This window comes from Triticum aestivum, chromosome 4B (assembly GCF_018294505.1).
Source record: "Triticum aestivum cultivar Chinese Spring chromosome 4B, IWGSC CS RefSeq v2.1, whole genome shotgun sequence".
NCBI classification, from domain to species: domain Eukaryota; kingdom Viridiplantae; phylum Streptophyta; class Magnoliopsida; order Poales; family Poaceae; genus Triticum; species Triticum aestivum.
The window spans coordinates 544,578,850-544,650,938 of record NC_057804.1 but is presented as its reverse complement, the minus strand read 5'-3'; the positions used below and the strand labels follow the sequence as shown (position 1 = coordinate 544,650,938).

At 47.4% G+C, this 72,089-nt stretch overlaps 2 long non-coding RNA genes across 3 annotated transcripts; both read left to right on the top strand.

Annotated features, from left to right (window-relative positions):
- The first annotated feature begins 41,696 nt into the window (after positions 1-41,696).
- LOC123093190 (uncharacterized) lies at positions 41,697-53,681 on the top strand. Its single transcript, XR_006445144.1, has 4 exons — positions 41,697-42,168; positions 42,256-42,327; positions 42,785-42,953; positions 43,360-53,681. It is a non-coding gene; the product is annotated as an uncharacterized lncRNA (long non-coding RNA).
- A 3,117-nt stretch (positions 53,682-56,798) lies between these two features.
- On the top strand, positions 56,799-67,208 carry LOC123093189 (uncharacterized). Of its 2 annotated transcripts, XR_006445142.1 has the most exons (4): positions 56,799-57,849; positions 57,971-58,042; positions 58,131-58,293; positions 64,781-67,208. It is a non-coding gene; the product is annotated as an uncharacterized lncRNA (long non-coding RNA). The 2 variants fall into 2 exon arrangements; XR_006445143.1 differs by lacking the exon at positions 58,131-58,293.
- Positions 67,209-72,089: the final 4,881 nt, after the last annotated feature.

Sequence of the window (72,089 nt, the reverse complement as noted above, 5' to 3'; positions counted from 1 at the left end):
CCTGCATCCTGCCTGAGCCACCTATCAACCAAACTCTCCAATCTGTCAGTCCTTTTGTAGCACCAAGAAGGAATAACCTAAATAATAGCATGACATATCTGAAGGAAATATGCCCTAGAGGAAATAATAAAGTTATTATTTATTTCCTTAATTCATGATAAATGTTTATTATTCATGCTAGAATTGTATTAACTGGAAACTTAGTACATGTGTGAATACATAGACAAAACTTATAGTCCCTAGTATGCCTCTACTTGACTAGCTTGTTAATCAAAGATGGTTATGTTTCCTAACCATAGACATGTGTTGTCATTTGATGAACGGGATCACATCATTAGGAGAATGATATGATGGACATGACCCATCTGTTAGCTTAGCATTATGATCGTGTCAGTTTCATTGCTACTGCTTTCTACATGACTTATACAAGTTCCTCATACTATGAGATTATGCAACTCCCAAATATCGAGGAACACTTTGTGTGCTACCAAACATCGCAACGTAAAAGGGTGATTATAAAGGTGCTCTGCAGGTGTCTCCGAAGGTGTTTGTTGGGTTGGCATATATCGAGATTAGGATTTGTCACTTTGTGTTTCGGAGAGGTATCTCTGGGCCCTCTCGGTAATACTCATCACTATAAGCCTTGCAAGCATTGTAACTAATGAGTTAGTTGTGGGATGAAGTATTACAGAACGTGTAAAGAGACTTGTCGGTAACGAGATTGAACTAGGTATAATGATACCGATGATCGAATCTCGGGCAAGTAACATACTGATGACAAAGGGAACAACGTATGTTGTTATGCGGTTTGACCGATAAAGATCTTCGTAGAATATGTAGGAAACAATATGACCATCCAGGTTCAGCTATTGGTTATTGAACAAAGACGTGTCTCGGTCATGTCTACATAGTTCTCGAACCCGTAGGGTCCGCACGCTTAACGTTCGATGACAATTTGTATTATGAGTTATGTGATTTGATGACCGAAGTTTGTTTGGAGTCCCGGATGAGATCACGGACATGACAAGGATTCTCGAAATGGTCGAGACGTAAAGATCGATATATTGGAAGGCTATATTCGGACATCGGAAAGGTTCCGAGTGATTCTGGTATTTTTTGGAGTACCGGAGAGTTAAGGGAATTCACCGGGGGAAGTAGTGGGCCTTAATGGGCCATACGGGAAAGGAGAGAAGGGCCTCAAGGGGTGGCTGCGCGCCCCCCATGGGCTGGTCTGAATTGGACTAGGAGGGGGCGGCGCCCCCCTCCTTCCTTCTCCCCTCTTCCTCCTTCCCTGCTTCTCCTACTAGGAATAGGAAAGAGGAGGGGAATCCTACTTGGACTGGGGAGTCCTAGTAGGATTCCCCACACCTGGCGCACCCCCCTTGGGTCGGCCACTTCTTCCCTCCCCTTCTTTATATACGTGGCCAGGGGCACCCCATAGACACACAAGTTGACATAAGTTGATCTTTAGCCGTGTGCGGTGCCCCCTGCACAGTTTTCCACCTCAGTCATATTGTCGTAGTGCTTAGGCGAAGCCCTGCACCGGTAACTTCATCATCACCCTCACCAAGCTGTCGTGCTAACGGAAGTCTCCCTCGGCCTCAGCTGGATCTAGAGTTCGAGGGACGTCACCAAGCTAAATGTGTGCAGATCGCGGAGGTGTCGTGCGTTCGGTACTTGATCGGTCAGATCTTGAAGACGTACGACTATATCAACCGTGTTGTCATAATGCTTCCGCTTTCGGTCTACGAGGGTACATGGACACACTCTCCCTTCTCGTTGCTATGCATCACCTAGGTAGATCTTGCGTGATTGTAGGAAATTTTTTGAAATTACCGTGTTCCCCAACAGTGGCATCCGAGCCAGGTCTATGCGTAGATGTTATATGCACGAGTAGAACACAAAGAGTTGTGGGCGATAATAAGTCATACTGCTTACCAGCATGTCATACTTTGATTCGGCGGTATTGTTGGATGAAGCGGCTCAGACCGACATTACGCGTACGCTTAAGCGAGACTGGTTCTACCGACGTGCTTCGCACACAGGTGGCTAGTGAGTGTCTGTTTCTCCAACTTTAGTTGAATCGAGTGTGGCCCTGCCCGGTCCTTGTTGAAGGTTAAAACAGCACACTTGACGAAAAATCATTGTGGTTTTGATGCGTAGGTAAGAACGGTTCTTGTTAGAAGCCCGTAGCAGCCACGTAAAACTTGCAACAACAAAGTAGAGGACGTCCAACTTGTTTTTGCAGGGCTTGCTATGATGTGATATGGTCAAGGCATGATGTGATATAAATTGTTGTATGAGATGATCATGTTTTGTAACAAAGTTATCGGCAACTGGCAGGAGCCATATGGTTGTCGCTTTATTGTATGTAATGCAATCGCCATGTAATTGTTTTACTTTATCACTAAGCAGTAGCGATAGTCGTAGTAACAATAGTTGGCGAGACGACAATGATGCTACGATGGAGATCAAGGTGTCGTGCCGGTGACGATGGAGATCATGATGATACTTTAGTGATGGGGATCATGAGCACAAGATGATGATGGCCATATCATGTCACATATTTTGATTTCATGTGATGTTTATCCTTTATGCATCTTATTTTGCTTAGAACAGCGGTAGCATTATAAGATGATCCTTACTAAATTTCAAGGTATAAGTGTTCTCCCTGAGTATGCACCGTTGTTACAGTTTGTCGTGCCGAGACACCACGTGATGATCGGGTGTGATAAGCCCTACGTTCACATACAATGGGTGCAAGCCAGTTTTGGACACGCAGAATACTCGGGTTAAACTTGACGAGCCTAGCATATGCAGATATGGCCTCGGAACATTGGAGACCGAAAGGTCGAGCGTGAATCATATAGTAGATATGATCAACACAGAGATGTTCACCATTGAAAACTACTCCATCTCACGTGATGATCGGACATGATTTTAGTTGATTTGGATCAAGTGATCACTTAGATGATTAGAGGGATGTCTATCTAAGTGGGAGTTCTTAAGTAATATGATTAATTGAACTTTAATTTATCATGAACTTAGTCCTGATAGTATTTTGCAAATTATGTTGTAGATCAATAGCTCGCATTGTAGCTTCCCTATGTTTTCTATATGTTCCTAGAGAAAACTAAGTTGAAAGATGATAGTAGCAATGATGCGGACTGGGTCCATGATCTGAGGCTTATCCTCATTACTGCACAGAAGAATTATGTCCTTGATGCACCACTAGGTGACAGACCAATTGCAGGAGCAGATGCAGATGTTATAAACGTTTGGCTAGCTCAATATGATGACTACTTGATAGTTTAGTGCACCATGCTTTACGGCTTAGAATCGGGACTTCAAAGACATTTTGAACGTCATGGAATATATGAGATGTTCCAGGAGTTGAAGTTAATATTTCAAGCAAATACCCGAGTTGAGAGATATGAAGTATCCAACAAGTTCTATAGCTAAAAGATGGAGGACAATAGCTCAAGCAGTGAGCATGTGCTCAGATTGTCTGGGTACTACAATCGCTTAAATCAAGTGGGAGGTAATCTTCCAGATAAAATAGTGATTGATAAAGTTCTCTAGTCACCATCACCAAGTTATTGGAACTTCGTGATGAACTATAGTATGCAAGGGATGACGAAAACGATTCACGAGCTCTTCATGATGCTAAAATCGACGAAGGTAGAAATCAAGCAAAAGCATCAAGTGTTGATGATTAAACAAGATCACTAGTTTCGAGAAAAGGGCAAAGGGAAAGAAAGGGAACTTCAAGAAGAATGGAAAGCAAGTTTTCACTCCCGTGAAGAAACCCAAAGCTGGACCTAAGCGTGAAACTGAGTGCTTCTACTGCAAAGGGACTCGTCACTGGAAGTGGAATTGCCCCAAATATTTGGCGGATAAGAGGGATGGCCAAGTGAGCAAAAGTATATTTGATATACAGGTTATTGATGTGTACCTTGCTAGTGTTCATAGTAGCCCCTAGGTATTTGATACTTGTTCGGTTGCTAAGATTAGTAAATCAAAACAGGAGTTACAGAATAAACAGAGACTAGTTGAGGGTGAAGTGACGATGTATATTGGAAGTGGTTCCAAGATTGATATGATCATCATCGCACACTCCTTATACTTTCGGGATTAGTGTTGAACCTAAAATATATGTTATTTGGGGTTTGCGTTGAGCATAAATATGATTAGATCATGTTTATTGCAATATGGTTATTCATTTAGGACAAAGGATAATTGTTATTCTGTTTACATAAATAAAACCTTCTATGATCATACACCCAATGCTAATGGTTTATTGAATCTCGATCGTAATGATACACATATTCATAGTATTGATGCCAAAAGATGCAAAGTTGATAATGATAGTGCAACTTATTTGTGGCACTGCCGTTTTGGTCATATCGGTGTAAAGCGCATGAAGAAACTCCATAAAGATGGACTTTTGGAATCACTTGATTATGAATCATTTGATACTTGCGAACCGTGCCTTATGGGCAAGATGACTAAAACTCCGTTCTCTGGAACAATGGAACGAGCTAGTGACTTATTGGAAATAATACATACCGATGTATGCGATCCAATGAGTGTTGGTGCTCGTGGCGGGTATCGTTATTTTCTGACCTTCACAGATGATTTGAGCATATATGGGTATATCTACTTAATGAAACACAAGTCTGAAACATTTGAAAAGTTCATAGAATTTCATAGTGAAGTGGAGAATCATCGTAACAAGAAAATAAAGTTTGTACAATCTGATTGTGGACGAGAATATTTGAGTTATGAGTTTGGCCTTCATTTAAAACAATGTAGAATAGTTTCACAGCTCACGCCACCTGGAACACCACAGCGTAATGGTGTGTCCGAACGTCGTAACCGCACTTTATTGGATATGGTGAGATATATGATGTCTCTTATCAGTTTACCACTATCGTTTTGGGGTTATGCATTAGAGACAGCTGCATTCACTTTAAACAGGGCACCATCAAAAATCCGTTGAGACGACGCCTTATGAACCGTGGTTTGGAAAGAAACCAAAGTTGTCGTTTCTTAAAAGTTTGGGGCTGCGACGCTTATGTGAAAAAGCTTCAAACTGATAAGCTCGAACCCAAATTGGAGAAGTGCGTCTTCATAGGATACCCAAAGGAAATTTTTCGGTACACCTTCTATCACAGATTCGAAGGCAAAAATATTTGTTGCTAAAAATGGATCCTTTCTAGAGAGGGAGTTTCTCTCGAAAGAAGTGAGTGGGAGGAAAGTAGAACTTGATGTGGTAATTGTACCTTCTCCCGAATTGGAGAGTAGTTCATCACAGAAATCAGTTCCAAAGATTCCGACACCAATTAGTGAGGAAGCTAATGATGATGATCATGAAACTTCGGATCAAGTTACTACCGAACCTCTTAGGTCAACCAGAGTATGGTCCGCACCAGAATGGTACGGTAATCCTATTCTGGAAATCATGTTACTAGACCATGATGAGCCTACGAACTATGAGGAAGCGATGATGAACCCAGATTCTGCGAAATGGCTTGAGTGAAGGAAATATGCCCTAGAGGCAATAATAAAGTTATTATTTATTTCCTTATTTCATGATAAATGTTTATTATTCATGCTAGAATTGTATTAACCGGAAACTTGATACATGTGTGAATACATAGACAAATAGAGTGTCACTAGTCTGCCTCTACTTGACTAGCTCGTTGAATCAAAGATGGTTAAGTTTCCTAGCCATAGACATGAGTTATCATTTGATTAATGGGATCACATCATTAGGAGAATAATGTGATTGACTTGACCCATTCCGTTAGCTTAGCACTTGATCGTTTAGTATATTGCTATTGCTTTTTTCATGACTTATATATGTTCCTATGACTATGAAATTATGCAACTCCCGAATACCAGAGGAACACTTTGTGTGCTAACAAACGTCAAAACGTAACTGGGTGATCATAAAGGTGCTCTACAGGTGTGTCTGATGGTCTTTTGTTGGGTTGGCATAAATCGATATTAGGATTTGTCACTCCGATTGTCGGAGAGGTATCTCTGGGCCCTCTCGGTAATGCACATCACTATAAGCCTTGCAAGCAGTGTAACTAATAAGTTAGTTGCGGGATGATGCATTACGGAACGAGTAAAGAGACTTGCCAGTAATGAGATTGAACTAGGTACTGAGATACCGATGATCGAATCTCGGGCAAGTAACATACCGATGACAAAAGAAACAATGTATGTTATTATGCGGTTTGACCGGTAAAGATCTTTGTAGAATATGTAGGAGCCAATATGAGCATCCAGGTTCCGCTATTGGTTATTGACCGGAGACGTGTCTCGGTCATGTCTACATAGTTCTCGAACCCGTAGGGTCCCCACGCTTAACGTTCAGTGACGATTTATATTATGAGTTTATGTGTTTTGATGTACCGAAGGTAGTTAGGAGTCCCAAATGAGATCAGGGACATGACGAGGAGTCTCGAAATGGTCGAGACGTAAAGATCGATATATTGGACGACTATATTCGGACATCAGAAAGATTCCGAGTGATTCGGGTATTTTTTGGAGTACTAGTGGAGTTACGGGAATAGGGGAGTACATATGGGCCTTAGTGGGCTTTAGGGGAAAAGGAGGAGAAGCCACGAGGGCTGGCCGCACGCCCCCCATGAGCCTAGTCTGAATTGGACTAGGGGAAGGGCTGCGCCCCCTCTTTCCTTCTCCTCTCCCTCTCCTTCCTTCCTCCTCCTAGTGTGACTAGGAAAGGGGGAGTCCTACTCCCACTAGGAGGAGGACTCCTCCTGGCGCGCCATACAGGGCCGGCCGGCCTCCCTGAAGGAGTCCTGGATTAAGGGGTCCTCGGACAGCCAGACTATATACTTTTGTCGGACTGTTGGATTATGAAGATACAAGATTGAAGACTGCGTCCCGTGTTCGGATGGGACTCTCCTTTGCATGGAAGGCAAGCTTGGCAATTCGGATATATAGATCTCCTTCTCTATAACCGACTACGTGTAACCCTAGCCCCCTCCGGTGTCTATATAAACCGGAGGGTTTAGTCCATAGAACAACAATCATAATCATAGGCTAGCTTCTAGGGTTTAGCCTCTACGATCTCGTGGTAGATCAACTCTTATAATACTCATATCATCAAGATCAATCAAGCAGGAAGTAGGGTATTACCTCCATCGAGAGGGCCCGAACCTGGGTAAAACATCGTGTCCCCAGCCTCCTATTACCATTAGCCTTAGACGCACAGTTTGGGACACCCTACCCGAGATCCGCCGATTTTGACACCGACATTGGTGCTTTCATTGAGAGTTCCATTGTGCTGTCGCGATAGGGCTTGATGGTTCGCCTTATTGTCAAGAACAACGTCACCTCTGGCGGATCCCTGGTTGTAGGCCAAACTCTCCGGCTGGGCGGTTTCGTCATGGCCGCCCGTTCGGCTGCTAGGCCGATGATGACTTCTCAGGTCATCAAGAACAGCCTCCACGTCAGCTCGGAATTCACCGAGCAGATGGATCCAATTAGGGGTGGGCATAAAAAATGATGAACCGAAGACCGAACCGATGTCGAAACTGAATTAACGGAATTTTCGGTTTTTTCTTCTATCACAAAAAAATTCGGTTTTCAAGTCCACTAACCGAATTGAATTCGGTATGTTCGGTTTTCATCTCGGTTAACCGGACAACCAACCGAACAACATGAGCTGGCGTAAAAGCATAGCAAACCAACGCAAAAACAGGCACGGCGAACGCTCCCGAGAGTCGCGCCCACGATCCCTTTTTCTCGAGAACTCGCCCATGATCGCCACCAATGCACCGCGCACGTCACGCATAGCATGGGCCTCCCTGACAAAGCTGCATACAAGTATGCAAGGCCCAGCTCCCATGGGCTTTTTGGTGAAGGGTGTGTGCGGCCGTGCGAGCGTATAGGTACAGCTGACCAGAACGTTTTGTTTCTTTAGTCCCACCTCGCCCGACCAAGGAAAACAGCCATGTTTTTTTGCCTATATAAGAGGGCACCGCTGCATCCATTCAAGCACAAATACTCAAACGTGGTCATTCGGTATAAAACCGAAAACCGCACCGAATTTTCGGCTAACCATATTTTCGGTTAGCTATTTTTTGTCACCATTTTTGGTTAGTGCTTTTCCTAACCGAACTGAAAAAAAATGAATTGTAGAAACCGAATTTTCGATTTATACCGAATGCCCACCCCTAGATCCAATGGAGCTCTCCTCCCTGAACGAGCTCTTGGATCGCATCACCGCCCTGGGAGTCGCTATGGACTATGATCGGATCAGGCTCAAACCCGACCAAAGGGAGATTAACTCTCCGCTGGTCACCCATCAGATAGCGATAGTGGAGGAACAAAACAGCGATTCTTCCTCTATTTTGAGGACAAACTATGTCCGGATTCCTGAGCTCTCCGAGCTGGATACCCGTCCACGGGAGGACATGGCACAGGCTCCGAACATAGTATCGGGCAACGGGCCACAAATATTGGGAAACATTCTGGAGCCCGAGCTGCTAAGCTCGGGAGCTCCTTTGCCCCTGGGTCTCAGATTGGGTCAGGATGTAGACTTAAGTCTACCCACCCACCCAGACACAAGTGATCTTTCCCACATTAGACAAGAGCCCCAGGAGATAGTACACCACTTCTGGGCCAGATTCCTCCTTGTAATGAGCAAGGTTAAGGACTATCACGAGGAAGACGCAATCTCATTCTTTTGCAAAAATTGCACGAACAAGGGAATTCTCAATGCCATAAGTCGCCGTGACATAGCACACTTTGCCGACTTGGCGGCCATAGTACAGAAATGCTGTGCGATGGAAAGCGCCTGGAAAACCCAAACAAAATTCTGGAATCCCCCGGCCCTAACTAAACCCCTCGTCCGAACTAAAAGGGTGCGCTCTCGCAAGTCACCCAATCCAATTACAAAGAAGCCAAAGCCCTCTACAGTGCGTGGAGCCGTACTGGAGGGATGGCTCAACAGGCCATGCAAAATTCACAGCACACTGGGCATCATACCAACACACAGCCTTAGAGCATGTTGGATACTCCGGCAGGTGGCCAAGAGCGGCGAGGACCTTCTCATCAACAATACCGCAGAGCACCATCCCGCAGAAAATAACAATACAATACTGACAGTCTTCGATAATTTCGCCTCAAACAATAGGCGCAAGCGAGTGCTCCGCGGCCTCATCTAAGTCTGCCACGTCGCAGCAGTAAACCCATGGAACGATACGGCCATAACCTTCAATGCCAGCGACGAACCTCAATTCCGAACAGTCCAAGCACCAGCCACTTTGGTCCTTAGTCCAATTGTGGACGGCTTCCGTCTTACTAAAGTTCTCATGGACGGAGGAAGCGGATTAAACCTCATCTACGAGGAAACTCTTAACAAAATGGAAATAGATAAGAGCCGCATTGAGCAAAGCAGCACGACCTTTAGAGGAAGCATCCCTAGTCGGGAGGCACGATGCGCGGGAAAAATCACACTGGATGTGGTATTCGGCACTCCGAAGAATTATAGGTCTGAAGAAATCACATTCCAAGTGGCCCTGCTTAGCAGTGGATACCACGCCCTTTTAGGGCGGGATGCATTCACAAGCTTCCAAGCTATACCCCATTACGGGTACATGAAGCTCAAGATGCCGGGGCCCAATGGAATCATCACTCTAACCAGTGATCCGGACATAGCACTCCACGCCGAAAATAAAACTGCCACACTAGCCCTGGAGGCATTATCCGAAGCCCTCGCGGCCGAAGAGTTAACTGCACTGTGCTCCGCAGTGGACAGGGACGATGTGATACTTGACAAACGACCCAAGTCCACCTCTTTTAAACCAGCAGACAAAATAGTCAAATTCCAGGTCCACCCAACGGACCCTACAAAAACAGCATCAATTGGGGCACAACTGAACCCCACAATAGACGCCGCACTACGAGAGTTCTTGCGCGAGAATTGGGACATCTTCGCCTGGCATCCCTCGGATATGTCAGGTATCCCATGCAGGCTGGCCGAGCATAGCCTAAACATACTAAAGGGATACAAGCCGGTCAAGCAGACTCTTCAGCGCTTTTCAGAACCCAAGCGACAAGCCATGGGAGAAGAGCTAGCCAAGCTACTCGAGGTCGGATTCATCAGAGAAATTAAACATCCGAACTGGCTAGCAAACCTGGTGATGGTACCAAAGAAGGACAAATCCTGGCGCCTATGCGTCGATTTCAAGGACCTGCAATAAGGCTTGCCCCAAGGATCCCTTCCACCTCCCCTACATTGATCAAACCATCGACGCCACCACAGGACACGACTCATTGTGTTTCCTCGACGCATACTCTGGATACCATCAAATCAAGATGGCAGAGTCTGATCAAGCCGCAACGGCATTTATCACTCCATGCGGAACCTTCTGTTTTAACACCATGCCTTTCGGGTTAAAAAACGCCGGTGCAACCTATCAACGCATGATTCAGACATGCCTGGAAACACAAATCGGCAAAACAGTGGAGGCTTATGTAGCCGACGTGGTCATCAAAACCAGACACGTCGAATCATTAATAGATGACTTGAGGCTTATGTTCGACAATCTCCAAACATATGACATCAAGCCCAACCCAGAAAAATGTGTTTTCGGCGTACCAGCTGGAAAGCTCTTGGGCTTTATTGTTTCCAATAGAGAAATTGAAGCAAACCCGACTAAAATCCGAGCTCTATCATAGTTGGCTACCCCAACAGACCTCAAGCAAATCCAGAAATTAACTCGATGCGTGGCCGCCCTAAGCCGCTTTATCTCTCGATTAGGAGAAAAGGCACTACCTCTTTATCGCCTTCTTTGACACACCGGACACTTCGAGTGGACGGATGCGGCTACGGCTGGGCTGGAAGAAATAAAAGCCCTCTTGGCCACCAATCCAATCCTAGCAGGACCAAATGTCAGCGAACCCATGCTGCTATACATAGCTGCAACACACCAGGTTGTAAGCGCAGTGCTCGTCGTCGAACGAGAGACAGATGGACATAAATTCCCACTACAAAAGCCGGTATACTACGTATCCACTGTCCTCCCTCCATGCAAGTCACGGTACCCACATTATCAAAAGATAGCATACGCGGTCTTCATGGCATCCCAAAAACTACGACACTACTTTCAAGAGTGTTCAATCACGGTGGCCTCCGAAGTACCACTCAATGACATAATAAATAACCACGATGCCACGGGCCGGATTGCTAAATGGGCTATCGAGCTCCTCCCGTTCGACATAACTTACAAACCACGGCGAGCCATTAAGTCGCAAGTACTAGCTGACTTCGTTGCTGAATGGACAGAAGCCAAACTCCCTAAAGAGTACGGCGCGTACTCCAATTGGATCATGCACTTTGACAGCTCTAAGATGCTAGCTGGTCTAGGGGCTAGCGTCGTCCTGACGTCCCCCACTGGAGATACAGTCCAATAGGTACTCCAAATACTTTACACAGATTCCAACAATGCAGCCGAGTATGAGGCATTGTTGCACGGTCTTCGGATGGCAGTCTCCATGGGCATTCAACGCCTAGAAGTACGTGGGGATTCAAATCTCGCAATATCTCAAATAAATGGAGACTTTGACGCCAAGGACCCGAAAATGGCGGCCTACCGCAATGCCGTTCTCAAAATGTCAGCTCGGTTTGAGGGGCTCAAATTCCACCATGTGGTTCGTGAAAACAATCAAGCGGCGGATATCCTTGCCCGCATCGGTGCTAAATGCAACCCCGTCCCATCTAATATTTTTTTAGAAAGGCTGTTCAAGCCATCCGTGGTATGGGAAGGGGAGACCGGCAATACCAGTCCGGATCCGCATACAACCCTAGATCCTGAACAATCTGACGTAATCGGAGGCTCCGCCACCGAAATAACACCTTCGGCCCACGTGATTATGGCGGTCATCGCCCCGTGGACAGAACCCTTCTTAGCCTACTTAAATAGGCAGGAACTCCCGGAGGACCAAAATGAGGCATGTTGCATTGTGCGGCGCTCTAAAGCCTACAAAGTCCACGAGGGAGAGCTTTATAAGAAAAGCGCGACCGGAGTGCTCCAAAGGTGCATCTCCGAAGAGGAAGGGCACCAGCTTTTGGTCGAAATTCATGCCGGACTCGGCCGCCACCATGCCACAGCTCGGGCCCTCGTAAGCAAGGCCTTCCGTACATGTTTCTACTGGCCGACAGCCCGGGCAGACGCACAGGACCTTGTCCAACATTGCGTCGGTTGCCAGATTTTTGCAAATCAAAGCCATATGCCACCTACCGCCCTCCAAACAATCCCCATAACTTGGCCCTTTGCGGTCTGGGGGCTCGATATAGTTGGACCCCTTAAAGGAGGAAGCCATAAGAAGAAGTACTTGTTGGTCATGGTCGATAAATTCACCAAATGGATAGAAGCCAAATCAGTTAAAACGGCCGAGTCCAAACCAGTGATAGACTTTATATCCGGGGTCGTACACCGCTACGGTGTCCCCCACAGCATCATCATCGATAACGGCTCAAACTTCACAGTGGACGAGGTGAAAACCTGGTGCAGCAAAATGGGCATAAAACTAGATTATGCCTCCGTCTATCACCCCCAAACAAATGGTCAAGTTGAACGAGTGAATGGTCTTATTATGAGCGGCATTAAACCCAGACTACTGCGATCCTTGAAGGAATCAGATACGCACTGGGTCGAGGAGCTCGACTCTGTACTATGGGGGCTGCAGACCACGCCAAATCGCACAACCGGATACACACCATTTTTATGGTGTACGGCGCAGAGGCGGTGCTACCCTGTGATATCATCCATGACTCACCTAGAGTGCGCATGTACGAAGAGAGAGAAGCCGAGCTGGATCAGCAGGACAGCTTAGATGCCCTGGAGGAGGAGCGTGACGTTGCAAAGGCCCGTTCCGCATTCTATCAATAGCAGGCTCGAAGGTATCAAAGCAGAGAAGTACATGCCAAAACTAATAACATTAGCGAACTCGTTCTACGCCTACCAGAGAAGAAAAGCTCAAGCCCAAGTAGGAGGGTCCCTTCATCATTGACAAAGTTCTCATTGGAGGTGCGTACCGCCTGCGTCATGCATCAGATAATCGACTCGAGCCGAACCCATGGAACGCGGCCAGACTCCGAAGATTATACGCCTAGTGTCGAACTCTGTGTTTGTCTCCTTACCTCCATCTCCCCTTTTAAATTTTATCGTATCTCTCTCTCCTTTTTATATATAGCTTTAAAAGCTTCAAGTATGCTTTGACCGCACACTCTGCCGCGCTATGCGCGCTCAATATACCTGGGGGCTTCTTGTACAGAAGCTTAATATAGTTACCTTATGGGCTTTATGCCCACCACATATGCGTCATTTCCCCATATGTGCCTTTTTCACCATTATATGCATCGATATGACTTAAGTTTTGGCCAAGATGGGTTGCCTGGCTCTTGTGTTTATGCCCTACGTTCCTGTTAATTCAGCTAGGGCATAAGGGAGCACCTCTGCGATTGTTACTGCATGGTCAGCTGGATGTGTACCTCAGACTGGGTGAAGCCGAAAGCTAGCGTTCTTAAGGGAATATTCGGTCGGTGAACAAAAGATGTCATTTACTTATTACAAAACATTACCCCAGATGATTATATCCTGCGTCATTTTTTGCAGTTCGGGCATGCACCTTACTGCGTGCACACCCAGGGAAAGGAACCCTTAATGGAACTATTCTCCCTGGAAGATGTTTCTTACTACCCATGTAATATAACATAACTAGTTGGGTACTTGTCTGTTCAAGCGCTTATGACCCCTACGCCTGGTTTCCACGCGTGCCCCGGTTCTCACATAACCGAGCGGGTATTCGGATACACTCCAGACTGTCGGGTCCAGAGGTTGAAGCGAAAAGGTCCGCCAAGACAAATGATTTACAATCCGGCTAGGGACAAATGTGTCCTTCAAAGTACAAAAGTCACTTAGACTGACTAAATTCTTCTTCTATACCATCCAACAGGCTGTCTAGCCTACAGTCCTATTAGGAATACTTAGCAGCTAATGCTACCTGGTCATATACCAGACTTACAGGGATCTCTTTCCCATCTGATCCTACAGATCCGACCTCGGCCATGTGGTTCGGGTCAGCCTTGATATATCGCGTCTTCATCATGGCGCAGGCTTCTCTCGCACCTTGTCAGCAGGCTGATATCTTCCATAATCGGAAGCGCCACCGCGCTCCCTTGAGCATCTACACAAGCTCCCCCATGCCTCCTGGTAGGGAGGTGGATGGCAACAAGGCTTGGGCAATACCCTGCATCACCTGTCGAACTTGTTCGTGCAGTTGTGAGAGCTCCGGCGGAAGATCGCCTGCAGATCCGGGCATCTCCTCTTCGGGACGACCTGTCAGTAGGCCTACAGACATAATTTTGTTAGCACGCTTCTTCGTCGAACTTTATAGTGGTTCGTTAGAGCACTTACTGAATATGCCGCGTCGAAGTCTCTTAATCTCCTTTATGGAGTCAGCCAGCTGGGCCCAAACATCCTTTAATTCGACATCCAGTCGGGTGTTCGCGTCCTGGAGAGTATTTTTCTCCTTTATAACCTTTGTAAGCACACGCTCGCCAGCCTTCAGCTGTCACCGAACATGTTGCTCATCCTCTGGTACGATCTCCGGATTGCCTCCGGGATTGTCTGCAGAATCTATTATTAGATTTGCATTCATGCCGAATACTAAACTGGTACGTGCCATGACATTATTTTTGATCAAAACAAATATTACCAGATGGGGCCTTCGTAGACTCCTCCATTATGGCAATTGCGGCCTGCAGTTGGGCTTTGCACTCCTCCAGCTCTTTAGACAGCTAGGTATTCTTCTCTGTCAGAATCTATGCACACGACGATCCTTAAATCAGTTGTGCCAACTGTTTCAAGTCTCAGGGGCTACTGATATACATACTTATCAAATTTTCTTACCCGTATATCCTTTACGTACTGGTCCGTGGCTCTGGCGAGGCCACCTTGAGCAGCCCGAATGTACGTGTCCCCTGAGTTGAAGGCATTGAACGCCTCTTCGGAGAAATTAGGGTCGCGTAGTGTGGCCCGTCGGCGCCTATGATTCATGGTGCTCTCCACTTTGGAGTTTGTAGCGTAGAATCTATCTGCATCCTCTGTAGGAGGATCGTCCGTGTTGACCTCCGCCCTTGAGTCCAGCCTCGGAGTCTGGCTAGTGGAGGCGTGGCCGGCAGGCTCTCCGAATATAGTCCGGCGAGCGCTTTTTCTGCCAGAGGACAATGGACATCGTTATATTTTAACGATGATAGTTACGTAGCAGGTTTTTAACCATACCTTTGCAACGGCATCTCGGTCCTGACCGCCTTCCTTTTAAGCCTACCCGGCTTTGATGCCCCTTGTGGACGAGTCACCGCGGGCTCGGCATGGCGTCCCGATGGCCTTCCCTGTAAAATGCAATACATGTGCGGTGGGTAAAGCTCTAAGAGGGATTCCTTTTTGGAAGTTGGGACTCCGGTCTTACTTACCTGTGATACAGGGAGCAGGCCAAGATAATCAGCTATGATGGCCACCAATGCACCATCGCAGCTTAACTGATAAAATGTTCGGTCGACGAGCTCCACAAATGTGTCCGGATCTTCTTCGAGTCCGGGGTCGAGGGCCCGTTCGGGGTCCTCTAGCTGTCGAGACGGGCTGTGAACCTCCCTCATAGCTTTTCACAGTTCCTGCTATAAATTGGCAAGGTAAATATTTATGCTAAAGAATGCGGGAAAGACTGGAATAAAAGATAGCCGCTCACCCAGCTTGGGGGGTTGTACATGGAGAATCCATCCCGAGGCTTGATACGGATGAACTCCTCTTCTTCTCCTTTGTACAAATCGAACAATATCTTCGCCAGAGCGGCAGGGGAGTCCAGACCTTTGCGGCCGCAGCGGGTGGCATCGTCTTCTCCGTTGAAGTGCCACATGGGTTTCCCCCGATATTGAAGTGGATGCACTCCCCGCATTATACATATGGACATAACCTCAATTATTGTCAGACCTGATTTGGCCTGCGTCTTTATCCTGTCCATCAGGAAAAGGATCTCTCTGTTATCTTCCTCCTGGGGGCTCCGGGGGCGCCAGCTGTGACGTTTCTTCAACGGGGCATTTAGAAACTTGGGAAGGCCCTTATGAATAGGGTCTGGAAGAGGGACATCCTCCATATAAAACCACTCCGAAGGCTAGTCTTCGAATGTCTTCTTCGGGGTGCCGGATAGGTATCCGGTCCCGGCGATGCGCCATATTTCGGCTTCGCCCACTTGATATACCGACCCCTCCTGAGTGCGGGGTACGAGGCAGAATAGCCTCTTCCACATCTCGAAATGAGCTTCGCAACCCAGAAATAGCTCGTAGAAGGCAACGTAGCCTGCGATATGCAGTATGGAGGCTGGGGTAAAGTTATGCAGCTGGAGTCCGTAGAACTCCAGGAGCCCGTGGAGGAAAGGATGGATTGGAAATCCGAGTCCCCTCAACAAATAGGGGACAAAGCATACCCTCTCCCCCTTGGATGGGTTTGGAGAACTCTCCGCTTGCTCCCTGCCATTATAAGTGGCTAGTCCAGCTCGGACGGGGACCATGTACGCAGGCGGAAGAAACCCCTTGGTCTGCAACTCTACTAGTCGGCTGTGGGGGACAGAACATTTCTCACATCACCTGGCCTGGTGCTACGGGAGCGAGAGGAGGATCCGCGACGGCCGGCCATGGTGGTATGGATTTTTTTAGGCGCGCTCTGATGGATACTCGCTGGGAGGAGCTGGTGTGATTTGGATCTGAGGATCCCCGTCTCTTTAAATAGACAATTTACTCACATGGTCAGGGTGGCAATTGTAAAAATGCCCCGACTTCTCGCATTCGCTTGACACGTGGAGACAGCCATTATTAAAGCACAGAAGCCGAGGAGTGCAACATTAATGGGAGGTCGGACACTGCTCGTTACAATAGGTACCCTAGAGAATTTGGAGAAGAACCCGCCTTGCAATGCCGAAAACAATCTGCGGGTTAGACTCGTCGTCATTGAAGCCTGGTTCAGGGGCTACTGGGGGAGTCCTGGATTAAGGTGTCCTCGGACGGCCTAACTATATACTTTGGCCGGACTGTTGGATTATGAAGATACAAGATTGAAGACTTCGTCCCGTGTCCGGATGGGACTCTCCTTTGCATGGAAGGTAAGCTTGGCAATTCGGATATGTAGATCTCCTTCTCTGTAACCGACTCTGTGTAACCCTAGCCCACTCCGGTGTCTATATAAACCGGAGGGTTTAGTCCGTCGAACAACAATCATAATCATAGGCTAGCTTCTAGGGTTTAGCCTCTACGATCTCGTGGTAGATCAACTCTTGTAATACTCATATCATCAAGATCAATCAAGCAGGAAGTAGGGTATTACCTCCATCGAGAGGGCCCGAACCTGGGTAAAACATTGTGTCCCCTGCCTCTTGTTACCATTAGCCTTAGACGCACAGTTTGGGACCCCCTACCCAAGATCCACCGGTTTTGACACCGACACCCCCCCTTGCTCCTTTATATACGGGGGCAGGGGGCACCCCAAGACACACAAGTTGATCTGTTGATCTCTCTCAGCCGTGTGTGGTGCCCCCTCCACAATTTTCTACCTCGATCATATCGTAGCGGTGCTTAGGCTAAGCCCTGCGTCGGTAACAACATCATCACCGTCATCACGTCGTCGTGCTGACGGAACTCTCCCGCAAAGCTCCGCTGGATCGGAGTTCGTGGGACGTCATCGAGCTGAACGTGTGCTGAACTCGGAGGTGCCGTACGTTCGGTACTTGGATCGGTCCGATCGTGAAGACGTACGACTACATCAACCGTGTTGTGCTAACGCTTCCGCTTTTGGTCTACAAGGGTACGTGGACAAGACTCTCCCCTCTCGTTGCTATGCATCACCATGATCTTGCGTGTGCGTAGGAAATTTTTGAAATTACTACGTTCCCCAACAGTGGCATCCGAGCCAGGTTTATGCGTAGATGTTATATGCATGAGTAGAACACAAGTTGTGGGTGATACAAGTCATACTGCTTACCAGCATGTCATACTTTGGTTCGACGGTATTGTTGGATGAAGCGGCCCGGACCGACATTACGCGTACGCTTACGCGAGACTGGTTCTACCGAGGTGCTTTGCACACAGGTGGCTGGCGGGTGTCAGTTTCTCCAACTTTGATTGAACCGACTGTGGCTACGCCCGGTCCTTGCGAAGGTTAAAACAGCACTAACTTGACGAAATATCATTGTGGTTTTGATGCGTAGGTAAGAACGGTTCTTGCTCAGCCTGTAGCAGCCACGTAAAACTTGCAACAACAAAGTAGAGGACGTCTAACTTATTTTTGTAGGGCATGTTGTGATGTGATATGGTCAATACATGATGCTATATTTTATTGTATGACATGATCATGTTTTGTAACAGAGTTATCGGCAACTCGCAGGAGCCATATGGTTGTCGCTTTATTGTATGCAATGCAATCGCCCTGTAATTGCTTTACTTTATCACTAAGCGGTAGCGATAGTCGTAGAAGCAATAGTTGGCGAGACGATGACGATGCTACGATGGAGATCAAGGTGTCGCGCCGGTGACGATGGTGATCATGACGGTGCTTCAGAGATGGAGATCACAAGCACAAGATGATGATGGCCATATCATATCACTTATATTGATTGCATGTGATGTTTATCCTTTATGCATCTTATTTTGCTTTGATTGACGGTAGCATTATAAGATGATCTCTCACTAAATTTCAAGGTAAAAGTGTTCTCCCTGAGTATGCACCGTTGCCAAAGTTCATCATACCGAGACACCACGTGATGATCGGGTGTGATAAGCTCTACGTTCATCTACAACGGGTGCAAGCCAGTTTTGCACACGCAGAATACTCGGGTTAAACTTGACGAGCCTAGCATATGCAGATATGGCCTCGGAACACTAAGACTGAAAGGTCGAGCGTGAATCATATAGTAGATATGATCAACGTAGTGATGTTCACCATTGAAAACTACTCCATTTCACATGATGATCGGATATGGTTTAGTTGATTTGGATCACGTGATCGCTTAGATGATTAGAGGGATGTCTATCTAAGTGGAAGTTATTAAGTAATATGATTAATTGAACTTTAATTTATCATGAACTTAGTCCTGATAGTATTCTGCTAATAATGTTTTAGATCAATAGCTTGCGTTGTTGCTTCCCTATGTTTTATATGTGTTCCTAGAGAAAACTAAGTTGAAAGATGGTAGTAGTAATGATGCGAACTGGGTCCGTGATCCGAGGTTTATCCTCATTGCTGCACAGAAGAATTATGTCATTGATGCACCGCTAGGTGACAGACCTATTGCAGGAGCTGATGCAGACGTTATGAACGTTTGGCTAGCTCAATATGATGACTAGATAGTTTACTGCACCATGCTTAACGGCTTAGAATCAGGACTTCAAAGACGTTTTGAACGTCATGGACCATATGAGATATTCCAGGAGTTGAAGTTAATATTTCAAGCAAATACCCGAGTTGAGAGATATGAAGTCTCCAACAAGTTCTATAGCTAAAATATGGAGGAGAATTGCTCAACTAGTGAGCATTTGCTCAGATTGTCTGGGTACTACAATCGCTTGAATCAAGTGGGAGTTAATCTTCCAGATAAGATAGTGATTGACAGAGTTCTCTAGTCACCATCACCAAGTTAGTAGAACTTCGTGATGAACTATAGTATGCAAGGGATGACGAAAACGATTCCTGAGCTCTTCGTGATGGTGAAATCGACGAAGATAGAAATCAAGAAAGAACATCAAGTGTTGATGATTGACAAGATCACTAGTTTCAAGAAAAGGGCAAAGGGAAAGAAAGGGAACTTCAAGTAGAATGCCAAGCAAGTTGTCACTCCCGCAAAGAAGCCCAAAGCTGGACCAAAGCCTGAAACTGAGTGCTTCTACTGCAAAGGAAATGGCCACTGGAAGTGGAAATGCCCTGAATATTTGGTAGATAAGAAGGATGGCAAAGTGAACAAGGGTATATTTGATATACATCTTATTGATGTGTACCTTACTAGTGTTTATACTAACCCCTGGGTTGCTAAGATTAGTAACTCAAAACAGGAGTTACAGAATAAATAGAGACTAGTTGAGGGTGAAGTGACGATGTGTGTTGGAAGTGGTTCCAAGATTGATATGATCATCATCGCACACTCCCTATATTTTCGAGATTAGTGTTGAACCTAAATAAATGTTATTTGGTGTTTGCGTTGAGCATAAGTATGATTAGATCATGTTTATTGCGATATGATTATTCATCTAAGACAAAGAATAAATTGTTATTCTGTTATATGAATAAAACCTTCTATGGTCATACACCCAATGTTGATGGTTTATTGAATCTTGATCATGGTGATACACATATTCATGATATTGATGCCAAAAGATGCAAAGTTGATAATGATAGTGCAACATATTTGTGGCACTGCCGTTTGGGTCATATCGGTGTAAAGCGCGTGAAGAAACTCCATAAAGATGGACTTTTGGAATCACTTGACTATGAATCACTTGATGCTTGTGAACCATGCCTTATGGGTGTAACGCCTGGATAATTAAGCTACAGTAATCCTCTGCTAATGATGCCACGTCACCATTGTTACTATTGCTGATCTCGTTTAGATTCGAACCGGTTACATTTTCAAATTCAAATTATAGTCCAAAACTCAAAGTTTTTTTAAACATGAAAACTAAAATGTTCAAAGTGTGGCAAATTTTCCATAACCAATTGTGGTGGTGACCCAACATTTTTTTAAAGTGTTTAAATGCCCTAAACTAATTAAAACAGGGTCCAAAACAATAATTTAAATGCTTTTTAAATTATATAAAAAAAGTACAAACTATTTTACATAAGTGCCAAACTTTTGTGACAGAGGGTTATTTTGCAACTCTATTTGTGGAGCCACTTTCATATTTTAGTAAAACTATTTTTTGCTAGCTAAAGTAAAAGAAACAGAGGTTTTAAAAGGAAAAATCTAAAAAAATGAAAAAGGGGGAAAGAGACACGACCCCCCTGCCCCTCGGCCTTATTCCCCCAGCCGGCCCAACGACCCAGCTCCCCCTCCCGCTTCGTCTTCACTGTGCGGGCGACCGAGCACCCGTGCCCGTGGTCGCTGCCCGACCGGCTCATTGTTCCCGCACCTCGGCAGCGCCTAGATAAGGACGAGCCCTCTTGGCCTCGTCAGCCCCCCTTGCTCCCTGAGATATTTTCTCCCCTCTCCTCCTCCCTGGTCGCTCTCTCTCCCTCTCCCAGATCCACAGCGATCGCGCCACCGTCACCATGTCCGCCGTTGATTCACGCGCCCACTGTCGACCTCGGGACCTAGGACCTTGTCCAGAAGAACCGACACCATATGATACATCGTCTACGCCCACCAGGTTGAGTTGGGATTCCCAATGACGAGTGCATCATCATCTTCTTCTTCCTCTGCCCGTCGGCGATCTCCTCCGATCTCGGCCGCCCTGCTGCTACTAAGCTTTCGCTGGGCCCCCTTGTGCCTCCTAGGTGAGCTCCACCTCTTTTCCCTCTGTTAGCTAGCTCCCTCGCCCTGTTGGGTGCAATAAGCCGCGGCGACGAGTTCAACACACCGGGCGCGTGTATGGGTGCACGTCAGGTGTGCAGAGCGCGTCGGGTCCGCCGCGAGTCGAGTGTGTGCGTGCATGTAGGCGTGCGTGTGGTGCATGGGCGTGTCCATGCAGGAGTACACCGCACGGATGTGTGTGTAGACTAGGTCATTAGGCGATCCAGGCGCAGCGGGAGCGCCAGGTCATGCGGGCTAGACGCGGGGCGCGCACGCGGAGCGCGTCGCGGGGCGCGCAGAGCGGGCCGATCAGAGCGCGGGTATGGGCAGAAGCGAATGGGTCGGAGCCCAGCATTGCCCGGGTATAAAGGCAATTGCGGTGATTGTTGCAATGGTGTGTGTTGCGGGCTGAGTTCGTGCTCAGGAAGTGGCGTTCGTGCGCCGGAAAATCCACCGTGTCCCCGTGCCTTTCTTCTTCCTCTAAACTTCTTCTTCCTCGGTGAGAGCTACGGCGATAGAGAGAGCTAGGAGGAGTGAGGCGAGGAGTTGGCGGTTCCAACAATTGGCATCAGAGCCACGGTCTGGTTAGGGCGCGCCGGCGATGCCCATCATCCCGTACGCCGGTGGAACAGACGAATCACTGCCGCAGGCGGTGCCGCAGCTCACCGGCGAGAATTACACGGCGTGGGCGATCAAGATGGAGGTAAACCTCGACGCGGCCGGGCTGTGGGAGGCGGTGGTCGTGCCGGAGGACGCGGCAGCGGCCGTGATCGCCAAGAAGGACAAGCTGGTGAGGGCATACCTGCTCGGCACGCTCGCGGAGAACCTGCTGCTGCAGGTGGCGACAAAGAAGACCGCCACGGAGGTGTGGGCTGCTCTGAAGGCACGGTTCATCGGCGCGGACCGTGTGCGGGCGGCGCGGCTAGGCACCTTGCGCGAGGAGTTCGAGCTCCTGCACATGGCGGACGCCGAGACACTGGACGACTTCGCCGGCAGGCTCGGAGGGATGGCGGCGCGCTACGCGGCATTGGGCTCGACCTGGGAGGACGCCGCCCTTATTAAGAAGTTGCTCGACTCGGTGCCGAACCGCCTATACCCGGCGGTGGCCGGGATCGAGCAGTTCGGTGACGTCGACGCCATGGCATTTGAGGATGCGCTGGGGCGGCTGAAAGCCTTCGACGAGAGGCTGCGACGGCGCAGGCAGGATGGAGGCAACCACGGCGGCGAGCAGCTGATGTTTACCGCGGCGCAGTGGCAGGCGCGCAAGCAGCGTCGGGGCGGCTGGCGCGGAGAGGACGATGACGACGGGGCGCGTAGCGAGGCGTCGGGCTACGGCGGGAACCGGCGCGGCCGCTCCTACAAGTGCGGTGACCGTGGGCACTTCAAGCGCGAGTGCCCGCAGTGGAAGAAGGCGCCGGCACCGAAGCGTGCACTGCCGGTCGACGGTGACGTCGAGGATGGCGGGCTGCTCTGAGCCGCGGCTTAGGGCGCGAGTGTTGGGTGCAATAAGCTGCGGCGACGAGTTCAACACACCGGGCGCGTGTATGGGTGCGTGTCAGGTGTGCAGAGCGCGTCGGGTCCGCGGCGAGTCGAGTGTGTGCGTGTGTGTAGGCGTGTGTGTGGTGCATGGGCGTGTCCATGCATGAGTACACCGCACGGGTGTGTATATAGACTAGGTCATTAGGCGATCCGGGCGCAGCGGGAGCGCCAGGTCGTGCGGGCTAGACGTGGGGCGCGTGCGCGGAGCGCGTTGCGGGGCACGCAGAGCGGGCCGATCAGAGCGCGGGTGTGGGCAGGAGCGAGTGGGTCGGAGCCCAGCGTTGCACGGGTATAAAGGCAGCTGCGGTGATCGTTGTAATGGTGTGGTGTTGCGGGCTGAGTTTGTGCTCAGGAAGCGGCGTTCGTGTGCCGGAAAATCCACCGTGTCCCCTTGCCTTTCTTCTTTCTCTGAACTTCTTCTTCCTCGGTGAGAGCTACGGCGACAGAGAGAGCAAGGAGGAGTGAGGCGAGGAGTTGGCGGTTCCAACACGCCCCTTCTAGCGTCAGTCCCCGTCACACCCGAAGCTGTCGCCGCCGTTTGCTTCGTCGCCGCGGCCACCAAAGCCTAGCTCGCACCCGTTGCCTCTCGCCGTGCTCCTGGACGCTAGGGTGGCGCGTGCAAGCCCCAGTTCAACTCGGACGAGTCTCTGGGCTCGATCCCGAGGCCTCCATGATGCGGTCGCCCACGTCGCACCCCGCTGCACTGCAACGCCGATGCTTGCCGGTCGACCCCTCCGCCCTGACCACGTTCTGCAGCTCCGACGTCTGTGCAGACCCACGCCCGCCTGCTGGCCTTCGCGAGGCCTCACCACTGCCGCCCGGCTAGTCTCGCCCAGCGCTGCTACTGCTCCAACGCCGCCCCGCACGGCGCTCGCCGACCCGCCACACGCGCGTCACCACGCCCGCGCGCACCAGCCCCTGCCTTTGCTCGCGCCCGCAGTCGCCGTGACCGCGCCGCACCGCCCGCCCGCTATGGCCTGCTGTTGCTGCTCGCCACCCTGCTGCTCTGCTGCATGCAGCCGCGCTGCTCGCCACCACTGCCGCACGCGTGCGCCCGCAACCGCTGCCTGCTGCTATGCTACACTTCTACTGAAACATTCAATTACTGTAGCTACTAGTTAGCTTTTCTAGTTCTACACTGACTAGCCCTCTAAACAGCCCCTAAACAACGTCCAAACGGTTGTTAACATGAGTAAAAATAATATGAGTAGAAAGTATACATGACAAACTTCATTTTATCCCATTGGAACAAGTCCATTTGATGCATGAATTAAATAATATGAAAATCACAAATTGCTATCTTGTGTTAAGAGAGAACATAATTAACCCCGTAGCATACTGTGTTGCGTCCTGTGTGTGGTGTGTGTGGCCGGCTATGCCATAGCCGTGTGTGGCTAGCCCTTGTTAGATTAGGATTAAAATTAGTACTAAGTTAGTCTAATAGATGATAAAATGTGGACCACTGTCAGTTTTAAAAAAAGCTAATTAAAAAATGTGCAAGTCAATGATACCTGGGACCACTTGCACTGTTCATCTATTGACTAGTCAATTTTTGATTGGGTCAACTCTGCTCACTGACCCCACTTGTCATGCACTCTGGCTGGCACTGCCCTGGGTGGCAAAAGGATTTACTGTTATTTTCGAATTAAATAAATTCTAGAAAATTAGAAAAATTAATAAACTTTGATAATTCATAAAAAAACACGGCTCGGATGAAAAAAAATCTACATGAAAGTTGCTCAAAACGACGAGACGAATCCGGATACACCCTCATTTCGTCTGTCACACGTCCCTAGCATAGCGAACCTGCAACCGTCCTCCTCTGTTTCATCTGTCCGAAAATGCCAAACTTCGGGAAAACTTTCTCGGATGTTACCCCCTTTGCCGGTATCGTGTAGCACCGCGTTAGAACACGTCTAGCTCTGCTTGTTGTCTTGTTATGCATATATTTGCATGTATTTACTGTTTCTTCCCCCTCTTCTCTCTGATAGACCCCGAGACCGTTGTTGATGCCCCAGTGATCGGCTACGTCACCGACAACACTTCTTCCCTTTCAGCGGAGCTTTCAGGCCAGCCCTCCCTTTGATCATCCCGATATCGCCCATTCCGTTCTCTAATGCTTGCATTAGATTTTGCTACTGTTATTGATTGCTCCTATTCTGATGCATAGCCTTCTTTTGTACCTACATTTGTTACCTTACCTGCTTATCCTAAATTGCTTAGTATAGGTTGGTTAGTGATCCATCAGTGACCCCCACCTTGTCCTTGTTGCCCCTGCTTCATCATCGACGACTCGATCAACGTGATCAACGACCAGAGCCCGACACCTCACATCACATCACGCCCCTTTTTGTTGCTCGACTCTATAGAGTTACCATCGAGTGCCGAGGGTGGAACCTCATACATCACTCCCGATGAGATCTCTGTAGTGTAGCTATTCGGTCGTGGTCATCAAGGGTCGTTCCTCCTTCACCATTCCCGATACGGCCCTGTTGTGCAACACCTCAAGTGTGAACCTTGAGGGTGGTTCCTCTTACGTTCACCTTGATGATTACATCGAGTGGAATGCTCCGAGGGTGATTCCTTGGGTTTTCCCCTTGATGTTTGGACACACAGTTACAATGAATTTACTTGAGACCTTGGTGAAAGTCGTGCGGGCCTGGAGAGCACCCGCAAGATAATGATGTGGCACGGTCGGGCATTCTGGGCCCTTGTCGTAAGTCCACGAGACGAGGCGACGGGGTCACTTCGATCGTGAGTCTCTGCTCATCTCCGCAAGTTAATAATACACTATGGTTTGGGTATTTGTTCTGAGTTGGCCTCTGGCCTTTACGCACCAACCACCACGCGAGAATAGTTATGGGCCTCGGCCTCGTGGTATCAGCCGAAGCTTTGTCAGACGTCCAGTTCAGCAGTGCGGCACGGCTAGGCCGGCACCATTCTATAGTGGTGGAGCTTGGACCCACCCTGTACGCAATGATCCGAAGTGCAACGGGCGATGGGCCCAGACCCCAGAGTGCTTAGGATGTAGACCGGCAGGGACCTCTCTGCTGAGCCTAGGTAGGGCTGCGACGTGTTTATCTTCTGAGTCCGGGCATTGACCCAGAAAAGTGTGTCCAGCCAGAGTAATCAAGCGTGTTGGAAAACATGGTGCACCCCTGCAGGGAAGGTTATCTATTAATAGCCGTGTCCACGGTAACGGGCGTTCAGACTTGTATCCTTATCTTATATAACTAGAAATGGATACTTGAGATATGTGTTGGATATGTGGCTCCAGGATTGCTTTCTCGCAGGGAGTCGAGGAAGGATCTCTGGGCATTAATGCTACAACATGCTTGTTAGTTATGAACTACTATTCTTTACTCTTCTACATGCTGCAGGATGCTCGGAGCTGCTTGAAGATGCTAGTCTTCGATAGGCCAGGCCTTCCCCCTCTATTCTGGCATGCTGCAGTCCAGTCCACAGATAAAACCCTTCCATTTGATACCAATGCATACTTAGTATAGATCTGATGCTTGCGAGTACTTTGGATGAGTACTCACGGTTGCTTTGCTCCCCTTTTCCCCCTTCTTCCTTCTTTCTAGTTGTTGCAACCAGATGGTGGGTCCCAGGAGCCAGATGATGCCACCCCCGCAGACTACTACTACTACCCAGAGGGTGCCTACTACTACGTGGAGCCCGACGACGACCAGGAGTAGTTAGGAGGTCCCAAGCAGGAGGCCTTGCCTCTTCGATCGTTGATGTTTGTGCTAGCCTTCTTAAGGCAAAACTTGTTTAACTTATGTATGTACTCAGATATTGTTGCTTCCGCTGACTCGCTTGTGTATCGAGCTTTTGTATTCGAGCCCTCGAGGCCCCTGGCTTGTAATATGAAGCTTGCAGGTCTTTCTTTTGTGTTTAGAGTTGTGTTGTGATATCTTCCCGTGAGTCCCTGATCTTGATCGTACACGTTTGCGTGTATGATTAGTGTATGATTGAATCGGGGGGTGTCACAATGGGCAAGGTGACTAAAACTCCATTCTTAGGAACAATGGAACGAGCTAGTGACTTATTGGAAATAATACATACCGATGTATGCGGTCCAATGAGTGTTGATGCTCGTGGCGGGTATCGTTATTTTCTGACCTTCACAGATGATTTGAGCAGATATGAGTATATCTACTTAAGGAAACACAAGTTTGAAACATTTGAAAAGTTCAAAGAATTTCAGAGTGAAGTGGAGAATCATCGTAACAAGAAAATAGTGTTTCTACGATCTGACCGTAGAGGACAATATTTGAGTTACGAGTTTGGCCTTCATTTAAAACAATGTGGAATAGTTTCACAGCTCACGCCACCTGGAACACCTCAGCGTTATGGTGTGTCTGAACATCGTAATCGCACTTTATTGGATATGGTGCGATCTATGATGTCTCTTACCGGTTTACCACTATCGTTTTGGGGTTATGCATTAGAGACAGCTGCATTCATGTTAAATAGGGCACCATCAAAATCCGTTGAGACGACGCCTTATGAACTGTGGTTTGGCAAGAAACCAAAGTTGTCGTTTCTTAAAGTTTGGGGCTGGAATGCTTATGTGAAAAAGTTTCAACCTGATAAGCTCGAACCAAATCGGAGAAGTGTGTCTTCATAGAATACCCAAAGGAAACTGTTGGGTACACCTTATATCACAGATCCGAAGGCAAGATATTCGTTGCTAAGATGGATCCTTTCTAGAGAAGGAGTTTCTCTCGAAAGAAGTGAGTGGGAGGAAAGTAGAGCTTGATAACGTAATTGTACCTTTCCCGAATTGGAAAGTAGTTCATCACAGAAATCAGTTCCAGTGATTCCTACACCAATTAGTGAGGAAGCTAATGATGATCATCATGAAACTTCAGATTAAGTTACTACAAAACCTCGTAGGTCTTCCAAAGTACAATCTACACCAGAGTGGTACGAATCCTGTTCTGGAAGTCATGTTACTAGACCATGATGAACCTACAAACTATGAGGAAGCAATGATGAGCCCAGATTCCGCGAAGTGGCTTGAGGCCATGAAATCTGAGATGGGATCCATGTATGAGAACAAAGTCTGGACTTTGGTGGAGTTGCCCGATGATCGGCAAGCCATATTGTATAAATGGATCTTCAAGTGGAAGACAGACGTTGATAGTAGTGTTACTATCTACAAAGCTCGACTTGTCGCAGCTTTTCGACAAGTTCAAGGTGTTGAATACGATGAGATTTTCTCACTCGTATCGATGCTTAAGTCTGTCTGAATCATGTTAGCAATTGCCACATTTTATGAAATTTGACAAATGGATGTCAAAACTGCATTCCTTAATGGATTTATTAAAGAAGAGTTGTATATGATGCAACCAGAAGGTTTTGTCAATCCTAAAGGTGCTAACAAAATGTGCAAGCTCTAGCGATCCATCTATGGACTGGTGCAAGCATCTCGGAGTTGGAATACACGCTTTGATGAGTTGATCAAAGCATATGGTTTTATACAGACTTTTGGAGAAGTCTGTATTTACAAGAAAGTGAGTGGAAGCTCTGTAGCATTTCTAAAACTATATGTAGATGACATATTGTTGATTGGAAATGATATAGAATTTCTGGATAGCATAAAAGGATACTTGAATAAATGTTTTTCAATGAAAGACCTCGGTGAAGCTGCTTACACATTGAGCATCAAGATCTATAGAGATAGATCAAGACGCTTGATAAGATTTTTCAATGAGTACATACCTTGATAGGATTTTGAAGTAGTTCAAACTGGAGTATTAGTATGTGTTCAAAATATGATTGAGAGGCACTTACTCTTTCTCCGTGGGTACAATGAGCCACTTATGCTCCTCAGTAGCCGGAAGTTTAGGGAGTTCTGCACAACCACATAGCCACCCCTTCGCACCGGCCATTGGCAAGTCACCCCACTCCCCGCCACCACCCTCTTCACCTGCCTCCTCCTTGCCCTCCTCCTGAACCTCCTCCTCCTCCTCCTTCTTGTCCTCCTCCCGAACCTCCTCCTCCTCCTTAACCTCCTCCTCCACAGCCCCCTCCTCCTTGCGAACATCCTCCTCCTTGGACTTTGAGGGTACCTCACTATAGGAAGGCGTTGAAGACGACCCCCGATATCAGACACGGAGCACAATTTCCTGCCCTGACCCCATCTCCCCCACCCCCTCCTCTTCTAGGGGCTCCTCCCCTAACCCCTCGACCTCCCTGTGAGGTGTCATCCTCAACTAGTCCAGGAGGAGGCTGACGGAGTTGTCCACTCCGACTAACAGCTCCTTTGAACTTGCTTAGGAAACCCGCGTCATTGGCCTTGCCCATGATTAGCAAACCTGCATTGGGAAGAGAATAAACAATTAGCAAGGATACCAAATAAATAAGCATACAAAAAAGCACATCAAGTGCGCACTATCATCCGATCGACTAATCTTAGGTTTGCCTTCAAGAAGGAAACGACGCCGAGGGCGTCACCATCACCGGCTTCGGCCACTGGTCGGAGACCACGTTTTCACCTAGATCTGTCCCATGTGCATCCAACCGACAACATGTGCACGGTCCAGACCGCCTTCAAAGCCCCACATCTGGCCACCCAGATCCACGCGACCATCCACAATAGCACTGCCACCATGGGAGCCCTGGCGCATCGGCCACTGCCGGTGTGTGCCACCACTAGAGCCTAGGAGGAGGGCCGCCACCCCACCTTGCCAAGCCGTGAGAGCCGCCAAGATGAATCCCACACGCTCGTCACTGTCGCTAATCTGATGCAATCCGAAGCAAAAGACACTAGATCGCCGACGCAGATCCGCCTTGGACAGGGACATCGCCATGCCATGCCGCCACGAGAGGCGTGGGCTTCACCTACCACCACCTTCCAAGGCCGCCACCCTGGATCGCCACCGCCATGAAGTCCTCCAGGCCGCCGCATCACCCACGCAGGTACCCCATGCTGGTGAGCCACCGCGTCACGATGCATTGTGCCGCGCCTAGACCCGAGGAGGCCGGCCCGCGCCACCCCATCATGCGTGGGGAAGAAGACGCCCGGCCACCACTGTTGTCGGTCGGGCTTTGCCTGGACGCACCCTTGAGCGGCGGCGAGGGAGAGGGAGGCAGCAGGAGGAGACCGGCAGCGTAAATAGGAGGCCCCTCCCCATCGCCTCGTGGGGGCAGCGTGGGAGGTTAGGTTCTACGCCAAGAGTATGATGTGTGCCTTTGGGCATGTGGCATCTAGAAATCTTGTCTCTTGAAAATACCGTTCTTTCAACACTCTAGCACAAAGAGACGTCGGGTTAGATAGAATCCACCAAGCCTGTTAGGAGAGCAATGCTTGGTTGAAAACTTCGAAGTCTCGAAACCCCATGCCTCCCATTCTCTTGCTCATGCACATTTTGTCCCAACCAATCCAGTGAACCTTGCGTTTCCCACTCTCCGCTCCCCACCAATTTTTTGAAGAAATAGATGTCAGCTTCCGGCATGTTTTTTTTGGCAAATTTGAAATAGCTCATGGAGAACATAGGAGTCGCTTGAAGCACTGATTTGATCAACACCTCCCTTCCGGCATTCGAGAGCCCTTGCATGTGATGAGATTGTTGACTATAGTTAGATAGGCCTCGTGGTTGTAGCAGATGTGAACACAATTTTCTTTTCATCACACATATTTTCATAATGTTGATATCGATACTATATTTCAAACACGATAATATTTTAGTTATATTTGTTGGAGTACGATCAACATTTTCCTTGCCCCCCCCCCCCAAGTGATCAAATCGCTCCGCCCCTACACTTGCTAATAAAGGGAGAGGAAAGTTATACAAAAAAGTGTATATTGAAATAGTTGTATAGAGAGAGAGAGAGAGAGAAAAAGAAGGTATGTTTCTCCATTTTCTTCTTGTGTATCAATTTTTTTGTATGTCGTCCGCTTCCTCAGAGTTCCCATTTTGATGCATATTGCATCAAATAATCGGGGCATCGCACATGAGGATCGCACCATGGACTTCAATGGGTCGGTCCACATAGAGGCATTATGTTCCGGTTTTAGGAACCTTCTAGAAGGTTCCTAGTTTCTGGTTGGTTTTTATTGTTGATTTTTTTACTGGTTTTTGTGGTTTCCTTTCTTGACTTTTCATTTTTCTTGTTTCTAGGTTTTGTTTTCTTCCTTTTTGTTTTTTCAGAATTTCAAAAATTGTTCCTGTTTAACAAAATTGGATTTCCAAATTTTGTTCGTGTTATTAAAGAAATGTTCGGAATGTGATTTTTTTCATGTTTTAATAAAATGTTAGGAATTCGATTTTTTTCATATTTTTCGAAAAATATTTGAAATTATGAAACTTGTTAAAACACCAATAAATGTTCACAAAATTTAAAAATGATGTGACCTTCAAATTTTTCTTCATGCTTTCAGAAATTCTGCAAGTTTTCAAATTTGTTTGAAACTTCGAAAAAACTGAATTTTTAATAAATGTGCCAGAATTCAAAAAATGTTTGTAATTTCCATTTGCTGTTCACTTTTTCAAAAAATGTTGGAAATTTTAAAAAAAATCAAAATTTTGAAAATTGATCTTCACTCCTTTTTGAATTTTCCTTCGCAACTTCTAAATCACGAACTACATTTAGGCGCTACAGTATTTTGACGAGCTGCAGTGGACCGATGCAGCGTGGTATTAGTTGGCTTGCCTGCCAATGGGCCATCCCAGTTCGCTTCCCGCCTCTGCGTGCTGGTGCTATACGATACGGAATGTGTCATATAGGACGACCCTGCCTCCACAGGATTTTTTTCTTTCGTTTTTTCGTTCTTTTCATTTTTTTTCTTTTTCCTTTTTTTATTTTCCTTCCTTTTTATTTTTCTGTTTCCTGTTTTCTTTTTATTTTGTTTTTCCTTCTTTACCTTTTCACTTTTGTTTATGAATTTTCTTTCCAAATTCGTGAAAAAAAATTGTTCACCGAATTAAAAAAACGTTCATAAGTTCAAATTTTGTTCATTGGAATTCAAAAAAATTCCATAAAACATCAATTTTTGTGCAGCGAACTAAAAAAAATGTTCATCAAATTCGAAATTTGTTCATCTTTTTCAAAAAATGTTCATAAATATGAAATTTGTCCATCCATTTTTTAAAAAAAATCGAATACAAAGTTTGTTCATCAAGTTAAAAAATGTTCAGTGAATTCAAAATTTGTTCATTAAATACCAAAAATGTCCATGAAAAATTGTTCATAAAAATTTGAAAATTGTTCATTCTTTTGAAATCGCAAATGTTTGTTGAATTCTATAACTTTGTCTGAATTCAGTAAAAGTTTTCTGAATCCGTGAACATTTTTTAAAGTCAAAATTGTTTTCGATATATCGAAGAAAAAAATAGGAGGGAACCTTGCGTCCCACATGGGCCGGCCCAGAAGGGCGTACAAGAAGCTCCCCTCCACTTACCAAAGTTGTTCTTCAATATGAAGGAGAAGGCAACAAACCTAGCCCGGTATCCCATGTAATCGTCCGTCTTCCACAAGAAGCAGTCGTCCATCTCCGTGTCCATCTCCAACACGAACACGAGTGAGGAACTGAAAAACCAATCCACCGCCGCTTTCTCCCCCCATCGTTTTCCCTCTCTCACATCTCGTCGCTTCCGCCGTGAATTTGTGCTCTATGTTTGATTTTACTTGTTGCTTTAGAATAGACAATTGGCATGCTTGGAATCAAATAAAATGTTACATAGTATGATTGGAATTTGTGCTCCATGTATGATTTTACTTGTTGCTCTAGAATGAGGATTAACCATCTTCCCTTTTAATGTGAGTTTAATGATAATGAAATCTTAGATTCTTACGCTAATGGTGTATATGATTACTATGATGTGAAGCAAATAGAAGAATTCGTTGCTTTTAAGGGTGCTTATGAAATTGTTTCTTTGCTTGAAAATATAATGATGCGCTTTATAAATCTGAAAATCTTGCCATACTTAAATATTACTATAAAAACTATGGATACAATGCTCATATTAATGAATTTATTGAGAGAATTTCTGCTGCCCTAGAAGAGAGTAATATTTTAAAAGAATATATGGAAAAAAAATTGGTTGAAACTGTGATCTCATTAGATAAAAAGATGAAGAGTGGAGTGAATAAAACAAGGAGGAAGAGCGGATTGATCACCCGTGTCCACTTCTAACGTGAGTACTCCCTCCGTTCCATAATGTAGTGCCTATATATTTTTACAAAAGTCAAAAATTATCAACTTTGACCATATTTATAGAGAAAAGTATGTACATCTAGAATACCAAATGCACATCAAAGGATACATCGTGAGTTATATTTTCAGAATGTACATGCTTGGTATTGTAGATGTAGACACTTTTCTCTATACACTTGGTCAAAGTTGGTAAAGTTTGGCTTTCACAAAAATCTATAGGCACTACATTGTGGAATGGAAGAAGTAACTCTTTAACTCATACATTGTTTAATTTTCCTTCGTACTTACCAATGGATAAATGCTACGTTGATGAATGCTATGATCCCCTGGATTAATTTTAAATTTTTATTTTTTGATTAAGTTGATGCTTGCTATGCTTGTGGCTATGATGCCATTATTAATTATGCTTAGGTTAACGACCTTATTGATCCGGTTATGAGGTAGTAGGATGGGGAGATGGTAATTCTAACTTTTTGACAAATAGATGTTTAGTGTGCTTTGTCTATTCCTTTGCCTGCTCATGACATGGATGATTTTGTGGGATGGATTGATAAAGATGGTTTGTTCTAAGCCCGTTCAGCATATCACGCGAAAAATGGGACCACCAATGTGGCTAGAAATTGGAGAGTAGAAAGGGAATTGAGTCTATGTGTCTGAATGGAGTTGTACAAGCCACGTTGGGTCTCGGGTCGCCCCACCCCGCGGGCGACTCGGGCGCACCGCCGCCACCTAGGGGTTCCTCCCTCGCCGCCCTTCCCCTCCCCACCGCCGACAGGTGCCACTTGTCGGGGGTTGGATACGACATATGCCAAAGGATGACTTATCATGGTGGGAGCGAGTAGAACGTCGCCGGTGCCTGAAAGCGGGATGAGGCGAAGACATGCACGCCGACGGAACTTACCCAGCTTCAGGGCTCTCCTAGGAGATAACACCCCTACTGCTGCTCTGCGGGGTCTCCGCATGATCACTAAGGCAAAGTGACTACAATGGTGCTCCTGGAGCTGTTTCGGGAGGCAGGAGAGGGCAAGGCTAGCTCTCTCCTCCTTGTGCTATCTGGTCTATCTCTATCTAGGTACGAACCCTTTGCATGGGTGCCCCGGGGGGTTTATATAGGCCTACCCCCGGGGGTACAATAGTAATCCGGCTGGGCGCGGGTCCCAGCCATCTGTCTCTCAGGCCGCTGTCCTCCCCGCCGGCTTCTGGGGCCCGCCGACTGGCGGGTCCCGCGGACAGGCTTGATACTGTAGCGGCACTCCTGATGACGCAGGCTCGGTCATTGGGTCGTGGTAACAGTGCCGCCATCTATCGGGCGATCACTATCGCCATTCCCCATCCTATCTGGTTAATGGCTCGTGGGGCCCTGGGAAGGAGTCGGCCGACTCCAGGGAGGCCGACTCCCACAGGTCCGTCTTCGGGGCGCTCAGGCCGCCTTCGGCCCACCCACTAACAGGCGGCCCCGTCGCTTTCGGGTCGTACCGGCCGGCGTCGTGGGCACAGTGTGCTGCGCACTGTGGCTGAGGTTAGGGCAGGCATGGCAACAGTGCCGCGCCTCACCGGAGATCTTCCAACGATACGGCTCATTGTAGCCATGCCGACCCTTCGTAAGCAGGGGGAATGGCCACGCCGTGTCCGTACCCCGCATCGTACTTCAAGATGAGGGAGGAGTCATGGGCTGACTCTCCATAGTCGGCCTCTCTGGAGGTCGCCAGCTCGGAGTCGGCTTATCTCGGAGTCGCCGTCTGGGACTCGGCTTGTCTTGGAGTCGCTCCTGGGACTCGACTTGAGGGGCGCGGCCTGCCCCGATGTCTTGAAAGGTCCTGGGACTCGGGTTAGCCTACCTGTGGCCCATTACTCCGACAGTAGTCCCCGAAGCTGGTGAAGCCCTGCGGACGCTGCATTGTGGGGCTTCAACAGTTTCAACCTTCCAGGAGCGGACTCTGGAACTTGGCTGCCGTCTTCCCTTGGGCCGACTGTCGAGAGTCGGATGTTTAGCGAAGAGCCGCAACTCGAAAGTCACGGCGGGAAACCAGGCGGCGTGCCTGATACGCTTCCCCGCAGCCATCGGGGCGGTCCTATCGCGTGGCGCCACGTGGAGAGGACAGTCTGCCTGCCCACGCGCGCGACGGGACGGGCCATCAGGTGGGGCCCGCCACTACCGTGCCTCGGCATACGAACGGATCCGTTGCGGCCGTGGACGGTTGGTTTTCCCACGTCGTTACTCCGCGCAGTAACTTTGTGGGGTAAATCGTGGGGCGGCGTGGGGCATCATGCGCAGTTAATCCCACGCCCGCCCCCTCGGCTTCTCAGCCCGCAGGGTTATAAGTAGGCGGGGGGGAGCGGAGCGGCACAGCACGCGCGCCCTTCTTCCCCGCTCCCTCGCCTCATCTTGCCTTCTCTCCCTCCTGCCTCCGCCGTTGAGCAAGAGCACTCCACACCATGGTGATGAGCTCTTCCTCCGCCGTGGCCCCCGCCGTGCGCTCCGGCGTGTGGGACGGCTCGGAGGTAGAAGAGGAACGCATCGAGTTCCTCCACCGGACACGTCGTCTTCCCAGCGCGGACCTCGTGCGCGCCCGCGCCGCGCCGGAGGGGGAGATCCGGCCGGCGCCGGAGGAGGGCGAGCGGGTCATCTTTCGCTCGCACCTCATGCGCGGCCTGGGGCTGCCGGCGAGCGGCTTCTTCCGCTCGTTCTTGGAGTTCCACAGCCTTCAACCGCACCACCTCACTCCGAATACGGTGGTGTTGCTCTCCGCCTTCGCCACTCTGTGCGAAGGTTTCCTCGGTGTTCTCCCCACCATCGAGCTGTGGGGAGAATTCTTCTCTTCTAAGCTCGGCACGCACGTTGCCGACGTGCCGGCTCAGTGCGGCGCCTACATCGCGGTGTGGCGCTCGACTGCCAATAACCCCTTTCCTCCCATCACGCTGATCAAGTCGGTGAAGATGTGGCAGCGCTCATACTTCTACGTGAAGAATCTCGCCTCCGACGGCGACTGGGTCAACCTGTCGCCTTACAACGCCGCCCCCCTAACTGGGAGGCTCCCCAGCTGGTCTCACCGAGTCAAGACACTGACTCTCGCCGGAGCCGCCGCCGTAGCGCGACTCCGAGTCTTGACGCAGTCGGAGGGTCTCGTCGGGGCCGACTTGCTGGCCGCCTTCGTGACGCGCCGAGTTCTCCCGCTCCAAGGCCGGCCTCACCTGATCTGTCAGATGAGCGGCCTCTGAGACCCAAGTCGGATGAGCACCAAGGAGATGCCCCGCAAGGAGGTGGCGAACTTGGTGAACCATATCGCGCACTGCGAGTTCGAGGAGGACTGGCAGTTCGGCAAGGAGCCGTACTCGCGCGACAACCCCCCACCAGTGGTAAGTCGCGTCCCCCTATTGTTTTGTCTTCTTTGCGGCCGACTCCGGCTTCTGACTCTTGTCGGTTTCTTCTGAGCTAGAATCCCCTTATGCAGCCTGCAGCCGGCGCCACGAGACAGCCCCGCGAGTATATTCCCGATCGTGCGGAGAGCGATGTCGACGACCCCGACTTGGGGGCGGCGGCGATGGAAGCCGATGCCGAAGGCGGGGGAGAAGGAGCAGAAGGCGGCTTCAGGCCCTCGGCCACCTTCGCCAACTGGCCTAATGATGACGCCGAAGGGGAGGTCGCCCCGCGCCACCAGCCGAAGGTCGGTTCCTCCGCCGGCCAAGGCGGTTTGAAGAGGCGTCACGCCGGGCCGAGTGCGCTCGGCGGCAAGTTGAAGAAGATAAAGGGGGCGGCCGCCGCGACCAGACGGGAGGAGGCGGCCGCGAAGGCCAACCGCTTCCGAAGGGAAGTGAGAAGGCCGCCGCTAGTCTCTGCGTAAGTCTTTACGCTTTTTTATTTTCCTTCGTTGAATCTTGTCCGAGTCTTCTTTTATACTTCCTCCATTCTTCTTCAGGGCCCCTCTTTCCCTTGAGAGAGTCGTCGTCTCCTCCGTCATGGGGTCGGCAGAGACGTCCGCCAATACTCAGCGGGCTGACCCCGCCGCCGACCTCCGGGAGGCGACGGAGCGAAATGCGCGGGAGAAGCGTGAGGAGGAGGAGGACGAACGTCTGGAGAAGGCGGAGGCCGACAGGGCGGCCGCCTCCGCCCAGAAGAAGCTGGAGGATGCCGAAGCCGCCCTTGCGGCGAGACGGCGTGCCGAGGAGGCCGCGCGTCGCTGATCGGCGATGCTCGTCCCCCCACTATCGTCTGCACCGCCGCCTCCGGAGTTCACTGGCAGACCGGAGAGGCCGGCACCGAGAACCCGTCATGGAGAAGGAGAGCGGCGAGGCTTCTATGTCGGACACTCTCGTGCCACCACCGCCGCCTCCACCGCCGTCTGGGAGACCGCACGGCAAACAGCCGGTGGGTCCGTCGGAGCCGCCGGTCACGGACGAGGCCGAGGCGCGGCTGCTTCTCCAAGTCGCCTCACCGGTGCGCCGTCGTCTTGAGAGGGCGACCTCGGCGCCGCGACCTCGGGAGACCAGCGCTGCCAGCTCGGCAACCCTAGATGCCGAGGCCACAAGCGCCGCGCCCACCGGGTGGTTGCGCGGAGGTGGCACTAGGCCGCTAAATCAATCGCTTCTGGAAGTCCAGGCGAAGCTGCGGGCCGAAGGCGACGCCCTTCAAGCCTGCACCAGAGCGCATCTGGCCGCACGAACGGCCGTCCGAGTAAGTTTCTTTTCCTTTTTGATTCTTGTTTTTCTCTATGGGGGCGGGCCAGCGCACCCACTGGGTGTAGTCCCCGAGTTCCAGGCCGGCTGCTGAGCAGGCGGTTCGGAACTCCCTCTGGCGAGTTCCAAATACTAACTTTGTCTTCAATGACTTATTGCAGGAGTATCACAACCTCCGCGCCACTGCCTTCAACCGCAATGTTGAGGAGTTGAGCAAGCGGGCTGCCGACTTGTCGGAAAGCCGGAGTAAGTTCTTCTTCTTCGCGGGGGCGCGCTGGCGCACCCGCGGGCTGTAGTCCCCGAGATTCGGGCCGACTGCTGAGCAGTCGGGCCGGATCTCCCCGGTGATATTCTTTGCTGACGAATTATTTGTCTCTTCTTTCGTTCTTCAGGAGCCAACGCCGCTCTTCAGGAGCAGCTGGGCGAAGCCAATACCGCCCGGCGTGCCAAGGAGGAGGAGTGTGGCAAGCTTGCCGTGGAGCGCGACCTACTGGCGGCACAGCTGGCCGAGCAGAAGGAGCTGCTCAAGAAGGTGCAGGACGAGGCCGAGAAGAAGGAGGCCGCTCTCCTGGCCGAGTTCGAGAGCGAGCGCTCCTCCTGGACTGACAGGGAGGCGATGCTGACCTCCGACTTCCACGAGATCGAGGATATCGTTGATGGTAAGTTTCTTTAGTTTCTTCGGGCTTCTGACTATGTGTCAAGCCGACTTCTGATTTTTCAACTTGCTTCTTTTTGGTCTTGGCAGACTTCTTCCCTGGTCACTCGCAGGCAGTCCCTTTGGCCATCGAGGCTGATCGTGAGGCGCGAAGGGCAAACGGTGAGGAGATCACCGCTAATGCCCCCCGAACCATCGATGAGCAGCTTCTGAGCATTGAAGCCCGTCTTCATCCGGCTCAGCGGCTGATGCGCCGGCTTCAGCGTCCCGGCGCCCAGGCGGTTGCCGCCCTGTGGCCAGGCACGCCGGCTCTGCGCACCGCCAGCCGAACTGCCGACTGGCTGGAGGTCGCTGCCGATCGTCTTGAGGCCTGGAAGGGCTCCTCGACCTGGGCCGGAGCGCGCCGGGCCTTGGAGTTCGTCAAGGCGTGGTATCCAAGGCTGGACCTGGACCGTCTGGCCGCGTTCCGGTCAGAAGCCCAGGCCGAGCTGGAGGCCGTGGAGGGCGCCCTTATCGAGCGTGCGGCGGCCATCGTCGAGTACACGGACACCAGTGTCTTCGTCCCCGAGCGGGCTGAAGGCAGCAAGGAAGTGCCGCCAGAGTGGTTCGGGATGAATCCGGAGTATGGCGAGGACTCGGCGGAGGTGATCGACTCCAGCACCGAGGAGGAGGACGAGGCGGAGGACGAAGGCGAGGCGGAGGTGCCAGAAGACGGAGCAGGCGGCCAGCCTCAGCTCGAGTACACGGACACCAGTGTCTTCTGGCGGCGGATCTGGGTGCACTTAGATCTGATCGGGGATGGAGGCTGCTGACTGGGGAGTGGTCGGCGACCCTGCGGGACAGAGGTGGTGATGCAACTAGTGGCCAGACTCCGCCGGTGCGGTGTGGCAGGGGCGCCATGAGCATATGGCCAGGGCGTGGAGGCGCGAGGTGAAGCGATGGTGACTGAAGCACCGACGACGCTGAGGTGCCGGGGGTGGTTGAGTTCAGATGCACAAGATGCTGGATGAAGGTTCGTCGAGCAGATCCGGGTGAAAGCCCTGCTCTCGGCTAGGCGCCAAGGCCGGTGATGGCAGCGCTTTTCTGTGTCGTATCCTTCATGAAGGCATCGCCGTGGAGAAGCTCAAGACCTCAATCCGCTACGTCCGAGGGAAACCCTAGATCAGTTCGATCGGATGATGGCGGCACTCTTACGTTGTTTCCCTCTTGGGGGCATCAGTCTTGGAGGTTGCATTTCGGCTCGAGGGACCAGTGGAAGGTGTATTTGGTGGAGCGGTGCTTCATCTTACGCAATGATGGCGGCGGATCTCGGCAGCATGGCGCAGTGGAGACCCGACGTCCGATGCGCGAAGATGGACTCGCGCAGGAGGAGGACGCTGTCTGGCGTCATGGTGGTGTCGATGGCAGACAGGCCTAGTAAGGTCGATGCATCAGGTTTGCTCTAAGGATGGATCAATGGAAGATGGAGGTGACGACCCTTGCAGTGTGCGGTGCTTACTGGGAGTGTGTCAGACCGGTATGTGACCCAGTCTAGGTAGTGGCTTGGATGGGACATCTAGCTTTAGATGTTAGGTTTTGGTGTGATGTCTGCTTGGTATTAGGCTCCGACATTCCACACCCCTTTATCAAGGGATAGGAGTAGCAACGGGTGTTGCCAAGATGGTGGCTTCAGACTTTTTGATGTATTACCTTGTAAGGTCTTTGGGAATAATTAATAATATGGTCGTATGCATCATTCAGATGCAGAGGCTGGGGGTGCACCCTCCTTTTCTTAAAAAAGAAACAATTCCCAACTAAGGTGAAAATCCTTTTGTGTAGACCTTAAGGAGGATGCTTCCTTGCTGAGTCAGTCTTCCCAATCGACACATTATGGTTTCTATACAATGCCCATGTGCAACGCATGTAGAGAGGATGTAACTCACCTACTATTTAAATGCAGCAAAGCTGCCGAGGTATGTCGTCTTTTATGGTTGGATGAGATTATATATCAAGAGGGCGTGCAATATCGATAGGGCAGGTGAAGCTATAATGGAATTTTTTGATTCAGACTCCGGTACAAGATCTTGGTCTTCTCGGTCAAAATAATATACATGGAAAATAGCCATCGCTTATTGGTATTTTTGATGGGAAAGAAGGAAAATTGTCCATGGTGAACAAACACAGAGTTATAATAAAATAGTATCAAACATCAAAGCTTTAACAATGAATCTTGTCGCCTCATTAGCTCCAAATGCAATGATAAAGAAAGATGGATGGCTTAAGCCACCAGCTGGTTTTGTCAAAAGTTAATGTGGATGCAACTTTTTGATCAAGACCACATAAAAGGTGCATCGATTTGAACATGTGTCCTTCGTGATTCATCTGGTAATTTACTAACTGCTCCTGACTGAAAGATCGACATGTGTATATATGTACTATATGCTGAAGCTATGGCATTGTGTTGGGGTTTATTTGTGGCCAAAAGTGGGATGCAACAAGTTGTTGATAAATTTGAACAACTTAAAAGTCGTGGAAACTATGAAGAATGAAGGTTGATCAAGGGGGATAGCGACGGTGATTTTCGATGACTACTACAACCTTGCTTGCAAGTTTCCTCGTATTCTTTTATAATGGCGTAGCACATGAGCAAGTTAGGATGGCCATGAAAGCTCCTTCTTGCGTGTGGATGGATGATGCCCCATCGAAGTTTCTTCCTCGTTGAACGTTGTAACCATTATCAAGTGATGATACACTTTTATTAGCAAGTGATAATGGATACACGTTGAACGATGACTACTACAATCTTGCGTGTGGATGGATGATACACTTTTCAATAAATGTTTTAAGATTAAAAAAATGTTTGTTTTTTGTTCAGGTTTTCCAAAAAATGTTCGAAATTCCAAAAATGGTTCAAAAGTTTCAGAAAAAAATAAGGTTACCTCTTTTTTCAAATTTCATTCACAAATTTTGGAATCACAAGCTACTGTACTTTTCTGGGAAGGCAGAAGCTACAGTAAAAGGCCCTGCAGTATTTATTTCTTCTGACCGTTGGTGCGTGACCTCCACTTTTACTGTAGGAAAGGAAAACCCAGCCCAGTAGCACACGCAATCGTCCGTCTCCTCCGTCTCCAACGCAATCCGCCGCCGCTGTCTCCTCCCATCACCGTCTCGCATCCCGTCGCTTCCGCCATCGGCCGATTGATGAGTGTTTCCCGTTTCTTCGTGCGCCGTCCCTCCCCGCACTCAAGCACGCGTACACCCATCTTCCTTGCCTCAGCCCACGAACCCTAGACGCCACGGAGATGGAGCATCTCCGCCGCCTCGCCCAGTTCTTGCTCGCCTCAGCTCGCGGGGATGGAGCAGGACAGCGCCACCCGTCCCCTCGCACCATGCCCAGGACGGCGGCGCCGTGGACGGCTGGGCGCACGACGGCACGGAGCCCCCCTCCCTTACGGCGCCCCGGCAGAGTGCCCGGAGGCCGCAGATCCTCCTCTTTGTCGGCGCTTCCGCGGCCACGTCTCCGCTGCCGCCTCCGCGTGCGCGACCCTCAACTACCACGGTGCGTGCCCTTCAACCCTCTGTCGGGAATCCATTGATTGTAAAATTGTCATTTGTTTCTGATCTGAGCGTCCATGGATGGTGGCAGCGGTGGGGAGGGAGGCCTGCGACGACCTTGACGCCTGCTCCGTCGACCACAACTACTGCGTCCGCAAGAAAGGTACTATACACATCCCCCCTCAGGAATCAGAAACAACCATACATGCTGCCATGAACAACCCATACATTACATTGCGTTGTTCGGACAAGCGAATTCACATGGTAGGAACGGTTAATAAGATGAGCAGCCGTGGATGCAGGGAAGTGGCTAGTGAATTTCAGAATCCAGACTGTTGCTGCTATAGATCTACTCTGCTCCGCCATTTGGTAACTAAATGGCAATGCAGCACCTGTGTGGTTCACGGTTTATGCGGCAGCTGTTCTTCTACTTATCTGTTGCTTGGTGATCAATTGTGTGTGGTTGTTCAATTTACTGGGTAAACTGCGCAGCTCAGTAGCATACACACCTGAATGCGCTGGGATGACCGAAAAAGTCACATGTTCAGTCAGTTATCCCCTGCCAGCCTATGGCTATGCTTTCCAGCGTTTTCGTTATAATTTCCACATGTTATGTGCAGGCGCATGGATTGGGGATATGTACTTCGGTTTGGGTTTAAAGGGGCAATCTTTGAGCATTTGTATCAACTATCAAGGATCTCAAGTTGACATGGATCGCCCTATGATCAAGTGCATTATGGTGCTATGATGATTGTGACAGAAGATGTTAGCTGCAGAAGCAATCGCTATGTAAGTGTGACTTGTCTCTTTTGATCCTGCTTTGTTTATTTTTCAAATCATTAATATTTCCATTGCTTTCCTTCTTGCATAATTGCTCTAATCTCTGGAAATTTTGTGCTGATAAAAATTGCTAGTATATGCAGTTGTGGTCATGAAATTGTATTGAGCAGAATATGAAAAAGGTCATTTGATTAATGGAATAGATTATGCCTGAACTCTGTTCAAGACAGGTCTCGGCTGTGATAATGAAATTGTTCTGAGCAGAACAGAAAAATCATTTGATTAATGGAATAGATTATGCCTTAACTCTGTTCAAGATAGGTCTCAACTGTGATAATGAAATTGTACTGAACAAAAAAGGAAATATGTTATATTTTTAATGGAATAGATTATGCCTGAACTCTGCTCGTGACAGGTCTCAGCTCCAATATTAAAAATCAGTGCACCTGAATTAGGACACACTTTTTCTCATCTGGAACTGCGCTTTAAGGTGTTTGGTCTGAAAGCTACGCTCCTGAATACAATGTGATATAAAAGGTTCATGAAATCACCAGGTATGGAAATGCTTGACCATTTTTGTAAATTACTTAGTACAATATTATCAGTTTGTTTTTTGCATTATTTCCCAGTTCTCTTGCAGTACTATTCAACAACCTATCTTCCTGCCTACTACATATAAGAGGGTTTTTGTTTACTTAACATGGTTGCCTGATTAACATAGTCATGGTTTCTGTTAGTTATTTTTCCACTACCGAAGCAACAATTATCTTCCTACCTACCAGATATACTACTACTTGAGTTCTTAGTTACCGGCTTAAGAAGCTCCACGATTCTTTTATATGATATTAAAAAAAAATAAGTTCTAACTTTGTGGAAAGACACGCACGGTTCTGATGTTCCGGGGCCAATGTCCATTTCTAGAGGCAAATACTCTCAGATTTCTTAGTGAACTATAATCCCATCTAGATAACCCCCCTCGATATAGCTCCCTTTATTTGCACGACACAATCTAGCATATGACGGTTCTGATTTGGATTGTGCGTGTTTCTCCAAAAACTAGGATTATATACCTGAGAACAAACAAGTAACGTTATAAACTTACCTCAAAGCCTATGGGTTGACTGAAGCTTGATAAATAGTTTCAGATGCACTATGGTCTCGTAACAGTAGAAATAAGCTTCGAGGGAAAGAGAACCACAAGTATAGGTGACTGCATAGTAGAAGATGTGTAATCGTGTTGCACTATAGTGTCTTTATAGAAGCCGACAAAATCAGAGACATCCTAAATTTTGTTTTATGTTCTTGTCAGTTAAGAAAAGAAACATTAACTCTTGGATTATCAGTAAGGGAATATGCCTTATTAGCACACTCTTATGGTGGTTATTATGAGCCTTCACAAAGGCAATGTACTTAGAGTCATCGCAGTGATGATCGACATATAGAAGGAGAGTTTGACGAGGGAGATGGCTCATTAGAAGGATCCACAACACGTGGACCACAAGTGTAGTGAAGAAGATGATAAGGGGGAATCATCGGGGAAACCTCATGGATGAGCGAGGTGAGGTAGCCTCAGGTAATGAACGAGGTGGGGAAGCCGCATGTGGCGACGTGTGGGGTCTACAACAGTAGTACGGGAAGATAAGCTGGGATAGGTGGGCGAGGGCAATAAATGAGTGATAAGTGTATCGGGAAAATTGAGGGAAGAAATATTGTCAATGCAGGAGGCCGAAGGAGAGGATGGACTCGGATAGAAAGGACGAGACTCAATCAAAAGTCACATATCAAGAAATACCCATCCGACGACTAACAAGATCCCAACATCGATAGCCCATTGTGCTTATCACTGTAATTTAAGAAGACACATTCAACAGATTGATCAAATAGTTTGGTGCGTGACGAACGTAGCAAACACAACCAAACAAATAAAGTGTTGAGTAGTTAGGAGAGAATGCTCACAAAGACACTCGAGAGGAATGTCGCCCTGTAGAGCTGAGGAAGGATGAATGTTGATGAGATAGGTGGCTACGGTCATCAACGCGCTAGCCGCCTCACGAAGGTGACGATGCTTGTGCTCAACAACCCCATTCTAAGCATGAGCACCAGGACAAGAGAACTGAGCAAGTGTGCTTTGCTCAAGAAGGAATCTGCGCAACAAATGAGAGCGATACACACAAGCAGAATCTGCACGAAAGACATGGATAGTAGCGGAAAACTGGGTATGAACCAAGGTGGCAAACTTCTTATAGATAGATAAGACCTCACTACAAGAAGACATAAAATATATCGACTTGTGTCAAGAGAAATAACTGTAAAGATAATATAGTGGCGATGGCCTCCTTTCGAGGCGAAGAGAGCTGGGTCCCAAACATTAGAGTGAAGAAGATTGAAAGGACACCGAGGCACAGTCTCGCTATGAGGATACGGTAACTGAACGTGTTTACCTAGCAGACAAACTTGACATCTAAAGTTACATTGCGAGGCCGTGCGAGTCACAACGTCGAGGGCCAACACCAAGTAGAGCACCCATGTGCAAATCCTAAATTAGAACAAGAGCCAAAGTCAAGAATATTGGAGTAACAGAAATATTGTTTGTGTTAGATTCAATGATACATCTGCTTGGATTCCAGGACGGAGTTAAACTTGAGATTGGGCACTTGGATTTGTGATATTTTGACATGAGCTTGAAACTCGAACTTTAGGGTGTAGCATGATGAACCTGAGATATATTGAATTTATATAGGTATAGTATGATTAGCATGAATGCGGTATTTCTGGACTATTGGATCATCTTGGATATTACTAGTTGGATTCTAGGTTAAAGATAACTTGAGCAGTTGGATTTGTAATATTTTGACCTAAGCTTGGTAGCTTGTACCATATGGTTATGAGCATGCAGATGATACGATCGTAGTTGGTAGACCGTGATGATTTTGCTAACCCTCCCCAAGAATGTTACAAGTACAAGATCATCATGGGAGGATGATTTGGATTAATTAGAATAGATGACAATTTCAGTGGTATGAGCCTTGTTGGAGCAGCTGATGTTGCTTTTATTATGTTTTTGTGCTTCTTTAGATGCAGTAGTAGGAGGGTAGGACTTATGAAGTGATACTATATTGGTGGATAAATAGATCTTTAATAACCTTGAAACTGGAGGACTTTAGGGTAGGACTTATGAAGTTTGGATTTACTTACATGATAGTGATCTTGAAAAAAATCTGCTGGATAAATAACTTCTAATATTTTTGGATCTATAGTCATCCAGTGGAAGCTTGCTTCATACTGGACTTAGATAACCATGATAATGGGCTTGGTTGAATCATAGTTATGATTTGTACTAGATGCACACTTTTAGAGATTGAAACTAGAGAACTTTAGGGTGTAGTATGATCAATTGGAGATATATTGGATTTAATATGAATATAATATGATCAACATGATTCTGAAAATTGATGGAAGAAAAAAAAGATATTTGAGTAATAGAAATGTTGTTTGTGTTAGGTTCAATGATATATCTGCTTGGATTCTAGTTCTAGGTCGGAGTTAAACTTGAGATTGGGCACTTGGATTTGTGATATTTTGACATGAGCTTTAAAATTGGAGAACTTTAGGGTGTAGCTTGATCAACCTGAGATGTATTGAATTTATATAGGTATAGTATGATTAGCATGAATGCGGTATTGGTGGACTATTGTATGATCTTGGATATTACTAGTTGGATTCTAGGTTGGAGATAACATGAGCACCTGGATTTGTGATATTTTGACCTAAGCTTAGTAGCTTGTATGCGCCCCATATGGATGAGCATGGAGAGGATACAAACGGATTGTAGTTTGTAGACTTCGATGATTTGCTAGCTTCCTCAAGAATGTTACGAGTACAAGATCATCATGGGAGGATGATTTGAAAGCAGCTGATCTTGCTTTTATTATGTGTTTGTGCTCCTTTAGATGCAGTAGGAGAAGGAGGCTAGTAGTTATGATGTGATATTATATTGGTGGATAAATACATCTTTAACAACATTGGAATAGTTTGGATTTACTTAGATGATTGTGATCTTGAAAACAAATCTGGTGGGCAAAATAACTTCTAATATTTGGATCTATAGTAATCCAGTGGAGGCTGAGGTAGTTGGAGAGGACCGATGAGAAAGCACATGAGAAGCTTTACTCGATCTCCTAAAGACCGACATTGCCGTAACGGCTTGGCGCAAAGGCCGATGCGGCTGACAGGGTTTTCACCCTCTCACACACCTCTCGTGCATTCTTCATTTCCCGCCAATTCGGCTTGGTATCCTTTCCTTGTTTGTGGGTTCCGTGCCACTGACTTGATTCGACATCACACGTTCTCCTGCCGTGCGTCTTTGGCCTTGGCGGTAGGTAACGTCGTGCGCTCGGGCTGTGTCTCGTGGGTTAGCCATTGCGGTGCCAACTGCCTGTGTGGCTATGGCGGCGCCCAGTAAGAAAACATGAGATGTGGGATTGAGGCATCGCACATAGCAACCCGAAGCTAGGCAAAGGATGCCGGTCAGACTGGCAGGGAGTGGATTGCACGAGGTATGGTGGAAGGGATGGAAACGTTGGTGGGAGCGGATTGTCATTGTCGTTATTCTTTGTACCTGGTGCCAAGCGTCGAGGGGATGGTGATTGGGGATGTGGGAAGATGGTTGGATCATAGTTATGATTACTACCTTTAAAGATTGAAACTGGAGAACATTAGGGTGTAGTATGATCAATCAGAGATATATTGGATTTATATGAGTGTAATAAATTGATTAACTATTACATCATCTTGGATTGAAATAGTAGGAAGAAAACAAAGATATTGGAGTAATAGAAATGTTGTTTGTGTTAGGCTCAATGCTATTTCTGCCTGGATTTTAGGTTGGAGTTAAACTTGAAAATTGGCACTTGGATTTGTGATATTTTAACATGAGCTTGAAACTGGAGAACTTGGTGTAGCATCATCAACCTGAGATGTATTGGATTTATATAGGTATAGTAATGATCAGCATGAATGTGGTATTGGATGGACTTGGATATTACTAGTTGGATTCTAGGTTGGATTTGTGATATTTTGACCTAAGCTTAGTAACTTGTATGTGCCCCATATGGATATAAGCATGGAGATGATACAAATGGATCGTAGTTGGTAAACTCTAATGATTTTGCTAGCCCTCCCAAATAATGTTACGAGTACAAGATCTTGGGAGGATGATTTGGATTAGTTAGAATAAATGACAATTTCAGTGATATGAGCCTTGTTGGAGCAACTGATCTTGTTTTTATTATGTGTTTGTGTTCCTTTAGATGTAGTACGAGGAGGAGGGTAGTACTTATGAAATGATATTATATTGGTGGATAAAAGCCCGATGCGGCTGACAGGGTTTTCACCCTCTCCCACACCTCATGTGCATTGTTCATTCCCGCCGATTTGGCTGGGTGTCCTTCCCTTGTTTGCGAGTTCCGTGCTAATGATTTGATCCGACATCACACGTTCTCCCGCCGTGCGTCCTTGGCCTTGGCGGTAGGTAACGTTGTGCTCTCGGGCTGTGTCTCGTGGGTTAGCCATTGCGGTGCCGACTGCCTGTGTGGCTATGGCGGCGCCCAGCAGGGAAACACGAGATGTGGGATTGAGGCATCGCACATAGTAACCCGAAGCCAGGCAAAGGATGCCTGTCGGACTGGCAGGGAGCGGATTGCACCTAAGGTATGGTGGAAAGGATGAAAACGTTGGTGGGAGCGAACTGTCATTTCCGTTATTCATTGTACTTGGAGCCAAGCGTCGAGGGATGATGATTGGGGAAGGTGGGAAGATGGTTGGATCATAGTTATGGTTACTACTAGATTCACACCGTTTGAGATTGAAATTGGAGAACTTTAATGTGTAGTATGATCAATCGGAGATATATTGGATTTATATGTGTAATATGATCCACATGATTGTGAAAATTGATGGACTATTACATTATCTTGGATTGAACTAGTAAGAAGAAAACAAAGATACTGGAGTAATAGAAATGTTAGATTTAAATATTTAATGATATATGTGCTTGGATTCTAGGTCGGAGTTAAACTTGAGATTAGGCACTTGGATTTGTGATATTTTGACAGCTTGAAACTGGCGAACTTTAGGGTGTAGCATGATCAACCTGGGATGTATTGGATTTATATAGGTATAGTATGATTAGCACGAATGCAGTATTGGTGGACTATTGGATGATCTTGGATATTACTAGTTGGATTCTAGATTGGAGATGACTTGAGCACTTGGATTTGTGATATTTTGGCCTAAGCTTAGTAGCTTGTATGTGCTCCATATGGATATGAGCATGGAGATGAAACAAATGGATCGTAATTGGTAGACTTTGCTGATTTCGCTAGCCCTCCCCAAGAATGTTACAAGTACAAGATTATCATGGGACGATGATTTGGATTAATTAGAATAGATGACAATTTCAGTGGTATGAGCCTTGTTGGAGCACCTGATCTTGCTTTTATTATGTGTTTGTGCTCCTTTAGATGCAGTAGTGGGAGGAGAGTAGTACTTATGAAGTGATATTATATTGGTGGAAAGATAGATCTTTAATAACCTTGGAACAATTTAGATTTACTTAGTTGATTGTGATCTTGAAACAAAATCAGATGGATAAGTAAATTCTATTTTTTTGATCTATAGTGATCCAGTGAAAGCTTGCTTTATACTGGATGAATACCATGATAGTGGGCTTGTTTGGATCGTAGTTATGATTTGTACTAGATGCACATCTTTAGAGATTGAAACTAGAGAACTTTAGGGTCTAGTATGATCAATCGGACATATATTGGATTTATATGTGTAAATATGATCAGCAGGGTTGGTAGGTAACGTCGTGCTCTCGGGCTGTGTCTTGTGGGTTAGCCATTGCGATGCCGACTGCCTGTGTGGCTATGGCGGTGCCCAGCAGGGAAACACGAGATGTGGGATTGAGGCATCGCACATAGTAACCCGAAGCCAGGAAAGGACGCCGGTCGGGCTGGCAGGGAGCAGATTGCACATGAGGTATGGCGAAAGGGATGAAAACGTTGTTGGGAGCAGATTGTACTTGGAGCCAAGCGTCGAGGGGATGGCGATTGGGTAAGGCGGGGAGATGGTTTTATCATAGTTATATTACTACTAGATGATTGGATAGCTTGTATGTGTCCCATATGGACATAGCATGAAGATGATACAAACGGATTGTAGTTGGTTGACTTTGATGATTGCACATGAGGTATGGCGAAAGGGATGAAAACGTTGTTGGGAGCAGATTGTACTTGGAGCCAAGCGTCGAGGGGATGGCGATTGGGTAAGGCGGGGAGATGGTTTTATCTAGTTATATTACTACTAGATGATTGGATAGCTTGTATGTGTCCCATATGGACATAGCATGAAGATGATACAAACGAATTGTAGTTGATTGACTTTGATGATTTTGCTAGCCCTACCCAAGAATGTTATGAGTACAAGATCATCTTAGGAGGATAATTTGGATTAATCAGAATAGATGACAATTTCAGTGGTATGAGCCTCGTTGGAGAAGCTGACCTTGCTTTTACTAGTAATAATGTACGTGCAATGCACGTTTATATTACGTAGGATATTAGTTGCACATTGATATTTGGTAAGATATCAATTACTTCTTCACGAGAATGGTAGGATATTAATTACATGGCAGATTTCATAGGATAGCGTTGAGTCAAAACATGTTTATACCCAATGGTAGTGGTGGGTAATTAGAGCGTTAAACGTGTTTGTTGCTCAACATTGTAGCGATTTGAACCGCTAGATAACATGATTTGACGGTTGAGATGGTTTGGATCTACCCCTTTGAGTCTTTTTATATTGGTATAGATTATGTGTTTGTGCTCCTTTAGATACAATAGTACTCCCTTCGTCTAGGTGAGTAAGTCATCTTAGGATGTGCACCGTGATCAAGGAGGAGGAGAAAATGAGAGACCTTAATGTTTATTTGCTAATTAACAGCATTGCATGCAATGAACTAACCACTGCATGTCGTGTTTGATAGTCTCAACTCATTAAAAGCATGCACACACCTCGTCTCTTATTGGTTGATATGTGAAGAAATAAGAAACGAGGTAGAAGTTAATGCACCGCGCCTAAGTGTTTTGGGATTATTTGGTTTTTGTAAGATGACTTACACACCTAGACGAAGGGAGTAGGAGGGTATCATTTATGAAGTGATTTTATATTGGTGAATAAATAGGTTTTTAGTAACCTTGGAACAATTTGTATTTACTTATGTGATTGTGACACAACGATGGATAAAAACTTCTAATTTTTGGATAACAATGAAAACTTGCTTTGACTTAGATAACAATGATAGTGGGCTTGGTTGGATCATCAAATATATGAAGGATGAGCGGGGTGCTAGGCACAACCGCCATGTCCACGTAGGCTATGAATAGTGCCGGCAAAGTGAGCGTTGCGTCCCGCGCGAGTAGAGAAGCGAGCAAGAGAAAAAGAAAAAGCGAGCGAGCAGCTATAGCGAGAGACCTAACCACCTTCTCTCCTGCCGCCGCCGCTACGCCCCCTTCTCCCCTTCTCCATGCTCGCCGCTGCTGGCACCGCGTTCGCCGCTGCCGGCATCGCGTTCGCCGCTCCCCTGCCTCGAGCCAAACGTCGCCATGGAGCCTTTGCTCCCCCGCCTCGAGCCATCCCATGCCTCATCCGCCTCCTCTCCTCCCTCTCCCTCGTCTCCTCTCCCGCACCGCTGCCCCTTCTCTCCTCCCCCACGCAAGCCAGCCCTGGATCTGGAGGAAGAGGAGAGATGCGGGATCTGGAGGAGGAAGAGGAGATTCGGGCTTCCCGGCGGTGGCTCGACCGATGCAAGGTGATGACAAGTTGCCTCCTCTTGCGCGCCCTCTCCCTCGCCGCCCTCTGCCCACCACTCATCTCCACCTCCCGCTTTCCCTGTTGCTCACATCCCTCTTAGTCCATGGCTTCCGGCCCATCCCCTCGCGGCGGCCACCACTCCTTGTCTCCTCCCAGGTTCTCGATCTGGAGGGGGAGGGACACACGAGGCTACAAGCGCTGGCATGATTGTCCACAGCACCGTCGCCGTCGTCCTCGGCAGTGGGAGGGCGGGCCGCCAAGAAAGCCGGCTCCGTCTTGCTCTCGCGCCACTGTCCATCCACCCGAGAAGCCCGTCCACACACCTGTCATTCACGCCCCTCCTCCTCGGCTCGTTCTCATCTCTGTCAGACAGATGAGCTCCTGCTTCCTCTCTGTCTCCCTTTTATTTTGTGCTTGTGCTGTACTGTGTGTTTGTGCAGTTGCTTTGTGAGCTACAGCTACTACTTGTGCTGCTAGATGTGTGTGCTGGTTCTGGTGCTGCTAGCTGCTGCTGGTTGCTTGTGTTGCTGGTATGTGTTACACTGCTACTACCAGTTGCTGGTTGCTTCTTTATTTGGTTAATTGTGACACTGAAAAGCCTTTGTGAAAAGCAAAAATTGATGAGAAGGCTATGAGCTGATGAGATGACCTCCATTTTCAATTTTTTATTTAATAATTGATGAAGGATATGCCATATATTCAGTTGCTAACATTTTCTCTATGGTGTATGTGTTAGGAAAGCAACTTGTATTCCCATGAGGCCATAGGCCGATATATATACATGTACAAGTGTGGAACATATGCAGAAAACCCCTTATACAACGGGATTAATACAAAGGGGTACATGACTTATATTATAACTCTAACACCCCCCCTCAAACTCATGGTGGATGAACAACACTGAGTTTGGAGAGATAAAAGCCATGTTGTGTTCTAGTCTGGGCCTTCGTCAGGAAGTCTGCCAACTGTAACTCAGAAGGCACATACTGAAGAGCTAATAGCTTGGTCCTGCACACCAGCGCGCACATAGAACGCATCAACACCAATATGCTTGGTGAGCTCATGCTTCACAGGATCGCGCGTAATGCTAATAGCACCTGTACTGTCAGATAAGAGCAGAGTCGGTGTAGTGACAGAAACACCAAAATCCTGAAGTAACCACCGTAACCAAGTCACCTTTGCCGTCAAAAGAGCCGTTGCTCGCAACTCAGCCTCTGCACTCGAACGGGAAACTGCAATCTGTTTCTTCGTCTTCTAGGCAATGAGAGAACCACCAAGAAAAACATAGTAAGCAGAAAGTGAACGGCGATCTGAAGGATCACTAGCCCACGTAGCATCCGAATAGGCCTGAAGCTGTAAAGAACTGGAGCGAGGAAAGAATAGACGGTGAGAGATTGTGCCCCGAAGATATCGGAGAACACAAAGTAGATGACTATAGTGGACCGAGGTGGGAGCGGAGACGAACTGACTCAGAATATGAACCGGGTAAGAGATATCCGGATGAGTGACAGCTAGATAGACAAGGCTGCCAACAAGATGACGATAACGCGTCGGGTCAGGTAGGGGATCACCATCAGTAGGACGGAGGTGAACATTGAGCTCCATAGGAGTCTCAACAATGCACTCGTCAGTAAGAGCAGCACGAGCAAGAAGATCCTGGATATACTTTTCCTGGGATATAAAAAAGCCATCAGAGGTAGAAGAGACTTCAATCCCAAGAAAGTAGCGAAGAGGTCCAAGATCAGACATAAGAAACTGCTCACTAAGACGGGCCTTTACAAAGGCAATATACTCGGGGTCATCCCCAGTGATGATCATGTCATCAACATAAAGAAGAAGAAGAGTCCGACCACGAGGAGAAAGGTGAATAAACAATGCTGGATCATGAGCACTGGCTGAAAAACCAGCGGCAGTGACCACAGAGGCAAAACACTCAAACCAGGCGCGGGGGGCTTGCTTAAGGCCATAGAGAGATCGACGAAGACGACATACCATGCCATCAGGAACAAAGTACCCAGGTGGTGGCTGCATGTATACCTCCTCACGCAGCTCACCATTAAGAAAGGCATTCTTAACATCAAGCTAAGATATAGACCAGTAGCGTGCAGAGGCAACAACAAGAAGTGTACGAACAGTGGTCATATGGGCCACAGGAGCAAAAGTCTCGTCAAAATCACGACCATGCTCCTGCTGAAAACCACGAGCCAGAAGACGAGCTTTGTGACGCTCAAGAGAACCATCGGAGCGAGTCTTAACCTTGTAGACCCACTTACAAGTGATGGGACGGACTCCGGGAGGAAGAGAAACAAGATCCCAGGTACTAGTGCGTTCAAGAGCAGTAATCTCCTCTGCCATCGCAAATTGCCATTTAGGATGAACAACAGCCTGATGATAAGAAGTCGGCTCAAGAACAACAGCACCAGCAGTGGGAAATCCAAAGTGATCAACAGGCGGACGAGGACGAGAACGCAAGCCATAAGTAGGCTGAGAGGAAGATGACGACTCATCCACAGAGGCATCCACAGGTCGTGAACGACGAGTGTAATGCTGAGGAAAAGATGGAACAATAGAAGGAGGAATCGCCAAGGTAGAATCGGGGGGTGGCGACGAAGAAGTCACCGGAGATGAAGGTGTAGAATCCGGTGACATGCTAGGCGAGGAGATCGGGGAAGATGGGGCTGCAAATCGACGAGAGGCGGAGAAGCAGAGGGAGTGGAATGAATAAATACAGGCTCGACGGGGGCGATAGGTGAGTCAGGAAAAGTGAGGAAAGAGATATCCTCCACTGAAAAAGTCGAGGAAGATGGGCGTGGGTAGAAGGGACGAGACTCATCAAAAGTCACGTCTCGAGAGATACGCATCCGACAACTGATAGGATCCCAACAACGATAGCCCTTATGCTCATCACTGTAGCCTAAGAAGACACACTCAACAGACTGAGCGGTCAGTTTGGTGCGTTCGCGAGGGGCAAGAAGAACATAACAAACACAACTAAACAAGCGAAGCATCGAATAATCGGGGGAATGATCAAAAAGACGCTCGAAAGGAACACCACCCTGTAGAGCAGCGGAAGGTTGTATATTGATAAGATAGGTGGAGGTGGAGACGGCCTCAGCCCAAAAATGAGGCGGGAGAGAGGCAGCAATCATCAATGCACGAGCCGTCTCAAGAAGATGTCGATGCTTGCGCTCAGCCACACCATTCTGAGCATGAGCACCAGGACAAGAGAATTGAGAGAGAGTCCCTTGCTCAGCGAGAACACCACGCAACATCTTAGAGATATACTCACCAGCGGAGTCAGCACGAAAAACACAAATGGGTGAAGAGAACTGAGTATGAACCATGGCAGCAAAACGCTTATAAATAGACAACACCTCACTACGAGAAGTCATGAAATAAAGCCATGTGTAACGAGAGAAATCATCTACGAAAATAATATAGTATTTATACCTTTCGAAGCGAAAGGAGCCGGACCCCATACATCAGAATGGACCAAATCGAACGGGCGGTTAGACACTGACTCACTATGTGAATATGGTAACTGAATCTGCTTACCTAGACGACAACCCTGACAATCTAAAGAGACATCTCCTGAGACAGACCCCAGAAGACCTCGACGAACTAAAGACGACAAACGAGAACCACACAGATAACCAAGTCGATGATGCCACTGCTTGAAGGAACCAGTAACGGAGGCGACTGAAGCGGAAGAACTGGCGATGGTGGTGACAGCGGAAGGAACATGAAGCCAGTCCAACTCCCAAAGACCCTGAGAATCACGACGACGAGGGCCAGCCCCAACCAGAGTGTGCGTGTGACGGTCCTGGACAGAACAAGAGTCAACGTCAAGGATGACGCGACAACCAGAATCAGTAAGTTGACCAGCAGAAAACAGAAGTCGAGGAACATGAGCAACATCAGGAACAGAATAAGGAGTGGTAAGATTGCCTCTACTAACAACAGAAAGTGGAGTACCATCAGCAGTGAGAACATGAACAGAAGAATCCAGTGATCGAAGAGAGGACAAACTGGAAGAATGAGAAGACATATGAAAAGAAGCTCCAGAGTCCAGAACCCATGGGGATGTACCTGACTGTGTAGAGGGTGGTTGCTCAGTGCGAGAAGCATCAGTCACAGAACCAGCAGTACCCGCCGAGGAAGAACCTGAAGCCGCGAGCAGACACTTAAGTCTCAGAATATCCTGCTCAGTCAAAGCAATGGCTGAAGCTGTCGAGGTAGATGACGAAGTCCCTGAAGATGATGATCGCGCCTTGCGCATGTGTTTCCTCTTCGTGTAGCACTGGGACTCAATATAACCATCATTGTTGCAATAGTCGCAATGTGGACGGGGGCGACCTGAGCCTCCAGAAGGAGTGGGCAGGAGCGGCGGAGCACTCGAGCGAGAAGGGGTCGGTGCAGCAGGTGGCGTGGAAGGAGGCCGAGTAGCGAGCACAGAGGGAACCTCCAGCAAACCAGCACCACGTAAGCGAGTCTCCTCAGCACGAATCTCGGAAAGCGCCTCCATGAGAGAAATACGGCCATGAGCAAACAACTGAGCATGCCGGGGCTCAAACTCCTTACGGAGCCGAGACAGGAACTCGTAGACGCGGTGAAACTCCAAATTGGCCTGGACAGCCTGGCAACAGGGGCAAGTACGACAACCAGCACTGCGGAGAGAATCAAGCTGGCGCCAGATAGCAGAACTCTGTGCATAGAAGTCATCAACAGTAGAGTCACCCTGCTGAAGAGCATGCTCCTGACGGACCACAGAAAGGTATAAGGCATCACCAGAGGGCTGATAGCGCTGACGAAGACGGGTCCACATCTCAAAGACAGTAGGAAGACCCAGAAACTCAGAAGCAAACTGAGGCAGAACACTAGCAGTGAGAATAGCTGCAGCACGAGCATCATCATCAAGCCACTGGGTATAAACAGACAAAGCACCATGATACGTCTGAAGAGCCTCCTCATAAGCCAAAACCCTCTCTTCATAAGCACGATCAGCAGCCTCATCAGCAAGCTTAGCCGCATCCTTGGCAGCCTGATTAGCATCCGTAGGAAGAACCGGTGGAGTCGGCGGAGTAGGGGCCACCGGAGGAACCGGACGTGGCGGACAGCAGACCTCGCCAGAAAGAACACCCTAGAGACGGATGCCACGCATGTGAATGCGCATGAAGCCAGTGAACTCGGTGTAGTTAGTACCATCGAAGATCACCGGATAGCGAGGGACAGCAACATAGCCTGAGGATAGAGACATCGCACCCTTTTTTTTTATCTTTTTTTTTACAATCGCGTGGAAGCCCGATCCGATCTGGAGGGCAGAATCGAGCAGCTAGGCGACGGGGTCCGATCGGGAGGCGAGCAGGAAGAGGAGCAGCTCGGCAGCTGGTAATTTGGAGCAAGGCGTCACGTGAAGCTGGAGCTGGAGCGATCTGGAGTTCACGTGAAGCTGGAGCGACCTGGAGTGCACGTGAAGCTGGAGCGGTCTGGAGCGATCTGGAGGACACGCGGGTCGACCGCCTTGTCACGTGGGCTGGAACGCTTCGATCTGGCAAGACTGCGGGAGTCGCCGATCCAAGCGAGAGATAAAAAGGGGGGGCGCGAGCAACACCAGATCCGAGAGGACAACGAGCAGGCGACTGTGATCTGACTTCGAGTGCGATCGGGAGCGGAGAGAGAAGCAGCCGCGGCGCCACGGGAGGATCAATCACACGAGTTGCGGCGTGTAAAAAATTGACCTAGCTCTAATACCATGTTAGGAAAGCAACTTGTATTCCCATGAGGCCATAGGCCGATATATATACATGTACAGGTGTGGAACATATGCAGAAAACCCCTTATACAACGGGATTAATACAAAGGGGTACATGACTTAATATTATAACTAACAGTATGTACCTATTGTTCATTGCATTCGAGGGAGAGGACAACAAGAGTAAGAGAGCCTTGGGACACGAAGGCAGTAGCATGCAGCGCCAGGTCAAGCGCACCGACCTCGACGACAAGAGACCAACCAGTACACTTAACAAGAGTAAGAGAGCCTTGGGACAACATTCGATGAGGGCAGGATTTTATTTCCCTATCGTGTCTGATGATGTGTTCATGAGCTAATTTGTTCTTACAGTGGTTTCAATTTTATTTCTATCTCGCAGGATTTTGTTGCAACAACACAGTGCTGACAATTTTTGTTTTTGGAATTTGTCAATGAAATTCTGCTCGATCAGGTAAACCTTTTGTTTGGATTGTCGGCCGCCTTGTCTATATTTGTAGATACTGATTTTGTTGTTTGCTTAATGGCTCATTATTTCACAGGGTTCTTAAATATATGTTCACCAATTCAGATGAACCACTTATTTTATGTGCATACTGGATATTTGTCATATATGTAGAAGGTTCTACAATATATCAAAGAAAAACAAAACAGAGAGGATGCTGGGGCTCGGGCAAGGGAGGCTGCGCTCAGTGCAGTACTGCGGTCTTTTACTGCCCTTCACTGTTAATTAAATATATATTCTCTTCATAGTTCATACAGTTTTAGGCTTTTAGCAGTATGAAAAGTCACAGATAATGTGATGGTGACATTTGGGCTTATACAAGTGTTAGTTGCCCGCATGCATTTGAACGTTGCCTTGGCCACGATCCTTAAGCTTGTCAAAAGTTGTGGATCGATAGGCATTGACAAAAAAATATAAGCTCTATGTTCTGAAATACAGGTAGAGCAGGAGCTATAGCACCCCTAGAGAGATTGCGTTGATTGATTCTCATCGTATATATAACTCAACTATTTAAAGTATTCTATATACACTGAAATCGTGCTCATAGTTTTTTAAAGTATTCTATATGCACTGAAATCGAGCTCATATTTTTTTTATCATGTACCTTTTCTGTTAAAGATCATTACACTTCTCTTCAATACATCAATGTTACTTCCTGTTAGACTGTATTTACATGTGTATATTGTAACGTTGTATACCACCTCATTATATATATATGTGATAGGCCACCCCTAGAGGGTAGTGCCGGTTCCCCCCCAAAGCCTATTGTCTTACATGGTATCACGCTAGGTTACGTCCGCTTCCGCCTAAAAACCCTAAACCGCCGCCGCCGCCACCGCCGCCGCCGCCGCGCCCGCCGTCGCCGTCGCCCGACTGCTATGACGTCCGCCGCTGCGTCCGGCTCCACCGCCACCGGTTTTCTGCCGGCCTCCCTCGCGGCACTTCTCTCGAGGCCGCTGGATGCCGCCTCCCTTCAGGCGCCGATCGGGACACGGAGCGTCGGCTCCCTCTTCGCGCTCCCGCCGGCTGCTACTTCGCCCGGGCAGGCGCTTGTGGCCCACACCGCCGCCGCCCCGTCAACCGCGGCTGTCGCGCCCTCGGCCACTGCGCCGCTGGTGGCGGAGGACGTCGCGCTGGCAGGCTTCGCGGCGTCAACCGCGGCCATCGCGCCCTCTGTCACCGCGCCGGCTGCCCCTCTGACTGTCTCCACGGTGGTCTCACCTCAGCCAGTCTCCTCGATGGGATTGCAGCCGCCGCCGCCGTTTCACTTCGGCCATCTCATCACCATCAAGTTGTCGTCGGACAATTACATCTTCTGGCGCGCGCAGGTTCTTCCGCTTCTTGGGAGTCACTATCTGCTTGGCTATGTCGACGGCTCTCTCCCTTGCCCTCCTGCGCTGGTTGACAGCGTGCACGGTCCGGTCTATAATCCGGCTCACCGTGTCTGGACAGGGCAGGATCAGGCGAACCTCTCCTCCATCCAGGGGTCGCTCTCTCCGGCCGTTGCTGGGCTTGTTGTCTTCGCCAAGACGTCCCACGAGGCATGGACTATTCTTGAGCGCTCGTTTGCGGCACAGTCGCAGGCTCGTGTATCTGGGCTCCGTCGCCAACTTGGGGAGTGTCAGAAGCTTGACTCCACCGCCACTGAGTTCTACAACAAAGTCAAGAGTCTCGCCGACACGCTGGCCTCCATTGGACAGCCCCTCACCGACTCCGAGTTCAACTCGTTTATTGTCAATGGTCTTGATGAGGAGTATGACGCCCTAGTCGAGATCATCAATGAGAGGGGCAACTCCACGCCCATGCCAGCACACGAGGTCTTTTCACGCCTCCTGCTTACTGAGCAACGAGTCGAGACGCGCCGATCCAGGGGCAACGACGCCCTCTCGGCAAACGCCGCCACCAAGGGTGGTCGCTCCTCTGCTTCATCCAGGGCTCCTTCGGGGCAGTCACCACCACCCGCCTCGGCCCCTCCTCCTACTGCGACGCTACCAGGGGCTGGCGGTCCACGTGTGTGCCAGCTTTGTGGTCGCGATGGGCATTGGGCCTCGAAGTGTCACAAGCGCTTCCAGCGGGGTTTTCTTGGTCTCGGCAATGACGGGAAGGATACACGCAACTTTGCTCGTCAGGTCGCCATGGCTGATCGTCCGCCGCCGCAGAAGCCACAGGAACACACTCAGTCCTACTCCATTGATCCCCACTGGTACATGGACTCTGGGGCGACAGAGCACCTGACCAGTGAGATGGGGAAGCTTCACACTCGTGAACCCTACCATGGCTCCGACAAGATCCACACCGCCAATGGAGCAGGTATGCACATCTCTCATATTGGTCAAGCATCACTTCTCACTAGACATGCCAATAGGAGTCTTCAACTTCGCAATGTTCTTCGAGTTCCATCTGTGACACGTAATCTTCTTTCAGTTCCTAAACTCACTCGTGATAATAATGTGCTTTGTGAATTTCATCCTTTTGATCTTTTTATTAAGGATCGGGGCACGAGGGACATTCTTCTTAGTGGGCGGCTCTGCCAAGGTCTCTATCGTCTGGAGCATCCTGGCGTCGCTCGCGTCTTCAGTGGAGTTCGGGTATCTCCGTCACAGTGGCATGCTCGTCTTGGTCACCCGGCCACACCTATTGTCCGGCATGTTTTGCGTCGTCATGAGCTTCCTAGTGTGTCTAGTAATAAAGATGTAGCAGTGTGTGATGCTTGTCAGCAGGGGAAGAGTCATCAACTTCCTTTTTCGGAGTCCAGTCGTGAGGTGAAACATCCTTTAGAACCTGTGTTTTCAGATGTATGGGGTCCTGCTCAGACTTCTGTTAGTGGTCATAATTACTATATCAGTTTTGTTGATGCTTACAGTCGCTTTACCTGGCTTTATCTTATCAAATGTAAATCTGATGTGTTTGACATTTTTGTTCAGTTCCAAAAACATGTTGAACGCCTTCTCAAGCACAAAATTGTTCATGTTCAGTCGGACTGGGGTGGCGAGTATCGCAACCTCAACTCCTTCTTTCAGTCGCTTGGGATCACTCACCGTTTAGCATGTCCACATACACATCAGCAGAATGGTTCAGTAGAACGTAAGCATCGTCACATTGTTGAAGCTGGTCTGACTCTTTTGGCCCATGCATCTGTTTCATTTCGTTTTTGGAGTGATGCTTTCACCACTGCATGTTTTCTCATCAATCGTACTCCCACTCGTGTTTTGAATATGAAGACTCCCATTGAAGTTCTCCTTAATGAACAACCGGACTACACCTTTCTCAAGGTGTTTGGGTGTGCTTGCTGGCCCCATCTCCGTCCATATAACAAGCGTAAGCTCGAGTTTCGTTCCAAGAAGTGTGTTTTTCTTGGTTATAGCTCTCTTCATAAAGGATACAAATGTCTTCATGTGCCCACTAATCGTGTCTACATCTCTCGGGATGTTGTGTTTGATGAGCATGTTTTTCCCTTTGCCAAACTCCCTGTGTCCACTACCGAGCCACCTGTCATGCATTCATCCTCTGTTGCTTCTGACCAATTTGATGATGTTGCATATTCTCCTCTATTGTTGCCTAACCATGGTGCAGGCACTGGTCGTGGGGCTCGTTTGGAGATTCTGGAAGTGCCATCTTCCTCTTCGTCGCCATCGCCTTCATCCTCGGCACCTTCTGTTGTGCATGAGGAGCACATGGCGCCCCTGCATGGCCTCGGTTTCCGTGCTCATGCACGGCCGATCGACGTCCTGGCCCGGTCGCCTCTAGCTTCTGGGCTGCCTTCGCCATCGTCGCGCCCTGCAACCCCGCCGACTGGGCCGGCCTCCTCGGTCCCCGCCTCGCCCAGGGCGTCGGGGCAGTCATCACCAGGCCTGGCCTCGCCCGCCCCTGCCTCGCCCAGGGTGTCTGGGCCCTTCTCACCAGGGCCGGCCTCGCCTGCTCTCGCCTCACCAAGGCCGTCTGGGCCGGTGTCACCGGAGCTGGCCTCGCCCACTCTCGGTTCGCCCATGGCCTCTGAGCCCCTGTCGTCGGGCCAGTCTTCGCCATGCAGCCCGGAGTCGTCTGTCCCGAGCTCGCCTGAGGTGATTCCTGCATCTCCGGCGACCGTCACGTCTCCGTCACCTTCGCCTCCGCCGGCTCCTGCTGCTGCTCTACGTCCACATACGCGCAGTCGGAGTGGCATTTTTCAGCCTAAGCAACGTCACGATGGCACAGTTGCTTGGTTAGCGGCGTGCATGTCTGCTGCTCTCGCAGATCCATCCTCTGAGCCACGCACGTATCAAGCTGCTATGCGCATTCCTCATTGGAGAGAGGCCATGGAGCAGGAGTATCAAGCGCTTCTTCGCAATCAGACATGGACTCTTGTTCCTCCACAATCACGGGTAAATGTCATTGATTCCAAATGGGTTTTCAAAGTGAAGAGGCATTCTGATGGGTCCATTGAGCGCTATAAGGCTCGTCTGGTTGCTCGTGGTTTTCGACAGCGTTTTGGACTTGACTATGAAGACACCTTCAGTCCAGTGGTCAAGCCTACTACCATCAGACTTCTTCTCTCTCTGGCTGTTACTCGAGGTTGGTTTCTTCGTCAGCTTGATGTTCAAAATGCTTTTCTTCATGGTGTCTTGGCGGAGGAGGTTTACATGCGCCAGCCTCCGGGTTTCTCTGATCCGGATCGCCCTGATCATCTCTGTCGTCTGTCCAAGACAATTTATGGTCTGAAGCAGGCTCCTCGTGCTTGGCATGCTCGTCTTGCAATGGCTCTTCGTGCTCATGGTTTTGCATCATCAACTGCTGACTCCTCATTGTTTCTTCTTCAAAGGCCTGAGGTTACTATGTACTTGTTGGTCTATGTAGATGATATCATTTTGGTCAGCTCCTCTCAGTCGGCTGCTACTGCGCTTGTTCGCTCACTTGGTGCTGATTTTGCGGTCAAGGACCTTGGGAAGCTTCATTACTTTCTTGGTGTGGAGGTTACTTCTCGTGATGCTGGCCTTGTTATGACGCAGAAGAAGTACTCTCTGGATTTGTTGCAGCGAGCTGGGATGCTTAAGTGCAAACCGACGACTACACCCATGTCTACCACTGATAAGCTCAATGCTGTTGATGGTGTGCTTCTTTCTTCTTCTGATGCGACAGAGTACAGGAGTATTGTTGGTGGGCTCCAGTACTTGACGATCACGCGACCAGACATTTCCTATGCTGTTAACCGAGTCTGCCAGTATCTGCAGTCACCCCGTGACACTCATTGGTCTGCTGTTAAGCGGATTTTGCGCTATATTCGTTTCACGGTGGCTCATGGTTTGCATATTCAGCCGTCTGACTCTGGTTGTCTTTCAGCATATTCTGATGCAGACTGGGCTGGCAATCCGGATGACAGGCGATCCACGGGGGGTTATGCTGTCTTCTTTGGCTCTAACCTGATTTCCTGGAGTGCTCGGAAACAGGCTACTGTCTCGCGTAGCAGTACTGAGGCTGAGTATAAGGCTGTGGCCAATGCCACATCAGAGATCATCTGGGTACAGTCCTTGCTTCAGGAGTTAAGTATACCCCAATCACAGCCTCCTGTTCTTTGGTGTGATAACATCGGTGCTACATACCTTTCTGCAAATCCGGTATTCCATGCCCGAACGAAACACATTGAAGTTGACTATCACTTTGTGCGTGAACGTGTCTCTCAGAAGCAACTACAGATCAAGTTTATTTCTTCCAAGGATCAACTTGCTGATATCTTCACCAAGCCATTGCCTTTGCCACAGTTTGAGACTTGCAGGCGCAATCTTACCCTTCTAGATTCATTAGAAAGTGGCTAAGATTGAGGGAGGGTGTTAGACTGTATTTACATGTGTATATTGTAACGTTGTATACCACCTCATTATATATATATGTGATAGGCCACCCCTAGAGGGTAGTGCCGGTTCCCCCCCAAAGCCTATTGTCTTACACTTCCAAAGCAGAGTCCCTCCTAGAGGACAGTTTCTTTTATCAGAAGGGTGAGTGTGTTGTATATTTTTCTGTCCACTAAATCAACTACTTCTGGTTACATATTGTGACAGAATTAAGTAGGCATATGCTTATTCGTTGATTCTTATACCGAAACTGAATTGGTATTGTGTTAATACATTATAGTCATCCTTGAAGGACATGTGTTTTATTGCCATGCATGCTTAATAATTGCTTGCTGAAGCATTGGTCCTAATTTTTACCATGGGTTTCGCTGGCGTTGCGTTTTCTTTTTGTATATGGTTGCTGCAGTGGCCATTGAATAGTGATTCTATCCATTAGTAGTATCTTGTCATTATGAAAGTTTGTGTATTTTTTGTACATATGAAGGTTTGTGTATTTTGTTCTCAGCTGCGTTGCTACATATAAATTTGAGGCAAATGATGATACGGTTCAGACTCACCCTTTTCTGATTTTATCTTGTCATTATGAAGGTTTGTGTATTTGTTTTTGTGCTGCATATAAATTTGAGGAGAATGATTTTATGGTTCAAAGAGACAGTCTAATCATATTTGAGCTGCCAGCTTGCTTCAGCCATGTGATACCGGAGCCTGAGGTTGACAGTGGCCAAATGACTGAACTTGTTCGCAACATTAATAGTAGTAGTCTTGATAAACATAGCATTCCTCACCTTTTTGTACCGTTCGCCTGTTTGCATGTTCATAACAGGGGAATTTAGTCCAAGTGTTATTGGTTCACTTGCTACAGGTGGAATATATCTTTGGTGTTATTGAATCTTTAACCAAGACATGGCTGGAGGCTGGAGCACACTAATCCTGATCGAATTGGTCATCTCACTTTATAGGAGGAGTAATTGGTGAGATTTTTTCGGTCTCTTGTATTTTACTTTCCAGAAAATCTGCATGATGGTACTCAAAATTTATGAATGGTTTTATTGGTATGTCATGGTGTGGATCGAGATGATGTTTAGTAGACTCCCTCATCACCTTGGCAGTGCTATTGATCGCTCACAGCTTGAATCTGAATGTGCTTCTTCCAGTCTATGCTCCCTCTCTTTGGTTCATTGGCCTCCCAAGACTACTTTGGTATGAAAGTAAAGCCTTCACTTACTGCCAGTGTAATTTTGGCTATTTTTTTTTCGTTTCATTAAACATATACGTTTCTGGAGTGATCTTCATAACATACACAGTAAAATTTGTTTTTCTCACAAGTTGGATCACCGCATAACTTATTGGTGGTTGCACTAGCTGAGCTTATGTTATAAGTTCTGGTGCGCATTGTATATCATAGATAAAGTGTATGTAATCTTCTTGGTGAGTAGGTTTTAGAATGATATAAAATTTAAATAATCGAGCTAGCGTTATAATGCTTCAGGTTTTTTCTTTCAATCAATTAACTTTTAACTGCTCACTAATTGGTGCCCATGCATGTTCTGTTTTATTTTATTCACTTCATTAAACATATAAGTTTCTGGAGTGATCTTCATAACATACAGAGTCAAATTTGTTTTTCTCACAAGCTGGATCATCGCATAACTTATTGGCGGTTGCACTAGCTGAACTTTGTTATAAGTTCTGGTGCGCATTGTATATAATAGATACAGTGTATGTAATCTTCTTGGTGAGTAGGTTTTAGAATTATATAAATTTTAAAGAATTGAAGCTAGCATTATAATGCTTCAGGTTTTTTCTTTCAATCAATTAACTTTTAACTGCTCACTAATTGGTGCCCATGCATGTTCTGTTACAATTGAAGGTAATTTACAAGAAATGTAGATGTTTCCTAGCAGGAATTCCATACCATTTCATGGCCATTGAAACTTGCCTATTAACCACGAGAAACCACTTTAGCTCTCTGTGTACGTTGATCATTGTAGTGCAGTGTTTGATATGTTGCTAATAGCCTTTCCCTTGGCTCTTCCTCTCTATTTAGTTATTCCTCGAATCAAGTGCATGGTTATTTTGCTATTGCAGGTTTTGTTATTGTTATAATTGTTTACTCACTTTGTTCTAGGATATAAAGGCATATTAGTTATTCCTTTATCATGCCTATAATGTTCTAAACTTTGAAATCATATGGGATAAAGATCACGTCTCTTTTTATTTTGACATGGCCACCTTTATCGTTATACAGTATTTTTTATGAAAAACAATGCAGATATTATTTACAGGTGCAAATTTGTATCAGGACTTGAAAATTTGTATTCACTGCATGTTCTCTTATATACTCTGTCATGGTGTACTTCATTTTAAGCTTCAGAACTAGGAGATTGGTTTAGAGGTTATGTGCCTTTGTTTTGTAGTAGTAAGTTGTGGATGTCAATGTCAGTTCTTCTGCTGCAAAGTTGGGGAAAGAATGGCAGTGCAATCATGTTTCCTCCGAGCACACAACATCACAGACGTGACGATGAAGCAATGACATTGTCTGGCTATTCATACAATTCTATAGAAGATGCAATGGACGTTGCAGCTGCTCGAGTAATGAAATATATGGAGACCATGCGTGCCAAGGTATTGAAAGACTATAGTTACAACGAGCTGCAACAAACAAAGGAAAGAGAACTGCATCTGATTGGTTTGTCGGGACAAAGAAAAAGAAATCAAAGAACAGGCTCTGAAGATTAGAGAACTTAGCAAAGACTTTGCAGACTACTTATATCAGGTTAAAAGCACTTCTTCTGAGATTCACCACCCAGCTAAACGAAGTGTATGCTCAGCCAATTCCATAAGTGGTCGCGAGCTCGACAAAGCGGCTATAGATATTCACAATGCAAATGCTCATCTTGGCCAGTTGAGTGAAAACTCTATGCAGGTAATCCAAAACACATCGGTATATCCACTTAGGAGAGGATCTACTTCCACAGCCTATGTGCCTTCAGAAGATGCCGATACTACCAGCTACAACAGCCTTCTTTGAATATCAAGTGATTACCTTTGTCTAGAGAAGATCACTGCCATAGTTCATCTGTCAGTCTTTCCAGAGCTTCTATCCTGTTGATGGACTTTGAACTTAAGCTATCCCCGGCTATGTATGTTAGTTGCGGCAATCGCATGTATATAGATTAAACCATCAGCTACGTTCTATGCATTGTAATATATAACGCTATGTAACATCATATCCAAGTATCATTTTCCTTATGCTTCAAAAATTTATGATTGGTCTCTTAATATTCTTATTTGCTTGGTTCAGATGCTTGGTTTCCTCCCGGTCTTTGCGCCAGGTGCGACAATGTGGATGAAGCGTGTGTTGCATCTAAAAAAAATCCATGTTCTTGCTGGAGCTACCTACTGCTTCAATGACTACCTATAATCTTAGACAGGCTCTTCTAAAGAATAAGTTTCAACATATATCTATCTACACATGCCATTTTATAATTTGATCATTGCTTTCACATGAATATGCTATGTGGAATGTGAAGCATTGATAAATTCAAACTATTTGCCTTGCGAGATCAAAAAATCATTAATATGTTAGTAGTTAATTCTCTAAATTTTAGCAAACACACGTTATTCTCACTCTATTTGTTTTTCCTCATCGGTTGGCAATTTTACCAAATGATGATATTTTAATATTAGGAATAAGTCTCAACCAAGAATTAAATCAAAATATTTAAGTCTTACCAAATGATGATATTTTAATATTAGGAATAAGTCTCAACCAAGAATTAAATCAAAATATTTAAGTCTTACATCTGGACATGGCATTCTCTTCCTCAACCCATCTCATTGTTAACGATGTAGAGGCTTGAACATCCGTGCTCGTAGATTGATTGATTGTCATACTCAATGTCTTTCATCAGTAATTTGTTCTTTGATGCTAATTATTATTCGCTTATATCCAGCTCTACATTTTTCTTTGTTCATATCTCAAAATATTGATGAAGTTATACAAAAGCTATATTCCAAGGGAACACATTAGTTAGGTTGATTCAATTTTAGCTTATAATTCAAAGCACTACTATTTTAATATATATTTTATCTAACGTACTAATATTTCTATTGAAATTTCCACTTCACCATTCGCCACAACATCTATTATTTCATGAAATATTTTTATTTACAAAAATGATCTTCATATATAATTAACACTTTTGGGTTCTGACTCTACGATAGAACTATATTGGATTTGTTGCTGTACTTTTTAATAGCTATTTTTAGGTTCTTACTCTACGATATGTATATGGATTTCATTTTGCTTGGCGCAACCATTTATTTTGTCCAATGTCAGAAGAAAAATATATGATCGAGAGCAGTTGTGTTGTACATGCGAAATGGACCAAGCAAATTTCCAAGTCACAATGTTATTTTTTTCTTATTCACCATCAACATTGATCAATTAGTTGGTTGAAGTGTGGCGTAAGAAATGATTGTGTTGCATGCATTTAATACAGATTTCTACAGATTGATTTTCGGTCCTAGCTGGTTTGGTGCTACCACACGTATACACCTTTTACGTGAAGTTTTTAATCTCAATCATTGTAATTGGGACCCATGATACAACAACACAGCGAACTGTTTTGTCCATGGGCAAATGCAATCGATTCTACTTTCAATGTTGTCTTACCCCTCGGTCATCGACCATATTCGTCTTATGTATGTATACATTATATATGCCTTCACTCCATCCTTCTGGTGACTATATTTCATTAAGAATATTTATTTTATATATTGAAGAATTTGTATGCCTTATTTCTTTCCATAGACATTCAGAATTTCAACCATTGTAATTAGAACATGCATCATCCGTCGCAAAATAAATAAATAAATAGAACATACATCATGATTCTTTACCAAAAAATTGCAAGAATGGAAATATAAATTATTTCTGATCGGAGTTGTCCATGCATCATTTATTATTTTTAAACAAAAATGGTTTTGTAAATCCCTTTTCCCAAACTCTTTGTTGTGTACGTACACATCTATTTTATTTTTCTTAATCTGGGTAGACAAAGTTTTCAACCCCAACATGAAGCACTATACAAAAAAATGGTGAAGCCCGGATTGATGTTGGTGATGTGTATTCTGTTTTTTCTAATACAGAAAATGGATCCCAGATTTATTCAGTTGCTGATGCGTATTATGCTTGGACTCTATTTATGGGGTGCTAGTACTTTTTCATATAGGAGTTGTTGGCTGCCGTATTTGCAATACCAGCTTATGTATGTCTTGGGCAGATATTTTTAATAGGAAATGCATATGAGTGTGACGTGAGACGTGTTGAACTATTCCTACGTGTCGTGTATACTGTATGTAATGCTACATCTTTTAAACCCTTAGATTTTAAATATTACAACTGAATTTAAATTTAGCTATTTAGAAACATTACATCTTTTAAATCATGCTCAACAGAAGTGCTAGCATTTTTTCCTCTTATTATGAATTGATGTTAACGATGTGTATTCTGATTTTTTCTAACACAAAAAATGGATCCTAGATTGATTCAGTTGTATTAGGGGGGTGCTCGGATTTTTCCATATGAGTTGTTGGCTGCCGTCTTTGCGATATCAACTTATGTATGATTGTCTCGGAAAGATATTCTTAATAGGAAATGCATGTGAATATGATGATGAGACATGTTGAACTATTCCTACGTGTCGTGTATACTGTATGTACCTGATAATGTATGTAATGCAACACCTTTTAAATTTTAGATTTTAAACATATAATTGAATTTAAATTAGCTATTTAGAAACATTACATGGAGTTCATGCTAAACGAAAGTGCTAGCATTTTTTCTCTTATTACGAATTTTGTAAGTATAATATAATATCTTAACTGTTCATTTGGAAAGAGATATCTGTCAATGTTGGACGGATGTGTGTTCCAGTCTTTTAATCTTGTAGCACCTCGTTTTTCTCTACCCTTTCGCTGCCACAATTAAGTTGATCCATATGTTTGTTTAGAAAAGGTTGATCCATATGTCCGTAGTAACATGGTGCAGTGGGAAACTGGACCGATTGGTGGCAGGTTAGTCACAACGTAGCATGGCTGGGCTTCTTTCTCTAATAAAATTCAAACCGGCATTGATTACATCAGGTTTTCTCAAAAAAAATAAAATTTTACGTCAAGCCAGCCAAAGCGTAGGCTGTCAAAGAAGCCAAAGCGTAGCATGGCGCTTCTTTTTCTATTAGAATTCAATCTATTTTTCCTTTGGTAAACTCTCTCTCTCTTTTTGATGCCGATATCCACCACACGTATGGCATAATAGACATTCGCCCATACACCATGTGTGACATGAGTAAGGGGGCAGCCCACACGAGCTGTGTGTGCGCGAACAGTAGAATTGCCCACAAGTGTGGACGCAGCTACTTCGTGCCACACGCCCAACAAGTACTACTCATCCCTATCCCGCACGTGTGGCACGAAGCAAATATGCCCACACGTCCTGACGCAGCTACAATAGGTACCCGCGGGATGACGATTTAGTTGCCATCCGGGATGGCAGATGTAGTTATCCGGGGTGGCAAATATGGTTGTAGAAGTATGACAACTCTCTCTGTTTTGGTTAACTATAGTTGCCATGTCTAATTTATGGTAGTTGCCACGTGTAATCAAACCATAGTTGTCGTATGTGATTAACTACTTGCCATATATGGTTAAACAATAGTTGTTATGTGTGTTTACCTAGTTGTCACGTGTTGTTAATCACAGTTGCCATATATGTTTACCTGATTGCCACGCACGCGCAACTGCAGTTGCCGTCTAGCAAACGAATCATAGTTGCCACGTGTGTTTACCTACTTGCCATGTACGCGCAACTGCAATTGCCGTCCAACAACCTACAACTGCCATGTGGGCGAAAAACAGTTCGCTCACACGCGTGTGGACTAGGTGGGGACTTTTTTACTATTCTGACCCATTATCAAAAGTTTAACACGATTTGACCCCACTTTTAAACTTTTTTGAGATCTGACCCATTTCAACACGCCAGTAACCATAGCGTTTTGGTTACATGGAAGACGCCATGGTCTCCAGCGTCTGGCCATGGCCCACTTTCTGGTCAGTTTTTGGCTGCACGGCAAGGCAAAAGGCAGAAGCCATCAACCACGGCGTTTAGGTCTGAACAACTGAATCGTTGATCTGCATGCACGTATAATTCCTATGGGGTGGTTTGCTCACTCGCACATGCCATGCATGGCATACGCACGCACGCATCACTTCCATTAAGGGCTATCTAGCACTTTCATTGGGATCTAGGTACTGTAAACAGTTTATAGATATTATCTAAAAAAACAGTTTATAGATATTTCTGCCGCTGATCTCACCAGATCAGATGAATGTGAGTAAAATAATGATACTCTGGTTTTTAGATGATATTTTTGAATGTGTGATACTTTTTTTTCTTTTTTTTTTGAAACCTAAGCCTCCCCGCCTCCCCCGCGAGCCGACGGGGAGGGGCCTCCTATCTGCGCCGCAGTCGCCTCTACCTGCCTCCCCATCCCTCGCCGCCGCCCAAGGGCACGGCCGGGCGAAGCCCGACCGGCGCCAGCGCCGGCGGGGCATCTTCTTCCTCGCGCGATGGGCGGCGCGGGCCAGCCTCCTCGGGCCTGGGCGCAGCACAAGGCCCCGCAACGAGGCGGCTCACCGGCGTGGGGTGCCTGCGTGGGTGATGCGGCAGCGTGGAGGACTTCGTGGCGGTGGCAACCCTGGGCGGCGGCCCTGGAAGGTGGTGGCAGGTGAAGCCTAGGCCTCTCGTGGCGGCATGGCGTGGCGATGTCCCTGTTCAAGGCGGATCTGCACCGACGATCTGGTGACTTTTGGCTCCGGATTGGATTGGATCAGCGACGGTGACGAGCGTGTGGGATTCCTCTCGGCGGCTCTTGCGGTTTGGCGAGTGAGCTAGCTTCCCTCCTCCCAGGCTCTGGTGGTAGCACACGCAGGCAGTGGGTGGTGTGCTAGGGCTCCCACGGTGGCAGTGTTGTTGTGGATGGTCGTCGGATCTGGGTGGCGGCGAAGACCTATGAGAGTGCGTCCTACCGGTTTGCGTCCCAAACCCGGTATGTGGCTTGGTTGGGGCCTCCGGCTTTAGATGTTAGACATTTGTGTGATGTTTATTT